The 72,089-nt window shown below is 40.8% G+C and overlaps 1 protein-coding gene across 1 annotated transcript; it reads left to right on the top strand.

The window, feature by feature from the left end:
* The first annotated feature begins 52,113 nt into the window (after positions 1-52,113).
* Positions 52,114-54,715, top strand: NPY2R (neuropeptide Y receptor Y2). Its single transcript, XM_007535058.3, has one exon. The coding sequence runs from the start codon at positions 52,522-52,524 to the stop codon at positions 53,668-53,670; it is 1,149 nt and encodes a 382-aa protein (XP_007535120.1). The 5' UTR covers positions 52,114-52,521; the 3' UTR covers positions 53,671-54,715.
* The last annotated feature ends 17,374 nt before the right edge of the window (positions 54,716-72,089 follow it).

Raw genomic sequence — 72,089 nt, 5'->3', positions numbered from 1 at the left:
TGTGGTATCAGTTGTGATATCTTTTCTTTCTTTTTTTTTTAACCAGAACACTGCTCAGCTCTGGCTTATGGCGGTGTGGGGGATTGAACCTGGGACTTGAGAGCCTCAGGCATGAAAGTCTCTTTGCACAACCATTATGCTATAACCCCACCTAGTCTTCTTCTTCTTCTTCTAGCGTTTGCCCTTCTTCCGTAGCCAGTCAACAGTGTCAGGTTGAGCCTGATGTAAAATTTCGAGACCTCCTTTGAATCTGGAGAGGTGGCAGTCGTTGACTATGTGGGTCATAGTCTGTCTGTAGCCGCAGGGGCAGTTCGGGTCTCTCTGGCTCCCCAGCGATGGAACATAGCGGCGCACCGGCCATGGCCTGTTCGATAGCGATTGAGGAGGGCCCAATCATAACGTGCTAGGTCAAAGCCGGGTTGACGCTTGCAGGGGTCTGTGATGAGATGTTTGTTCTTTACCTCAGCTGATTGCCAACTCTGTTTCCAAGAGACTGGAACAGAGAAGTTCAGTGTAGGTGTAGGGGACCAGATTGGGTGACGAGACGTCAAGCGTTGGACAGGGTGGGCGAAGATATCCGCATATATTGGCAGGTCCGGTCGAGCCTAGACGTGGGAAATGAACTTAGATGATGCCGCATCCCGACGAATATCTGGCGGGGCGATGTTGCTAAGAACTGGCAGCCATGGAACCGGGGTGGAACGGATGGTTCCAGAAATTATCCTCATGGAGGAATATAATTTGGAATCGACCAAGTGGACATGGGGGCTATGGAACCATACTGGGGCACAGTATTCTGCAGTGGAATAGCATAATGCCAGAGATGATGATCGTAGTGTAGAAGTGCTCGCGCCCCATGAGGAGCTGGCCAGTCTTGCAATGATGTTATTCCTCGCGCCCACCTTTGCTGCAGTTTTTATGAGATGTTCGTGAAATGACAGAGTGCGATTGAGAGTAACGCCAAGATAGACTGGCTGGGCTTCATGCCGGATTCTTGCATCGTCAAGCTGCACATTAAGCTCACGCGAGGCCGAGGCATGGTGTAGATGGAAAACAGATGATACCGTTTTTGCAGTGCTAGGGATTAGTCGCCATTTTTTACAGTAATCAGATATCAGAGACATGTCTTTTGTGAGTGTTTCCTCGAGGATGTCAAACTTGGATGCCTGAGTTGCACAGTAGATGTCATCGGCATAGATGAACTTCCTTGAAGAAGTTTCTGGAAGGTCATTGATGTAAATATTAAATAGCGTAGGAGCCAGAACAGAGCCCTGGGGGAGGCCACTTGAGACAAGTCTCCATCTGCTAGACTTGTCATCCAGATGCACCCCACCCAGTGATATCTTTTCTATCATTTACAATTCTATTTATTTGGGTCTTCTCCCCCTTTTTTAGGGAGTATGGCTAGAGGTTTGTCAATCTATTTATTCAAAAGAACCAACATTTGGCTTCACTCATCTTTTGTATGATTCTCTTTATTTTCAATGTTGTTTATTTCTGCTCTAATTTTAGTGATTTTCATCCTTCTGGTTGCCTTAGTGTCACTTTGTTCCTCTTCTTCTAAGTCCTTAAGGCATGCAGTAAGGTCATTTATTTGAGATTTTCCTTGTTCTCGAATATGTGATTGTATGACTATCAGTTTCCCTCTCAATACTGCTTTAGCTGTGTCCCAAATATTTTTGATAACTTGTGTCTTCATTTTCATCTGTTACCAGGAACATTTGCATTTCTTGCTTGAGTGTCTCTCTGACTCAGTATCTCTCAATCTCTTTTTAGCTACTTTACCTCTTTGTTTTCTCTAACTCATCCTCTGTCTGGCTAATTCTGCTTTCTACTTCTGTTATTCTGCTTTCCTTTCCCTCAGCTTCTTTCTTCAGTTCAGTTATACTATTAGCTTATTCTGCTAATTGGCCTTTTAGCTCAGCTATTTCAGCTTTCATTTCTCTAATTATCTCCAGGTAGCTTGTATTTTCTTTGAGGGTCTAATCTGTTGTTTCCCTAATTCTGATAGCCCTTTCCTCCATAGTTGTCTTAATTTCTGTGATTATTAGGTTTATTATTGCTTGCACTGTTCTTATCTATGTTTACTTCTGACTTATTTGGAGTTTCTTCTGGGATCCTGTCCTAATTCATTTTGTTAGTTTTATTTGCTCTTTATTTAACCATTTTTTAATTGATATGGTTTTTATTTTTCTGTTCTGTCATTCTTCATTTGTGTTTTGAGTACAAGCCACCCTATACTAAAGACATTTATGACAAATACAATCACAAACCTCAGAAAAAATAGCAAGCAAACAAAAGAAAAAAGAGAAAGGAAAAAAGGAAAAAGAAATAGACAATTATAAATCTGCTGTACACTATAAATTCTAGTAATAGAAAGAGGGGGAAGGGAGGTAGAGAAGACACACACACACACACACACACACACACACACACACACACACACACACACAGAGTCTACTTTGAGTCAGATTTCTTCCCCCAAATAATTCACAAGTGAGTATCAGTGAATTCAGAAAACAAAAGGAGGAAGAATAAAAAAAGGGGGGGAAGGAAGAGCAGTTAAAGGAAAGAGGGTTTTTTTTTTTTAAATTAGCTAGGAGGAGGGAAAAAGGAGAGTGGAGGTAAGAGGTAGAGAGAAGAAAGAAAAAAATTCCTCTCACAATAGATAGGACACCCAATCACATAGCAATGGAAAAAACAACAGTTATTTCTGGTCAACCTGAAGAAGGAGGGGCAAAAGGAACACACATATATAATAAAATAGAGTAAAAACCCCTAACAGACAGTCTGCAGCTTGGACATGCTCCAGAATGGCTGCAGGCAACCTGAGCAAAGACAGCCAATTGTAAGAAGTAGCAAAACAACAACAACAACAAAAATCCCTCCAGGTAGTCTTTCCCAGGTAGGGATGAGGCTCTGATTGTCCAGATATTTTGTCACTCAAATAGAGGTCCAGCCACTTAAGAAAAAAGAGAGAGAAACATTAAACAAAAAGGAAAAGGCTTGGAATAACACCCCTGATGAGCCAGGAATCTTAGTAAAGAAAAAAGCTCAGCAGAAAGCCTGCTAGAAGGGGCTGTCCAGACCCTGGGAGCTGGTTCTGGGGCTGGGGGGATGAGCTCAGAAATAAAAGATTTTCCTTTGTCCCCCTGGCCTCCATTTGTCAGCTCAAGAGTGAGTTATGGGACTGTATTAGGGTGTGACTCTGACCAGCCCATGTTCACCCTCTTCCAGACTGCCCAGTATCCTACCATATCCAGAGAATCACAGGTCGAAAATTGCTTCTTGGAGTTGATGGCAGCTGCTGCTCCAACATCACCATCTTGGCTGTGCCCCACTTTCCTATTCTTTAACCCTCTGAGAGTATGGACCTAGGTCATTGTGGGATGCAGAAGGTTGAAGGTCTGGCTTCTGTAATTGCTTCCATGCTGAACATTGGCGTTGACAGGTCGATCCATACTCCCAGCCTGACTCTCTCTCTCCTAGTGAATTCTGGGGAAGTGGGGCTCCAGCACACATTGGTGGAGTCCTATGTCCAGGGAAGACTGGTTGGCATCATCTTAGCATCTGGAACCTGGTTGTTGAAAAAAGAGTTAACATATAAAGCTGAACAAATTGTTGACTAATCATGAATGTAAAGGCTGAAACAGTGTAGATGAGGAGTTGGGGGTGGGAGGGTCTCTGTTTTGTAGACAGCTAGTAGGCATATTTTAGCTATATTCCAAAATGCCTGTGGCTATACTAGGTTTTTTTTTTCCTTGAGCCTGAAATCTGCTATGCAGGTGGATCCAAGTTATTGTCTGGGGAGATGATATCATAGCTACAAAACGGACCAGAAACCTGGATCAGTCAAAAGAGTAGCTCCCAAATATGGGAAAGGTATATAAATATTGTTGACTGTAAACCCCATTGATTTGATGTGATCTGGGGCCCATATTCAGCTTAGGAGCCTATGTTTTAAATGACCTGCAATACATCAAAGAGAAAAACAAAAAAGAAGACTGAAATGAGATGTTTCCCATCTCTAATAAAAATTCTGTAGGGTGGTAAAAATGGGTAAATGTTATATTTTTTTCAACTTTCCTAAGTTCCCTAAATATCCTAAAGACTGGTGTGAGGCTTCTTAAGTTTTATGGATCATTTCATTTGGAAATAGGCACAAGTGTTGAGGCAAAATTATCAGAGACTTTCCAACTACTATGGGAATTCTCTGAAGGATGATACACTTTAGGATTCAGCAAATGTTAATCTCTAGACGCTGCCAGATACTTTTGGTCACAGGGACATATAGGAGGTACAGTCCCCTGTCATACAAATGTGTTGGATTTTCCATTATTAAGGGCAAAATATGTGGTTGACTTCCCCATGAACCCTGGCCATGCCTGCCCCGCCCTGCTGCCACACCCTGGCCAGGCCTGCCCAGACATCCAGCCACAATGTGGTCATGCCTGCACCCCCCTGCTGCCACAGGCTGGACATGAGGGACCTGCCCGCCCCGCCCTCCAGCCACACATACACATAGGCAATGTCTTCCCTGCCCTCCTGCCCTGTGCTGCTGCCAAAAACTGGCCATGCCAGCCCCTCCTTCCTGCCTCACCCTGGCCATGCCTGCCCCGCCCTCCTGCCAAACCAGGCCAAGCCAGCCCTACACTCCTGCCACACCCTGGCCATAACAGCACTGTCCTTCTGCCACAATCTGGCTATACCAGCCCCGCCCTCTTGCCACAACCTGGCCATCCCTGCTCCGCCTTCCGGCTACAACATAGTAATGCCTGCCCTGCCCTTGTGCCACATACTGGCCATGACAGCTGTGCCCTCTTCCAAGACCCCTGGCCATGCCAGCCCAGCCTTCCTGCCACACACTGGCCATGCCAGCAGCACCCTCCTCTAAGACCCTGGCCATGCCAGCCCAAACCTCCTGCCACACCCAGGCCATGCCAGCCCCACCTTCCTCCAACACCCGGGCCATGCCAGCCCTGCACACCTTCCACACCCTGGCCAAGTTAGCCACGCCCTCCTGACACACCATGGCCATGCCAGACCACCCTCCTCCAACACCCTGGCCATGCCAGCCTCACCCTCCTGCCAAACCCTGGCCATGCCAGCACCACCCTCCTGCCACAACCTAGCCAAGCCAGCCCCACCCTCCTCCCACACCCTGGCCATGCAAGCCCTGCACTCCTCCAATACCCTGGCCATGCCAGACCTGCCATCCTGCCACACCATGGCCGTGCCAGCCCCGCCCTCCTCCCACACCCTGGCCAGGCCAGCCCCACCCTCCTCCCACACGCTGGCCATGCTTGCAGCATCCTGCTGCTATGACCTCCTGTCGGCCATAATGATAAGATTCACAAACATATAAAAAGCACAGCATGACCTGGGTGCGACTTCTCTTCACATTCCATGGAAGTCTTGGTGAGCTGTGGAGGTCCTAACTAGGATTACCAGCTCCTCAGAAACACACACACTCTTTAAACTCCCTCTCAATCTTTATCTGTCTCCTTCTCCCTTGTACTGTTTTTTTCCTCCTCTTCCTGTTTGGGTTTGGGTTGGGGTTGGGGTTGGGGTTGGGGTTTGGGTTTAGATAGTAAGAGTAGCAGTTAATTGTTTGTTCTTATTTTTAATAGTTGATAGATTTAGTTCTTTGATTAAGAGTAATTAGTTACAATGGACTGGAAGATTCTCCCTTGGTCCCAAACCGCTGCCGTGTTGTAGGCAGCATTGGGGAAGGTGCCCCTGCAGTGCCCACATGAAGCTGGGCAATTCAAACCTGGAGCTGGCTTGACTGGAAAGGAACAGGAGGTGCGAGTTTGGGCACATCCTTACATCATGCGGTCGCTAGCACCACTGAGGAGAGGCAGGGTTACTATGCCCATGCCCTTTTGTGAGTGGGAGGAGACCTGAGGCAGTACCTCAAAAGAATGGGCCGATGGAGGAAGCCAGAGTGTGTTTCTACAGCTGACATCCACAATACACTACTATCCACAGAGACTTAAAACCGGAGAACATTCGCTGATAAGCAATGAGGACAAGGTCATCATCACGGACTTTGGCTAGGACAGCCATTAAAGCCCTGTGTAGCACTCCAGGACTATAGCGCCAGAGTTAATCCTGGAGGAAACCTATGGTTGGGGGGAGGGTCAATTTGTGGGCACTGGGGGTCATACTGCATGAAATGAAGGGCCATTTGAACCATCAGAGCCAGCTGTCCCTTCACAAACAGCAACACCCTGTCCTCACATGTCCGGCACCTACTGGAAGGCATGCAGTGAATGGAGTGGACACAGATACTAATAACCCCTGGGTGACCCAACAAGGGAGCACCCGAGCCCACTAATGAGTCCATCCTGCCCAGCGTGCCATTTGCCTTGTTTCTCTGGCACCGGTGTGTTTCTGCAACACCAGCCCTGGAGGACAAAACCCAGATTAACAAGCCTATAGGAGCTCCAGTCTTCCTGAGGTGGCCATCTAGAGCCTTGCCTCCTCACCAGGGACTTCCATCTAGAACCCTGGCACCCCCACCTGGGACTCCCAACACTGCAGATAGTAGCAGTACTGGGTCCACCTGAAGCCTTGCCCCTCCCACCTGGGACGGCCAACATCGATAGCAGCTTTACTGGGTCCATCTTGAGCCTTGACACCCCACTGGGGACCCCCAACACCCCTGATAGCAGCAGCTGAATCCTCTCCTCTGAAGCTGTCTTCACTACCGTTGTCCTCCCCTCAGCCAACCAGGGCCGAGCGGGAAGCAATGCCCCAACCTCCACCTGGGCAAAGAGGCTGTTAAATGCCTTCCTGCAGCTGTGCTACTGCTGCTGTGTGTCCTTCCACACAGGCAGGAGAACCCTTGTCTAGCCAGCCAACGCATGAGGGTGTCCCTCTCAGCTCTGGGGAGTTCACAGATGCCAAGCCCCTGGAGACAGCAACACACTGAGTCTCACTGGCCTGTTCCCTCCTATGCAGGTGCTGTTGGGAGCTAAGTTATGGCCCTGTGCCTGTGTTGGAGAGTGGGGCCCACTGCCCTGGAAAGTCCATGTCACTGTTTCCATGAGGTCTGAGTGGATTGACTCCCAACTCTCCCTTCCAGTCTGCTGGGGGCCAGCCCCAGGAGGTAATTAGTGTAACCTGAAAGATGAGGGGAGTCAGCATGGGATGAGAGAGAATGAGAGACTATTTCAGAGAACTATTTCAGAGGCTGTGGTTCAAGGAACATGAACGGATAGTATTGTGTTTAGGTCTTGAAGATCTACAGGAACATTAGTGGTTGAACATAATCTTTTAAAATATTTCTGAATTTTGTCCCAGGGATGAGTAGTTTTGTTCTGGAGATAAAGAGTTACACAAATCCACTTGAAATTTGAATAACATCTTGTGGTCATTCTGGTTTTAATATTTTGAATCTGGGTCCCAGTGTATAGAACTGCCTCTTCAAGGGCATTAACTCTTGCCTCGAACTTCCTATCTTTCCTTGCATCCTAAGTGTCACAGAGACATTCTTTGAAAGCTGAGCTATGTGGTTAGCAGTATGCTTTGCTTGTACTACGGAAGTAGTTGCTACAGCTACTGAGCTAATGATTTCTGTGAGTGCTGTGTCTCCTAATATTAATGCGGCTATACATCTTTTTGGTCTTTTTACTGCATCAGTACTTGTTATCAATGCTTGGATCTACAACAGGGTCAAAATCTAATAAATCAAAGGGAGAGAATAAGGAGGACAACTCTTCAAGAATTGTGGACAAGCTCAGTGGAGGTGATGTCTCCTTAGGTTCTTTGGCAGCAACAGCGAGCTCCTGGACATGTCTAATAAGTCTGTCTGAAATCCAGATGGGAGAATCCTTGTTCTGAAGAAAAACACAAGCACACCCTCACCCCTAACAGTTCTTGTTAGCAAGAAATCCGGTCCTTTCCATTTGCCTGCCTGCAAGTTTGTACACTTCACTAAGGGTTTATCAGAGGGGCTTTCTTGCCACCAGTGTCAGAAGTGTAAACTGTGGCATTATCAGTTTTTAAAGCCACAGGTTGTCAGGCTGAATGGTACCAGGATACCGCCCTGCCTGCAGCCCTTCTGCCTGGCCCTCAATAAAGCACTTTGTCAGCAAAAAAAAAAAAAAGAAGAAGAAGAAGTGTCACTGCAGCACCCATGGTAGAAAACCTATCCCCTCCAAGAGAGAGAGCTTACCTTCAGCTCCCTGTTTGGGCACCATTTGTGTGTGTGGGAGGTGGGGGGCAGGGGCAGCCCCAGCAGGTAATTAGTGTAACCTGAAAGAGGAGGGGAGTCAGCATGGGATGAGAGAGAATGAAAGACAAGTGAGTTGATGTTGAATCAAGCTCAAGCAGACATCTCTGTCATACTTAAGCAGAACTTTATATAGTCTCATATCACCTAGTAAGAACAGCACAGGTGGGGAACACCTCCTGCTTTGTGGAACATTCGCATTCCAGAAGCACTTTTCTCCCTAGAGAGCACATCACAGTTTCTATGTTTTTTGCTATTCCCATACCTGTGTACTAGGCAAAAATGAGGTTCATGTTTTTCTGTTAACAAGATTGGAAAGCTGTTCTGAGAAGGAAGTAGCTTGGGCCACATTATCATGTCCCCATGTCCCTTGGGCCACAGCCTCTGAAATAGCTAGTTCTGGTTGAAACTTTTTCACTATGGAACTTGTAAGAGATGTTTTGGAGCGCACTCATAAATGACTTTTGTTTTTGCAGCTTGTTATGATATTTTAGCCACAGAAAGAACTCCCTAGTTGAAGGGAGTGTCAGCTAGTCAAGCAAATGTTTATGTAACTTTGTCTGGATTAATGGATCAGGTTTCACAAATCATATTCCAAGAGGAGGCAGCACAGATTCGACAATTAGCTTTTGAAAAGCTAATTCGACAATTAGCTTTTGAAAATGCTAATCATACCTGTCAAACACTAATTTGTCCCTTTCATAAGACAGGTTCATTGAGTGACTTTGTGAAAGCCTGCTTGGAAGTCACACCTTCCTTCCTACAGGGCATTACTATTGCTGCAGCTTTAGAGGGAGAAAGATCTGCTCAGTTTTTGAGCAAATTACATCACAAGGGAGAAGGTAGAAAATTAGAAGGTTCCTTTTCCTGTGGACAGCAGGGACATTTTAGTAGAAAAAAAAATGTCCTGATGAGACTTCTGGAGGGGGAGCTACGAGCAGCAGTAGATCTGTTCTCTCCTCTCCTCTCCTGGATCAATTAGGAATACCAAAGGAGACCACCTGGGACTGAAACAAGACAAGACTAGAATGACTACAGGAACCCACCAAATCACTGGTGAGTGCAAACACACATGGCTGGTGACAGAGAGGAGCCTAAGGAGAGACTAAGTGGCTGGTACCAGTCCAATGGTCTATCAGTTGAGACACCACCTCCAGTCTGTTCCACCAACAAGGGGACAGCTGAAGGGAGGAGAGGACTCCACGGAGACTCACCAAGTGCAACCATGAGTCTCCATTGCTACTGCCCTCAGAATCTGGAGCAGTGGCAGGGAGGGACACCAGGAGACAGAGATCTAACCGGGAAACTCAGGAGAAGACCTGTACCTCAGTGGCGTAGCCGTGGGGCTGTGAAAGTCTCTTTGCATAACCACCTGACTATCTCTGCCACACCCTGCCTTGTCTCTTGGTCAGGAGTCACTGATTAAGCTAAGAAGCCTACTTATAGTTAGAAGCCCTCAGGCTCCCATAGCCTACAGAGAAGAAAGAAAAATTTTAAAAGAGGCTTTTAAACCACTGACCTCCAACTCAGGGATTAAAATACTATTGAAACAACTGTTAACTTCCACCACTGTGAACCCTTTAATTACCTTACTAGACACAGGTCAATCCAGGAAATAGTGATCAGTAATTTGAAAAGTACTAAGAGAGGGAACTCATAACATAATATATAAATTGGGTAAACCAACAAGAAGAAATATTGGAGAAACTAACCAGGACAACAGTCCAGCTAAAAGCCCCCCAAAGGGTAAAGCACAAAATAACGAGTTCATCATCCAAACACTAGCTAAGGAAATAATCATAGGAGTGAGTAAAGAGTCTGAAAGAATTGTAATCAGAAATACAGGAACAACAAATGAGACTCTGGAAGAAAACACTATCTCAAGGTTATTAGAAAGCTGAAAGCAGAAATAGCTGAGCTAAGAACACGACTAGTTGAAAAAACAAACAGTATCAGAACAGGGTAACAAAATAGATGAACTCCAGAAAACAGTAGAGGGGAAAGAGAATAGAATAAGTGAGGCTGAAGACAGAATTAGCAAGATTGAGGACGATTTAGAGACAAATAAAAAAGAAGAGATCTCAAAAAGAGATTAAGAGATACTGAAAACAACAACAGAGACCTATGGGACGACTTCAAAAGAAACAATACACGCATTATTGGCTTACCAGAGTAAGAAAGAGAGGGAGAGGAAGAAAGCATTCTTCTGGCCAAAATAGCTGAAAACTTCTCGAGTCTAGACAACATCAAAGACATAAAGATTCAAGAAGCCCAGAGGGTCCCAAACAGAATTAACCCAGACTTAAAGACACCAAGACACATCATATTTAGAATGGAAAGGAATAAGCATAAAGAAAGGATCCTGAAGGCTGCAAGAGAAAAACAAAGAGTCACCTACAAAGGAAAACCCATAAGATTAGCAGCAGACTTCTCCACACAAACACTACAGGCCAGAGAGAATGGCAAGATATCTATCGAGTGCTCAATGAGAAAGGCTTTCAACCAAGAATACTATATCCTGCTAGACTGTCATTCAGACTAGAAGGAGGCATCAAAACCTTCTCAGACAAACAACAGTTGAAGGAATCAACTATCACCAAGCCTGCCCTGAGAAAAGTTCTGAAAGGTCTTCTATAAACAGTCAGATCATCATAAATAGGACATATATCAGAACAGTCTAAAACTCTACAAGAATGGCGTTAAAATATCATCAATACTTGATATCAATAAATGTCAGTGGCCTGAATTCACCAATTAAAAGACACAGAGTAGGAAGATGGATCAGAAAATACAACCCAAAAATATGGTGTCTACAGAAAACCCACCTAACTCAACAAGACAAACACAGACTTAAAGTGAAAGGATGGAAAACTATCATACAAGCCAATGGCCCACAAAAAAAGGGCAAGAACAGCTATTCTCATATCTGACACAATAGACTTTAAAATAGATAAGATTAAAAAAGATAGTAATGGACAGTACTTAATGCTCAGAGGATCAATCAATCAAGAGGACTTAACAATTATTAACATCTATACACCCAATGAGAAGCCATCTAAATACATCAAACATCTACTGAAAGAACTACAACAGTATATTAACAGCAACACAGTCATAATAGGGGACTTCAACACCCCACTCACTCAACTTGACAGATCATCCAGACAGAAAATCAATAAAGACATAAGGGAGCTAAATGAAGAGATAGATAAACTAGAACTATTGGACATTTTCACAGTCATTCATCCCAAGAAACTGGAATACACATTTTACTCAAATCCACATGGGTCATTCTCAAGGATAGACCATATGTTAGGCCACAAAGACAGCATCAGCAAATTCAAGAGCATTGAATCATCCCAAGCATCTTCTCAGACCACAGTGGAATTAAACTAACACTTAACAATCAACAAAAGATTAGTAAGAGTCCCAAAATATGGAAGATCAACAGTACACTTGTTAACTTCTGGGTCAAAGATGAAATAAAGGAAGAAATCAAAATGTTTCAAGACTTCAATGAAAATGAAGACACATGCTATCAAAATATTTGGGACACAGCTAAAGCAGTACTAAGAGGGAAGTTCATAGCTATACAAGAACACATTGGGAAGCAAGAAAATGCACAAATAAACAGCCTGATTGCACATCTTAAAGATCTAGAAGAAGAACAACAAAGTAACCCTAAAGCAACCAGAAGGACAGAAATCACTAAAGTTAGGGCAGAAATAAATAACATTGAGAATAAGAAAACCATACAAAAGATCAAAGAAAGTAAATGTTGATTCTTTGAAAAAGTGAAAAAAATCGACACACTTTTAGCCAGACTCACAAAACAAAAAAGGGAGAAGACCCAAATAAATCAGACAGTAAATGAAAAAAGAAATATCACAACAGACACTGTAGAAATTCAACACACTAGAGAACCTGAAAGAAATGGATGATTTCCTAGATACCTACCAACTTCCAAAACTAAGAGGAAGTAGATAACATGAACAGGCCCATGACAGCTAATGAAATTGAAACAGTTATCAAAAATCTCCCCAAAATAAAAGTCCTTGACCAGATGGTTTTACAAATGAATTCTACAAAACCTTCAAAGAAGAACTAATACCTCTACTTTTAAAAGTCTTTCAGAAGATTGAAGACACTGGAATACTCCCTGCCAGCTTCTATGAAGCCAACATCACTCTGATACCAAAAGCAGACAGGGACACAACCAAAAAAGAAAGCTACAGACCAATATTTCTGATGAACATAGATGCTGAAATACTAAACAAAATTCTAGCCAACCGGACACAGCAGTATATCAAAAAGATTGTTCATCATGACAAAGTGGGGTTTATCCCAGGCATGCAAGGTTGGTTTAATATACGTAAATCAATCAATGTGATCCACCACATCAACAAAAGCAAGACCAAAAACCACATGGTCATATCAATAGATGCAGAGAAAGCCTTTGACAAAATACAACATCCCTTTATGATCAAAACACTACAAAAATGGGAATAGATAGAAAATTCCTCAAGATAGTGGAGTCTATATATAGCAAACCTACAGCCAACATCATACTCAATGGTGAAAACCTGGAAGCATTTCCACTCAGATCAGGTACTAGACAGGGATGCCCACTATCACCATTACTATTCAACATAGTATTGGAAGTTCTTGCCATAACAGTCAGGCAGGAGCAAGGAATTAAAGGGATACAGATTGAAAGAGAAGAAGTCAAACTCTGCCTATTTGTAGATGACATGATAGTATACACAGAAAAACCTAAGGAATCCAGCAAGAAGCTTTTGGAAATCATCAAGCAATACAGTAATGTGTCAGGCTATAAAGTTAACTTTCAGAAGTCAATGGCATTCCTCTATGCAAACACTAAGCTAGAAGAAATTGAAATCTAGAAATCAATTCCTTTTATTATAGCAACAAAAACAATAAAATATCTAGGAGTAAACCTAACCAAAGAAGTGAAAGACTTGTGTACTGAAAATTATGTCACTACTCAAAGAAATTGAAAAAGACACAAAGAAGTGAAAAGATATTCCATGTTCATGGGTTGGTAGAATTAACATCTTCAAAGTGAATATATTACCCAGAGCCATCTACAAATTTAATGCTATCCCCATCAAGATCCCAAGCACATTTTTTAGGAGAATAGAGTAAATGCTACAAATGTTTATCTGGAACCAGAAAAGACCTAGAATTGCCAAAACAATCTTGAGAAAAAAGAACAGAACCAGAGGTATCACACTCCCAGATCTCAAACTGTATTATAGGGCCATTGTCATCAAAACTTCTTGGTGCTGGAACATGAATAGACACACTGACCAGTGGAATAGAACTGAGAGCCCAGAAGTGAGCCCCCACACCTATGGACATCTAATCTTTGACAAAGGGGCCCAGACTATTAAAGGGGGAAAGCAGAGTCTCTTCAACAAATGGTGTTGGAAACAATGGGTTGAAACATGCAGAAGAATGAAACTGAATCACTGTATTTCACCAAATACAAAAGTAAATTCCAAGTGGATCAAGGACTTGGATGTTAGACCAGAAACTATCAGATACTTAGAGGAAAATATTGGCAGAACTCTTTTCTGCATAAATTTTGAAGACATTTTCAATGAAACGAATCCAATTACAAAGAAGACTAAGGCAAGTATAAACGTATGGGACTACATCAAATTTAAAAGCTTCTTCACAGCAAAAGAAACCACTACCCAAACCAAGAGACCCCTCACAGAATAGGAGAAGATCTTTACATGCCATACATCAGACAAGAGTTTAATAACCAACATATATAAAGAGCTTGCCAAATTCAACAAGAAGACAATAAATAACCCCATCCAAAAATGGGGGGAGGACATGGATAGACTTTTCACCACAGAAGAGATCCAAAAGGCTGAGAAACAATGAAAAAAATGCTCCCAGTCTCTGATTGTCAGAGAAATGCAAATAAAGACAACAATGAGATACCACTTCACTCCTGTGAGAATGTCATACATCAGAAAAGGTAATAGCAGCAAATGCTGGAGAGGTTGTGGGGTCAAAGGAACCCTCCTACACTGCTGGTGGGAAGGTCAATTGGTCCAACCTCTGTGGAGAACAGTCTGGAGAACTCTCCAAAGGCTAGAAATGGACCTACCCTATGATCCTGCAATTCCTCTCCTGGGGATATATCCTAAGGAACCCAACACATCCATCCAAAAAGATCTGTGTACACATATGCTCTTGGCAGCACAATTTGTAATAGCCAAAACCTGGAAGCAACCCAAGTGTACAACAACAGATGAGTGGCTGAGCAAGTTGTGGTATATATACACAATGGAATACTACTCAGCTGTAAAAAATGGTGACTTCACCGTTTTCAGCCGATCTTGGATGGACCTTGAAAAAATCATGTTGAGTGAAATAAATCAGAAACAGAAGGATGAATATGGGATGAACTCACTCTCAGGCAGAAGTTGAAAAACAAGATCAGAAAAGACAACACGGGTAGAACCTGAAATGTAATTGGTATATCGCACCAAAGTAAAAGGCTCTGGGGTGGATGGGTGGGGAGAATACAGGTCCAGGAAGGATCCAGATTTAAATTTCTTTGTTGGGGAATTAATGTTAAGGTGATTTGGTTCATAGAGCTGGGATCATAGCCAGTGTCCCAGAATGTAGTAATTACTCCCAGTCTCATAATCCCCACACTGCTGGTCTCTTCCATGAAATAAAGTGCCAAGTGATTTTTTTTTTCTTTTGGTGGGATCTTATTTTTTGCCAAGAATACAAAAAAAAAAAAAAAAAAACAGTCAGGAAAGCACAGGTACTGGTGCTGCCTTTGCATACAGAGAGGAGAGTGATTCTTCGCATTTTCCACTTTACTTCTTATTTGTTCCATACAGAAACTGAGTCAGATGGTGGCTTCTGCTTATGGTATTGTTCAAGGTATATTCCAATAACGTAAATGTAACTGCTAGAACCTGGAAAATTTGAATTTAGGTTTTATGTGTTCATTATGGTGACACTTTAGGATTTGTTTATTTTTATTTTGTCACCAGGATTATGACTTGGTGCTATATTACTAGGACTTGGTGCTATATGACTCCACATTTTCTGGTGGTCATTTATCTTTCTTTTCCTTCCTTTCTTCTTTCTTCCCTTCCTTTCTTCCTTCCTTTCTCTCTTTCCTTCTTTCTTTCTCCTTTCTTTCCCTCTTCCTTCTTTCCCTTTCTTTCTTTCTTTCTCTCTTTCTCTCTCTCCTTCACTCTCCTTCAGTGTCCCTAACCAAGCCTTTACACTCAACAAATTGGTAAGTCATTTTCATCATATAATATAAATAAAATTTAAAAAGGATACAAACATTAAAATATGGTGTATCCATATTCAAGCCCATCCTCTTTCCTACTTGCAGATATCTCTGCCTCAAGCTTCTTTCTCCTGACTCTCCTGTAAATTTGTATGCCCAGTTTAATTCTAAAATATCTTCCCTTTGTTTTTGATCTTAATCTATTTTATTTTAGGCCTACCTTCATCTATTATTCCTTTTACCCTTTAATCCTTTCTGAGTGTCCTTCTCAGTCACATCTTTCATCTATCTTTATAGGAATCTTCTTGACCAAGGAAAACACCACTAGCTTCCAAAGCACAGTCCAGGTAAGCTATCTTGCTGCCCTGTTAGGTGACTATTAAATCTTTGATAGTAATTATGTTGCTACGAAAAGTAAGGTGATTCAATTAAAATATTTGTTTCTGATTTCTTAGGAAGCAGTGAAAAAGATAAAAACTATGTCATTTTCTAAATGCATCACAGTCTACTAATTTTTTTCACCTACAGGATTTTGGGTCAGATCTCAGCTTTCATGAATAAATAAAAAATATAATAATCAGGGGCATGATACAATCAATTCAAATCATAGAAATTTATTCCAGATTATCTATAATCTGAGTCCACATAAACATGAAGACTTCTAGATAAAGTCATTGTGCCAGAGAGAAAAACTGTGCTGTGGATGCATTCATTTAATGTCTGATAACAAAATGAGTATAATCGGGAGTCGGGCGGTAGCACAGCAGGTTAAGCACACATGGTGCAAAGTGCAAGGACCTGCATGAGGATCGTGGTTCGAGCCCCCGGCTCCCCAACTGCAGAGGAGTTGCTTCACAGGCAATGAAGCAGGTTTGCAGGTGTCTGTCTTTCTCTCCCCCTCTCTTTCTTCCCCTTCTCTTTCCATTTCTCTCTGTCCTATCTAACAACAATGACATCAATAACAACAACAATAATAAAAACTACTACAGCAATGAAAAAACAGCAAGATCAACAAAAGAGAAAATAAATAAATAAATTTAAAAAATAATAAAACAAAATGAATATAACCTGGTGGTTTTTTGTTTTGGCATTCTAAAGAAGCCCATCAAATCTGAGTGAACTTGGCCAACATTTTAACATCCTTCATAATTCTTTTATATCTCAGGTTATAAGAACTAAAGCAAATAAACCTCATTTCTCTCAGAGTTTCTTCAGCTTGTGAAAAGAATAACATTTAGTCCCTCACCATGCTTTTTAATATTTTGGGAAAGTCACACACCTTTTTTTTTTGGACAGGAGAGGCAGTCAGTGTTAGAAAGGAGGAAAAAGTTGAAGAGAAAGAAAGAGAAACAGCTGCAGCACTGCCTCACCACTCATGGAGTTTCCCCTACAGGTGGGAACCAGAGGGTTGAGCCCAGGGTCAAGTGGTCATGTGTGCACACTCCACCGGATCTATCATTGTCTGGTCTCAATAACTTTCTTTCACTTTTTTCTTTAATATTTTTATATTTATTTTAATGGGTGGGCAGGTGGTAGCACAACTGGTTGAGTGCACATATTAAAATATGCATTCATGTTTGAACCCCTGATCCCCACCTGCAAGGGATATGCTTCATGAGCAGTGAAGTAGGTTCGCAGGTTCCCCTCTCTCCGCCTCTCTCTCTCATGTGCATGCTATCTCCACCTCCCCTGACAATTTCTCCCTGATATATCCACTAAAAATAGGGAGAGAAAAAAAGAAAAGAAAAAACAGGAAAAAAAATGGCTGCCAGGAATGGTGGATTTATAGGGTTGTGGTTTCTTTTGCTGTGCAGAAGCTTTTTAAATTGATGTAGTCCCATAGGTTTATGCTTGCCTTAATCTTCTTTGTAATTAGATTCATTTCATTGAAGATGTCTTTAAAATTTATGCGGAAAAGAGTTCTGCCAATATTCTCCTCTAAGTATATGATAGTTTCTGGTCTAACATCCAAGTCCTTCATCCTCTTGGAATTTAATTTTGTATTTGGTGAAGTATAGTGGTTCAGTTTCATTCTTCTGCATGTTTCAACCCATTTTTTTTCCAACAATATTTTTTGAAGAGACTCCCCTGTCCCCTTTTAATAGTCTGGGCCCCTTTGTCAAAGATTAGATGTCCATAAGTGTGGGGGTTTACTTATGGGCTCTCAATTCTATTCCGCAGGTGAGTGTGTCTATTCATGTTCTGGTACCAAGCAGTTTTGATGACAATGTCACTATAATACAATTTGAGATCTGGGACTGTGATGCCTCCAGTTCTGTTCTTTTTTCTCAAAAAACAAAACAAAACAGAATTGTTTTGGCAATTCTAGGTCTTTTCTGGTTCCAGATAAACATTTGTAGCATTTTTTCTAATCTCCTAAAAAATATGGTTGTGATCTTGAGGGGATAGGATTATATTTGTATATGGTACTGGGTATTATATTCATTTTGATGATGTTAATTCTTCCAACCCAGGAACATGGAATATCTTTCCATTTCATTGTGACTTTTTAATTTCCTTGAGTAGTGATGTATAATTTTTAGTATACAAGTCTTTTACTTCTTTGGTTAGGTTTACTCCTAGATATTTTATTGTTTTATTGCTATAATAAAAGGAATTGGTTTCTGGATTTCAATTTCTTCTAGCTTAGTGTTTGCATAGAGGAATGCCACTGACTTTTGAAAGTAAATTTTATAGCCTGACACATTTCTATATTGCCTGATGATTTCCAAAAGCTTCTTGCTGGATTCCTTAGGTTTTTCTGTGTATACTATCATGTCATCTGCAAATAGGGAGAGTTTGACTTTTTCTCTTCCAATCTGTATCCCTTTAATTCCTTGCTCCTCCTGATTACTATGGCAAGAACTTCCAATACTATGTTGAATAATAATGGTGATAGTGGGCATCCCTGTCTAGTACCTGATCTGAGTGGAAATGCTTCCAGTTTTTCACCATTGAGTATGATGTTGGCTGTAGGTTTGCTATATATAGACTTCACTATTTTCAGGAACTTTCCATCTATTCCCATTTTTGTAGTGTTTTGATCATAAAGGGATGTTGTATTTTGTCAAAGGCTTTCTCTGCATCTATTGATATGACCATATAGTTTCTGGTCTTGTTTATATTGATGTGGTGTATCATGTTGATTGATTTAAATAGATTAAACCAACCTTGCATCCTAGGGATAAACTCCACTTAGTCATGATGAGCAATCTTTTTACAATACTCTGTATCCAGTTGGCTAGAATTTTGTTCAGTATTTCAGCATCTATGTTCATCAGAGATATTGGTCTGTAGCTTTCTTTTTTGGTTGTGTCCCTGTCTGCTTTTGGTATCAGAGTGATATTGGCTTCATAGTAGCTGGAAGGAGTATTCCAGTGTCTTCAATCTTCTGAAAGACTTTTAAAAGTAGAGGTATTAGTTCTTCTTTGAAGGTTTTGTAGAATTCATTTGTAAAATCACCTGGTCCAGGACTTTTATTTTTGGGAAGGTTTTTGATAACTGTTTCAATTTCAGCTAGCTGTGATGGGCATGTTCAAGTTATCTACTTCCTCTTTACTTAATTTTGGAAGTTTGTAGGTATCTAGGAAATTGTCCATTTCTTTCAGGTTCTTTACTTTGGTGGCGTATAGTTGTTCATAGAAGTCTTCAATGATATGCTGAATTTCTGCGGTGTCTTTTGTGATATCTCCTCTTTCATTTATGATCCAATTTATTTGGGTCTTCTCCTTTTTTCATTTTGTGATTCTGGCTAAAGGTTTGTTGATTTTGTTTACTCTTTCAAAGAACCAACATTTACTTTGTTGATCTTTTGTATGGTTTTCTTACTTTCTATGTTATTTATTTCTGTCCTAACTTTAGTGTTTTCTGTCCTTCTGCTAGCTTTAGGGTTCTTTTGTTCTTCTTCTAAGCCTCTAAGATGGGCAATCAGGCTGTTTATTTGTGCTTTTCCTTGTTTCCTTATGTGTGCTTGTATGGCTATGAACTTCCCTCTCAGTACTGCCTTAGCTATGTCCCACATATTTTGATAGCTTGTGTCTTCATTTTCATGGAACTTTCAAAACATTTTGACTTCTTTATTTCCTCTTGACTGAGTAGTTATTAAGTAGTGTACTGTTGAGCTTCCACATTTTGGGACTCTTACTAATCTTTTGTTGATTGTTAAGTGTTAGCTTAATTCCACTGTGGTCTGAGAAGATGCTTGGGATGATTTTAATGCTCTTGAATTTGCTGATGCTGTCTTTGTGGCCTAACATATGGTCTGACCCATGTGGACTTGAGTAAAATGTGTATTCCAGTTTCTTGGGATGAATGACTGTGAAAATGTCCAATAGTTCTAGTTTATCTATTTCTTCATTTAGCTCCCTTATGTCTTTATTGATTTTTCTGTCTGGATGATCTGTCAAATTGAGAGAGTGGGGTGTTGAAGTCCCCTACTATGATTGTGTTGTTGTTACTGTATTGTTGTAGCTCTTTCAGTAGATGTTTTATGTATTTAGATGGCTTCTTATTGGGTGCATGAATGTTAATAATTGTTAAGTCCTCTTGATTGATTGATCCTCTGAGCATTAATTAGTGTCCATCTCTATCTTTTTAAATTTTATTTATTTTAAATTATATTGTATCCAATGTTAGAATAGCTGTTCCTGCCCTTTTTTGTGGGCCATTGGCTTGTATGATAGTTTTCCATCCTTTCACTTTAAGTCTGTGTTTTTCTTGTTGAGTTAGGTGGGTTTCCTGTAGACAGCATATTGTTGGGTTTTGTTTTCTGATCTATCTTCCTATTCTGTGTCTTTTAATAGGTGAATTCAGGCCATTGACATCTATTTATATCAAAGACTGAAGATATTTTAATGCCATTCTTATAGATTTTTAGAGTGTTCTGATAGGTGGCCTATTTATGGTGATCTGACTGTTTATAGGAGACCTTTCAGAACTTCTTTCAGGACAGGCTTGGTGATCGCTGATTCTTTCCACTGTTGCTTGTCTGAGAAGGTTTTGATGCCTCCATCTAGTCTGAATGACAATCTATCAGGATACAGTGGTTGAAAGCCTTTCTCATTGAGCACTCGATAGATATCTTGCCATTTGCTTCTGGCCTGTAGTGTTTGTGTGGAGAAGTCTACTGCTAATCTTATGGGTTTTCCTCTTTGTTTTTCTCTTGCAGCCTTCAGGATCCTTCCTTTATCGTTTCCATTCTAAATAGATGTATCTTTGTGTCTTTAAGCCTGGGTTAATTCTGTTTGGGACCCTCTGGGCTTCTTGAACCTTTATGTCTTTGATGTTGTTAGACTAGAGAAGTTTTCAGCTATTATATGCTGAAGAATGCTTTCTTCCCCTCCCTCTCTTTCTTCCTCTGGTAAGCCAATAATATGCATATTATTTCTTTTGAAGTCATCCCATAGGACTCTGTTGTTGTTTTCAGTATCTCTTAATCTCTTTTTGAGATCTCTTCTTTTTTAGTTGTCTCTAAATCATCCTCGATCTTGCTAATTCTGTCTTCAGCCTCACTTATTCTATTCTCTTTCCCCTCTACTGTTTTCTGGAGTTCATCTATTTTGTTACCCTGTTCTGGTACTGTTTTAGTTTGTTCAGCTAGTTGTGTTCTTAGCTCAGCTATTTCCGCTTTCAACTCTCCATTAACCTTGAGATAATTAGTGTTTTCTTCCAGAGTCTCATTGGTTGTTTCTGCATTTCTGATGACAATTCTTTCAAACTTTTTACTCACTCCTGTGTTTATTTTCTTAACTAGTGTTTGGATGTTGACTTCATTATTTTGTGCTTCAACCTTTGGGGGGCTTTCAGCTGGACTCTTGTCCTGGTTCATTTATCCAACAGTACTTCTTGTTGATTTAACCTTTTTTTATAGTATGTTATGAGGTCCCTCTCTCAGTACTTTTCAAATTACTAATCACTCTTGCCTGGATTGACCTGTATCTAAATAAGGTAATTAAAGAGTTCACAGTTGTAGAAATTGACAGTTGTTTTAATATTATTTTAATCCCTGAGTTGGCGCACAGTGGCTTAAAGGCCTCTTTTGTTCTTTTTCGTCCCTGTAGGCTATGGGAGCCAGAGGGCTTTTAAACTATAAGTAGGCTTCTTGACTTAATCATTGACTCCTGACCAAAAGATAAAGCAGGGTGGGAAGAGATAATCCAGTGGTTATGCAAAGAGACTCTCACAACCCCATGGCTATGCCACAGAGGTATAGATCTTCTCCTTAGTTTCCCGGTTAGTTCTCTGTCCCCTGGTGTCTGCACAGGGCCTCCCTCCCCCCACACCCACGGCTATCCCAGATTTTGATGGTAGTAGCAATGGAGACACACAGTTGCATTTGCTGAGTCTTAGGCGAGTCCTCTCCTTTCTTTAGCTGTCTTTTTGTTAGTGAAACAGACTGGAGGTAGTGTCTCAACTGATAAATTGCCAGACTGTTATCAGCCACTTCATCTCTCCCTAGGCTCCTGTCTGTCCATTAGCCACACCTGTTTGCACTCACCAGTCTCACCAGTGATTTGGTGGGTTCCTTAAGTCTTTCTAGTCCTGGCTTGTTGTGTTCCCTGGTGTTCTCTTTTGAATTCCTAGTTGACCCAGGAGAGGAGAGGAGAGAAACACAGCTGCTGCTGCCCCATAGCCCCACCTCCAGAAGTCCTGCTCAGGAATGGTGTATTTGTAGTGCTGGTGCCAAGCCCCAGCAATAACCCTGGTGGCAGGAGATATTAATTAATTGTTTAATTTATTAATCAATTAATCAATCAATTAATTTATTATGACGGAATTGAGAAGGATACAGAGAGAGGAATAGACCAGAACACTATTCAACCCTGGCTTATGGTGATGCTTGGGACTGAACCCGGGACATCAGAGCCTCAGACATGAAGTCTTTTTGTATAACCATGCTTATACTGTCTCCCCAGATAAAACATCTTTCTGACAAATAGAAGGTCTTAGTATAGACTCAGTTACCCATAAGAAGTGTAACATTTAACCCAATTGTCTAGCTCCTACTTTACCAAGTTAACTAGCTACTGAGAAGTACATACTCAATCATTCCATATCATACACAAGCAATTCAGGAGACCAAGAAAATAAACCCACTTTTACCTCACATGTCAATTTATACACCTCTGGAAAGTGACAGTGCAGAGTATGCATTCCTTAATCAGACTCAAAAGTATACCTTCTCTACAATAACTTGAACTAAGAGTCAATGTAACATGAATGTACAATGATGTCTTTTTTCATTTTAACCAATGCTCAAACTTAACCAAAGGTTTAGCTGTCTTTCTTACATAAAAATTATCCCAGAGCCCCCAAAATATTATCCATTAACTAGACTTAACAATAACCCTGGTTGTAAAATTAACTAAAGAACTTGGATATCATATTTTAAGTGCCACATGATAAAACCATGCCTACTGCTGATATGTAATTACAACAATTTGTTGGAATTGTGATTCAATTTCGATCAGCACAGTGCTAGATTAATCATAATCATAAGCATTGTTACCTTGTTTGTTACCAATAAAATAGTACCATAAGTCTAGGAAGCTAAGATAACCTAGTATCAAAACAAACACAAGTCTGACAATCTCATCTCAGAAAAATATAACTGTCTTAAAATTAAACTATTTCAAATAGTTTGATGTATCTTAGAATTTATTTTGATTGTGTGAACTTGGATTCATAAAGGAAAATATTTCATTTTTTATAATGCAAATGCAATTTACATTCTAAAATGTGTACCTTTTGAAAGTTTAGCACATGGAAACACAAAAATCCTAGCTTCTTTGTTTTCTGTAAACATGGGGGGGGTGGGAATATGAGTCCTGTTATCTCTAATTACAACAGAGCTCCTTTAATTACAGGAACTTCAAAATCTAATTAATTAGTACCTGATGGAGAGAGGAAATATTTTACACTCATACAAAGATAAATTATAGGCATGCAGATACAAAGCTACAATTTCAGTTCTATAACCCCAGCTATAAGTCAAAGTAAACACAGAAGTCCAGATCACAAAAAAGATTTTCTCCTTTCTAGTGGGAAGAAAAAAAAGAATTTTTGTTTGCTTTCACTTTCTTTTATTTTTATTTACTTATTTAAAAAAGGAGACATTAACAAAACCATAATATAGGAGAGTACAGGAGGGATAAAACTCCATACAATTCCCACCAACAGATCTCCATATCCCATCCTCTCCCCTTGATAGCTTTCCCATTCTCTATCCCTCTGGGAGTATGAACCCAAGGTCATTGTGGGTTGCAGAAGGTAGAAAAACATTTATATATATATTTATATATATAAATTTGGTGGTTCTGGGGCCTTGTGCCCATACAATTTCACTGCTCTTGGGCTGACTGTTTTATTATTTTTATATCATAGATAAATAGAGAGACATAGGAAACAGTGAGATACAGAGAGAGAGATTGAGATATAGAAGAAGCCTCCCACCATGCTGTGGTACTTTCCTGTAGTGTTAAGTTTTGAACTCAGGCCACATGCATGATACCCAGCCAGCTATCTTTAAGCTCCAGCACAAATAGATAAATAACATAAGGTAATACGAGAGTGAACTCACTGTTCTTTATCCAGGAACAGAGCATAGACCTCAATTATCTCTTTTGCTCAAGATAGTCAGGTGATTAAAGTAGCTTTATGGCCATTGTTACCAATCTTGAGGAATTATATTTGCAGTGTGTGAACTAGAACCAGAATCTAAAAATGACCAGAAATAAATACAGAAACAAACAAACAAACAAAAAATAATAAAAGCTAGACAACCAGAGAGTCAGCAAAGAAAGTTTTATTGGTAGTTAAAGTAGGATAGGATAAGAGGGATACAATTCTACATGGTTTGCACCACCAGAATTCCATATCCCATTCCCTGTATTGGAAGATTTCCTATTCTTTATCTCTCTGGGAGCATGGACCCAGGATCATTATGGGGTGCAGAAGGTGGAAGGTCTGGTTTCTGGAATTGCTTCTCTACTAGACATGGGTTTGGGCAGATCAATCCGAACTCCAAGCCTGTTTCTGTCTTTCTCTAGTGGGGACAGGCTCTGGAGAAGTGGGATCCCAGGGTACATTGGTGAGTGAGGTCATCTGCCTAGGGAAGTCAGGTTGGCATCATGGTAACATCTGCAACTTGGTAGCTGAAAAAGCATTAAGATATAAAGCAGAACAAATTGTTTAATAATTGGAACCTAAAGACAAGAGTAGAGCAGATGAGATTTGGGGTCTCCATTATGGAAAAAGCTGGTAGGTCTATTTTAGGCCTATTCCAAGGGGCCCATGACTTTACTAATATTGCCTGAGCCTGACATCTAACATGCGGGTGGGCCAAAGGTATTATTTAGGGGGTTCTTTACATTCTATTTTTTTAAATTTATTTCTTTATTGGGGAATTAATATTTTACATTCAACAGTAAATACAATAGTTTGTTCATGCATAACATTCCCCAGTTTCCCATTTAACAATACAACCCCCACTATGTCATTTATCATCCTTCATAGACCTGTATTCTCCCCTCCCACCCACCCCAGAGTCTTTCACTTTGGTGCGATATGCCAATTACATTTCAGGTTCTACCCGTGTTTTCTTTTCTGATCTTGTTTTTCAACTTCTGCCTGAGAGTGAGATCATCCCATATTCATTCTTCTGTTTCTGATTTATTTCACTCAACATGATTTTTTCAAGGTCCATCCAAGATCGGCTGAAAACGGTGAAGTCACCATTTTGTACAGCTGAGTAGTATTCCATTGTGTATATATACCACAACTTGCTCAGCCACTCATCTGTTGTTGGACACCTGGGTTGCTTCCAGGTTTTGGCTATTACAAATTGTGCTGCCAAGAGCATATGTGTACACAGATCTTTTTGGATGGATGTGTTGGGTTCCTTAGGATATATCCCCAGGAGAGGAATTGCAGGATCATAGGGTAGGTCCATTTCTAGCCTTTGGAGAGTTCTCCAGACTGTTCTCCACAGAGGTTGGACCAACTGACATTCCCACCAGCAGTGTAGGAGGGTTCCTTTGACCCCACAGCCTCTCCAGCATTTGCTGCTATTACCTTTGCTGATGTATGACATTCTCACAGGAGTGAAGTGGTATCTCATTGTTGTCTTTATTTGCTTTTCTCTGACAATCAGAGACTTGGAGCATTTTTTCATGTGTTTCTCAGCCTTTTGGATCTCTTCTGTGGTGAAAAGTCTGTCCATGTCCTCCCCCCATTTTTGGATGGGGTTATTTATTGTCTTCTTGTTGAGTTTGGCAAGCTCTTTATATATGTTGGTTATTACACTCTTGTCTGATGTATGGCATGTAAAGATCTTCTCCTATTCTGTGAGGGGTCTCTTGGTTTGGGTAGTGGTTTCTTTTGCTGTGAAGAAGCTTTTAAATTTGATGTAGTCCCATACGTTTATACTTGCCTTAGTCTTCTTTGTAATTGGATTCGTTTCATTGAGAATATGGGATGCATTGGATCGACCTTCTCGTGGTGCATCCCGTGAGTACCCATTCATTGGGGAAACTGACGATCCTTCCTAGCTGACTGAATCCACATGGATCCCAGTCACTTTCAAAGCCAGCAACAAGCAAGCAGCTCCTGACAGCTTTCAACCTGACACTGTTGACTGGCTACGGAAGAAGGGCAAACGCTACAAGAAGAAGATTGAGAATGTCTTTAAAATTTATGTGGAAAAGAGTTCTGCCAATGTTTTCCTCTAAGTATCTGATAGTTTCTGGTCTAACATCCAAGTCCTTGATCCACTTGGAGCTTACTTTTGTATTTGGTGAAATACAGTGATTCAGTTTCATTCTTCTGCATGTTTCAACCCATTGTTTCCAACACCATTTGTTGAAGAGACTCTGCTTTCCCCATTTAATAGTCTGGGGCCCTTTGTCAAAGATTAGATGTCCGCAGGTGTGGGGGCTCACTTCTGGGCTCTATTCCACTGGTCAGTGTGTCTATTCATGTTCCAGCACCAAGAAGTTTTGATGACAATGGCCCTATAATACAGTTTGAGATCTGGGAGTGTGATGCCTCTGGTTCTGTTCTTTTTTCTCAAGATTGTTTTGGCAATTCTAGGTCTTTTCTGGTTCCAGATAAACATCTGTAGCATTGATTCTATTCTCCTAAAAAATGTGCTTGGGATCTTGATGGCGATAGCATTAAATTTGTAGATGGCTCTGGGTAATATATTCACTTTGAAGATGTTAATTCTACCAACCCATGAACATGGAATATCTTTCCACTTCTTTGTGTCTTTTTCAATTTCTTTGAGTAGTGACTCATAATTTTCAGTATACAAGTCTTTCACTTCTTTGGTTAGGTTTACTCCTAGATATTTTATTGTTTTCGTTACTATAGTAAAAGGAATTGATTTCTGGATTTCAATTTCTTCTAGCTTAGTGTTTGCATAGAGGAATGCCACTGACTTTTGAATGTTAATTTTATAGCCTGACACATTACTGTATTGCTTGATGATTTCCAAAAGCTTCTTGCTGGATTCCTTAGGTTTTTCTGTGTATACTATCATGTCATCTGAAAATAGGTAGAGTTTGACTTCTTTTCTTCCAGTCTGTATCCCTTTAATTCCTTGCTCCTGCCTGACTGTTATGGCAAGAACTTCCAATACTATGTTGAATAGTAATGGTGATAGTGGGTATCCCTGTCTAGTACCTGATCTGAGTGGAAATGCTTCCAGGTTTTCACCATTGAGTATGATGTTGGCTGTAGGTTTGCTATATATAGACTCCACTATCTTCAGGAATTTTCCATCTGTTCCCATTTTTGTAGTGTTTTGATCAAAGGGATGCTGTATTTTGTCAAAGGCTTTCTCTGCATCTATTGATATGACCATGCGGTTTTTGGTCTTGCTTTTGTAGATGTGGTGGATCACATTGATTGATTTACATATATTAAACCAACCTTGCATGCCTGGGATAAACCCCACTTTGTCATGATGAACAATCTTTTTGATATACTGCTGTGTCCGGTTGGCTAGAATTTTGTTCAATATTTTTGCATCTATGTTCATCAGAGATATTCGTCTGTAGTTTTCTTTTTTGGTTGTGTCCCTGTCTGCTTTTGGTATCAGAGTGATGTTGGCTTCATAGAAGCTGGCAGGGAGTATTCCAGTGTCTTCAATCTTCTGAAAGACTTTTAAAAGTAGAGGTATTAGTTCTTCTTTGAAGGTTTTGTAGAATTCATTTGTAAAACCATCTGGTCCAGGACTTGTATTGTGGGGGAGATTTTTGATAACTGATTCAATTTCACTAGCTGTTATGGGCCTGTTCATGAATTTTCTCTTTACTTAGTTTTGGAAGTTGATAGATATCTAGGAAATTGTCCATTTCTTCCAGGTTCTCTAGCTTGGTGGCATATAGTTGTTCAAGAAGCCTCGCATGATATGTTGAATTTCTTCAGTGTCTGTTGTGATATCTCCTCTTTCATTTACTATCCGATTTATTTGGGTCTTCTCCCTTTTTTTGTTTTGTGAGTCTGGCTAAAGGTTTGTTGATTTTGTTCACTCTTTCGAAGAACCAACATTTACTTTCGTTGATCTTTTGTATGGTTTTCTTATTCTCAATGTTATTTATTTCTGCCCTAACTTTAGTGATTTCTGTCCTTCTGGTTGCTTTAGGGTTACTTTGTTGTTCTTCTTCTAGGTCTTTAAGATGTGCAATCAGGCTGTTTATTTGTGCTTTTTCTGTTTGCTAATGTGTTCTTGTATAGCTATGAACTTCCCTCTTAGTACTGCTTTAGCTGTGTCCCAAATATTTTGATAGTGTGTGTCTTCATTTTCATTGAAGTCTTGAAACATTTTGATTTCTTCCTTTATTTCATCTTTGACCCAGAAGTTGTTAAGAAGTGTACTGTTGAGCTTCCACATTTTGGGACTCTTACTAATCTTTTGTTGATTGTTAAGTGTTAGTTTAATTCCACTGTGGTCTGAGAAGATGCTTGGGATGATTTCAATGCTCTTGAATTTGCTGATGCTGTCTTTGTGGCCTAACATATGGTCTATCCTTGAGAATAACCCATGTGGATTTGAGTAAAATGTGTACTCCAGTTTCTTGGGATGAATGACTGTGAAAATGTCCAATAGTTCTAGTTTATCTATCTCTTCATTTAGCTCCCTTATGTCTTTATTGATTTTCTGTCTGGATGATCTGTCAAATTGAGAGAGTGGGGTGCTGAAGTTCCGTACTATCATTGTGTTGCTGTTAATATATTGCTGTAGCTTTTTCAGTAGAAGTTTGATGTATTTCAATGGCTTCCCACTGGGTGCATAGATGTTAATAATTGTTATGTCCTCTTGATTGATTGATTGATCCTCTGAGCATTAAGTAGTGTCCATTCCTATCTTTTTTAATCTTATCTATTTTAAAGTCTATCGTGTCAGATATGAGAATAGCTGTTCCTGCCCCTTTTGTGGGCCATTGGCTTGTATGATAGTTTTCCATCCTTTCACTTTAAGTCTGTGTTTGTCTTGTTGAGTTAGGTGGGTTTCCTGTAGACAGCATATTGTTGGGTTGTGTTTTCTGATCCATCTTCCTACTCTGTGTCTTTTGATAAGTGAATTCAGGCCATTGACATTTATTGATATCAAATATTGAAGATATTTTAATGCCATTCTTGTAGAGTTTTAGAGTGTTTTTATATATGTCCTATTTCTGGTGGTCTGATTGTTTATAGGAGACCTTTCAGAACTTCTTTCAGGGCAGGCTTGGTGATAGTTGATTCCTTCAACTGTTGCTTGTCTGAGAAGGTTTTGATGCCTCCATCTAGCCTGAATGACAGTCTATCAGGATACAGTATTCTTGGTTGAAAGCCTTTCTCATTGAGCACTCGATAGATATCTTGCCATTTGCTTCTGGCCTGTAGTGTTTGTATGGAGAAGTCTGTTGCTAATCTTATGGGTTTTCCTTTGTAGGTGACTCTTTGTTTTTCTCTTGCAGCCTTCAGGATCCTTTCTTTATCCTTATTCCTTTCCATTCTAAGTATGATATGCCTTGGTGTCTTTAGGTCTGGGTTAATTCTGTTTGGGACCCTCTGGGCTTCTTGAATCTTTATGTCTTTGATGTTGTCTAGACTAGAGAAATTTTCAGCTATTATGGCCTGGAAAATGCTTTCTTCCTCTCCTTTTGTTTCTTCCTCTGGTATGCCAATAATGTGTATATTGTTTCTTTTGAAGTCATCACATAGGACTCTGTTGTTTTCAGCATCTATTAATCTCTTTTTGAGATCTCTTACTTCTTTTTTAGTTGTCTCTAAATCACCCTCGATCTTGCTAATTCTGTCTTCAGCCTCATTTATTCTATTCTCTCTGCCCTCTTCTGTTTTCTGGAGTTCATCTATTTTGTTGCCCTGTTCTGATACTGTTTTAGCTTGTTCAGCTAGTTGCATTCTTAGCTCAGCGATTTCAGCTTTCAGATCTCTAATAACCATGAGATAATTAGTATTTTCTTCTAGAGTCTCATTTGTTGTTCCTGTATTTCTGATTACAATTTTTTCAAATTCTTTACTCACTCCTGTTATTATTTCCTTAGCTAATGTTTGGATGTTGAACTCAGTTATTTTGTGCTTCACCCTCTGGAGGACTTTTAGCTGGACTCTTGTCCTGGTTCGATTCTCCAATATTTCTTCTTGTTGTTTTAACCATTTTATATATTATGTTATGAGTTCCCTCTCTTAGTACTTTTCAAATTACTGATCACTATTGCCTGGATTGACTTGTGTCTAAGAGAGTTAATTAAAGGGTTCACAGTGTTGGAAGTTAACAGTTGTTTCGATAGTATTTAGATCCCTGAGTTGGAGGTCAGTGGTTTAAAAGCCTCTTTTTTTTTCTTCCCCGTAGCTATGAGAACCTGAGGGCTTTTAAACTATCAATAGGCTTCAGCTTAATCACTGACTCCTGACCAAGAGATAAAGCAGGGTGTGGCAGAGATAATCCAGTGGTTATGCAAAGAGACTTTCATAGCCCCTCAGCTATGCTACTGAGATATAGGTTTTTTCCTGAGTTTCCTGGTTAGATCTCTGTCCCCTGGTGTCCCTCCCTGTTGCTGCTCCAGATTCTGAGGGCAGTAGCAATGGAGACTCAGAGTTGCACTTGGTGAGTCTCTGGGGAGTCCTCTCCTCCCTTCTGCTGTCCCCTTGTTAGTGGAGCAGACTGGAGGTGGTGTCTCAACTGATAAACTGCTGGACTGTTAGCAGTCACTTAATCTCTCCTTAGACTCCTCTTTTCTCTCTGTCACCAGCCACACGTGTTTGTACTCACCGATGATTTAGTGGGTTCCTGTGGTCATTCAAGTCCTGTCTTGTTTCGGTCCTGGGTGGTCTCCTTTGGTATTCCTAGTTGATCTGGGAGAGAAAAGGAGAGGAGAGGTGAGGAGAGGAGAGGAGAGAAAGCGATCTGCTGCTGCTCATAGCTCCGCCTGGTTCTTTACATTCTTTTTAGTAGACTTGTTTACTTATTTAATGAGGTTAGAGAGAGTGAACATAATTTGAGGACTGATTACTCTGGCATATAAAATGCTGAGGAGTGAATTCAGGCCCTTACTCATGTAAGTTCTGTGTTCTACCACTGACTTAGTTCCATAACCACAAGTATGATAGTTTCTAAAGTCATCAGTTTGCATGACAGTATGCAAAGCCTCATTCTCTAACAGCGCGTCTTCAGACAATGTTCCTCCACTGTCAATTTTTATCAAAATTCCCATGCACTGGTATTTAAAGCATTTTTTTTAATGTGAAGGTCATCAGTGTACTTTCAAATTCATTTTGCCTTGGCCATGAAATTGGAAGTAATTTTGGATCACAAGTATTAGTTCAAAGCAGGATTGTTATAGTACTCAAGACAGCTGGCAGAGATGAATCCACTTGCTTTACTTAGTCATCTGACCTACTGATGGAATTTGTAATTTTACATAAGAGGTTGCAGAGAACTAGCGAATTTGTACCTTTTCAAACTTTCTAAGACTCCAGTAACTTGGCACTTCTGTTTCAGATTTTGCAGCAGCACTCTGCACTCAGGAGTTCAGGGAAATCTATATAAGTGAGGAGATTGTGGAGGGGAAAAAAAATCCTAGCAGCTTGATTATGACTATGGTAATCATTCTTGTGAATGATTTGAATTGAAGATTTTAATATTCTTGATCTTGGCATTTCTTATACCTTTTTTTTTTGCTTCCAGGGTTGTCACTGGGCTCTGTTCCAGCACTAAGATTCCACTGCTTGAGAGGTGGGCGATAGCACAGTGGGTTAAGCACAGGTGGTGCCAAGCACAAGGACCGGCATGAGGATCCTGGTTCGCGTCCCAGCTCCCCACATGCAGGGGAGTCGCTTCACAGTGAAGCAGGTCTGCAGGTGTCTTTCTCTCCCCGTCTTCTCTTCTCTCCATTTCTCTCTGTCCTACCTAACAATGACAACATCAATAACTACAACAATAAAACAACAAGGGCAATTCTTCTTCTTCTAGCATTTACCCTTCTTCCGTAGCCAGTCAACAGCATCAGGTTGAGCCTGATGTAAAGTTTTGAGACCTCCTTTGAATCTGGAGAGGTGGCAGTTGTTGACTATGTGGGTCATAGTCTGTCTGTAACCACAGGGGGAGTTCGGGTCGAACAAGGGCAATAAAAGGAAATAAGTCAATAAATATATATATATATATAAATCTACTGCTCCTGCTAGTGATTTTTTCCATTTTATTGGGTAGGACAGAAAGAAAATGAGAGAGGAAGAAAATGAGAGAGGAGGGGGAGGTAGAGAGGGAGAGAAAAAGGTAGGCACCTACCGACCCACTTCGCTACTAGTGAAGCTTCCCCCCTGCAGGTGGGGAGCCTGGGGCTCAAACCCAGATTCTTGTGTGGGAAGATAGTTGTAGAAATAATAGTCAACCCATATCTGCAGCCCTAGGAAAACTGCTGTAGCTTACAATACAGGGATCAGGGAATCAGAACTCTGGTGGTAGGAATAGCATGGAATAATACCCCTGTTGACATGTAATTTTGTAAATCAATATTAAATTACTAATAAAATAAAAATACATCGTGACTTTTCTGACAGCCCAACAGCTAGCTAATAAGTGGCATAAAAGGTATGTGAGTGCAGGCAGGCTAACACAGCCCTTTCACATCTGATTACCAGGCTATAGCTTGATGTGGGACTTTCAGGTAAAGATTAATTTTGGCAGTAAGGATTCAACTCACCTGATGAAGAGGATCCAAGGAAAACTGAAGGGATTTATGTCTTGGGTCTCTAGGGCTCAGTGCCAGCACTACAAATATATCACTCCTGGTTGCCATTTCCTCCCCATCATTTTCTTCAGTAGGACAGAGAGAAATTGAGAGGGAAGGGGAGATAGAGAGGAAACAGAAAGAGACATGCCTGCAGACCTGCTTCACTCATCCTGAATCATCCCTGCTGCAGATGGGGAAAAGGGGGCTTCAACCCAGGTCTTTGCACTGGTCCTTTCACATAGTACTGTGTGTGCTTAACTGGGTGTGTCACGCCTGGCCCCTGGTATGAGTATTTATATCTACAAACAAGTTTATCTATAAAAACAGTATGCAGTAATATAAAACCTGACAGAACAATGGGAAGTAAGAATTGCCCAGAAATTTCTGGAGACAGTGAAATGTCTGACTAAATCAGGTCAAATTCCCTCTGCCATTATTTTTTTTAATATTTATTTATTAATTTATTTTCACTTTTGTTGCTGTTGTTGTTTAACACTGTTGTGGTTATTGATGTTGTTGTTGTTGGATAGGACTGAGAGAAATGGAGAGAGGAGGGAAAGACAGAGAGGGGGAGAGAAAGACAGACACCTGCAGACCTGCTTCACCAGGTGGGGATCCTTATGCAGGTCCTTGTGCTTTGAGCCATGTGGCCTTAACCCGCTGCGCCACTGCCCGACTCCCTCCCTCTGCCATTCTTACTGATTTGTTTATTCATATGCTCATGTATTTACTGACACACTAGCAGTAGATTCCCTTAGATTTTGCTTGTCAAATGTAGGCAGGTATTTAACCGGTCAATCAAGTTTGAGAATCAAGGATTCTATCTTGCCAGTCCACCAGCTTCTCTGACAACTGAGCCAGAGGCAGAGTCCTGGAATCACCATGATTCTGAAGGAGGACAACCAGCGCCAAGATTTGGCAAACAGCTTTTGTCTATATGTTTATGCCCCACAGTGTTTCTTCCCCCAATATGCTCAGCTAAAAATCACTTAGCTGAAAGCAATGCTTACACTTTATGCTTTATCTTTTGACAAGTAAACTTAATTAAGTAATTGGTGTGACCCAAACAAATCAATTTCTTAGTCAGATGTCAATATGCTAGCAAACAGTGAAATGAATGAATCAGACAAAAGTCCCATAATAGCTACTTGGTTTTTCAAATAGTGCTACAATGAAGGGGAAATCAAAAAGATGCTAGAGGATAGAATTGCCGGAAAACTATACGATTCTGGAGGCCAGGCAGTGGTGTACTGAGTTAAACACACATAATATAAAGTGCAAGGACCCACACAAGGATCCCGGTTCGAGCCCTGGCTTCCCACCTGCAGGGGAGTCAGTTTGCAGGTGTCTGTATTTCTCTCCTTCTCTTTGTCTTCCTGTCCTCTCTCAATTTCTTTCTGTTCTATGCAATAACAACAGCAGCAATAGAAAAAAAAAAAGATGGCCTCCAGGAGCAGTGGATTCTTAGTGCAGGCACTAAGATAATAGCGAAGATAATAGCGGTTTTGAAACCAAAGAAAGACCCAACACTGGCCGCCAGCTATAGACCAATTTCTCTCCTTTCCATGTGTTACAAACTCCTTGAGAGGCTGCTTCTGTCATGTATTTCTCATCTTACAGAGAAATTCCTATCACCCGCCCAAGCTGGTTTCCGCCCAGGAAGATCTACCTGTGAACAAGCCCTGGCCCTCTCAACTTACATTGAAAATGGATTCCAGAAGAATTTAAAGATGGGTGCTGTCTTTGTTGATCTCAAAGCAGCCTATGACACGGTCTGGCACTGTGGTCTCCTAGTCAAGATCTCAAAATGCCTGCCTCCATGGGTGGCCAACACTATATCGTTTCTTCTCCAAAACAGAAGATTCCGGGTGCATCTGGGTGACAAGTCTAGCAGATGGAGACTTGTCTCAAGTGCCCTCCCCCAGGGCTCTGTTCTGGCTCCTACGCTATTTAATATTTACATCAGTGACCTCCCAGAAACTTCTTCAAGGAAGTTCATCTACGCCGATGACATCTGCTGTGCAACTCAGGCATCAAAGTTCGACATCCTTGAGGAAACACTCACGAAAGACATGTCTCTGATATCTGATTACTGTAAAAAATGGTGACTAATCCCTAGCACTGCAAAAACGGTATCATCTGTTTTCCATCTACACCATGCCTCGGCCTCGCGTGAGCTTAATGTGCAGCTTGATGATACGAGAATCCGGCATGAAGCCCAGCCAGTCTATCTTGGCGTTACTCTCGATCGCACTCTGTCATTTCACAGTCATCTCATAAAAACTGCAGCAAAGGTGGGTGCGAGGAATAACATCATTGCAAGACTGGCCAGCTCCTCATGGGGCGTGAGTGCTTCCACACTACGATCATCATCTCTGGCATTATGCTATTCCACTGCAGAATACTGTGCCCCAGTATGGTTCTGTAGCCCCCATGTCCACTTGGTCGATTCCAAATTATATTCCTCCATGAGGATAATTTCTGGAACCATCCGTTCCACCCCGGTTCCATGGCTGCCAGTTCTTAGTAACATCGCCCCGCCAGATATTCGTCGGGATGCGGCATCATCTAAGTTCATTTCCCACGTCTACGCTCGACTGGACCTGCCAATATACGCGGATATCTTCGCCCACCCTGTCCAACGCTTGACGTCTTGTCACCCAATCTGGTCCCCTACACCTACACTGAACTTCTCTTATCCAGTCTCTTGGAAACAGAGTTGGCAGTCAGCTGAGGTAAAGAACAAACACCTCATCACAGACCCCTGTAAGCGTCAACCCGGCTTTGACCTAGCACGTTATGATTGGGCCCTCCTCAATCGCTATGGAACAGGCCATGGCCGGTGCGCCGCTATGTTCCATCGCTGGGGAGCCAGAGACGGCCCAAACTGCCCCTGCGGCTACAGACAGACTATGACCCACATAGTCAACGACTGCCACCTCTCCAGATTCAAAGGAGGTCTCGAAACTTTACATCAGGCTCAACCTGACGCTGTTGACTGGCTACGGAAGAAGGGCAAATGCTAGAAGAAGAAGAAGTGCAGGTACTGAGCCTCAGCAATAACTATGGAAGCCAAAAAAAAAAACACAGAAAAAAAACTAAGATTCTAAAACACTTGTTATTAGTTTTGAGAGAATCACAGCAGTAAGAAAGAAAACATAGAATAAACCTCAGGAAACAACTATCACAAATGATTAGATTGAATACTTTAGTGGTTAATTTTAAGAATTTGACAAAATCCTAAGCATCTATATCATCAAAATTCTAAACATATCATCTATGTATAACACAGTTTTCAGAAGCTTGAGCTGTTCTTTTGCTGAAGTGCAAAAGAAAAAGCAAATCAGAACACATCCATTTTACATAATAGTTGGTGAATAACACTATTGCCTAGTTATTTTGTTCTCTCAACCTCACCTGTTCTGCTTTAAAAAAAAAAAATCCCAGTTTGGACTAGTACTATTTCAGAATGAATTATCTCAGGCTTTTTTTCAAAGCAGATAATGATGGAAGACGAGGGAGACAAAATCCCCAAGGTGAAAATCCATATACTTTGCTTTTCACCTTTAAGGAAGAGGAGGGAGAAGAGATTGGATCAATGTAAGCACCATTAGCTTCAGTGGAAGAGGCATAACATGGCTGAAATTGAGGGACTGGAATTGAGAGAGATGATGGACCGGATTCAGGATGTTTGAAAGCTGTCCTTTGTGAGTATGTGGTTTTAATTGTGCCCAGAGTTGAGTTTTGGGTAGTAGCTCGAGTAGCTTAAGGAGGAGGCTGGGATTGTGTAGGTGGGGTGGGGTGGGCGTGGTGATAACCAACAATAATTCCAACTTGGAAATGGGGAAGAGTATAGGTGTTTCCAGGAGACTTAGAACTGAATGTTTGTGAAGTACAGAATCAGGCGTAGGCCCTTGAGTCACTTTCAGACTCACAGAAGCAGAATATCTCCTTTGTCTAGTTACAGAGCTCCATATGTGACTCTTTCCTTTATTTTATCTGATTTTTATTCATGGTTTATAATATTTATAGTGGCTTATAATAATGGTTCATAAGATTATAAGATTGCAGGGGTCTAGGTCTAGTTCCTCATTGCATCCACCACTGGCATTCCATACCTTCCTTCTCACCTCCCAACAGTTCTAGCAAAATCTCAGAAATAGTTTGACTCCTTCCTTCCTTCCTTCCTTCCTTCCTTCCTTCCTTCCTTCCTTCCTTTCTTCCTTCTTTCCTTCCTTCCTTCCTTCCTCCTTATCTTCCTTTCCCTCTCTCCCTCCTTTCCTTCCTTTCTTTTCTTTCTCTCTCTTTTTTGCAAGTGCATAGAATTCACATGTGATTCTAATAAGGTTGTGCTGAGGTTAATCAGAACTAATCTAGGCTGAAGAGTTTAGGGGAATAATTGTGCTGACATGGGACAATATAATTCCTATTCATTTAAGAGACGTGAGAAAGTATCTGGACAAGGGATAGAATACTGCCTTTTACTTTTCCGGAGCCATCTCTGCTAAAATGAATGTTATGTACTCTATGCTATTTTCATCACCCATCCATCACCTCATGGAGATACAAAATCAAAGCAAAAAAAAAAAAAAAAAAAGCTTTTCCTTTGTGATGAGAACCCTGCACAAGTTCTCACACCTTGAAATCAATTAGGACACTGCCACTCTCATTTCCGTACCCCACTGACTTCTCACAGGGTAATTGCTTTGTACCACAGCAACCACTACAAACCCAGCTTCACAGACATGATGTCATTGGCAGGCCTGGGGGTAACTGAATGTTGGGAACTGGGAACTAAATTCAAGTTGTATTTTGCCCAGTGTCTGATAGTTGCCAAGTACTGGTATCTAAGTTATATTGAGTATGACTGTGTTTTCCTCTAATGTTTGAAATATCTCTCAAGGGGCCATGTAGATTTGTTGCAATGGCTTGGAGGATCTTGGAACATACTGAGAGCCAGCCATGGGGTTAAGGTTATTTGAAAGCTTTCCTTTTGTTCTCTGTGTTTCATAGGTCAGGAAGCCACAAAATGGTGTGGACATATGCAAAGAGTCCTTTCAGGGTTTGTCAAAAACAAACAAACAAACAAAAAATCAAGTTAATGCTGCAATAGATTGAAATTTCTAAATTGAAAATACTGTATTTTGAATATATGCAATCGTATCTCTTAAGAAAACATGCTTTTTTGGTCAGCAAGGCTATCTCTGGGGCTCAGTGCCTGCACATCAAATATACTGCTCTCGTTCACAAAGGAAATTGAACACATCTTAAGAAGAACAAATCATGCATATCCTGCCTGGGTTGTAGGACACTGCTTAGGATGTTTTATGTTTTTGGGGGAGAGCCAAAAGCCATGTAGTAAATCTGATTACTATAAAACTGTCATGTAAATAAAGAAGGCAGTATCATCTAAGCTCCAGCAGTAGTGCCCAAGTGAGGCAAGAATCTACGTATGTCAGTGAAGGCAACACCTGAGAAGAGAAGTTCTTTTTTTTTAAATTTATTTATTTATTTATTTCCTTTTGTCGCCCTTGTTTTGTTGTTGTAGTTATTATTGTTGCTGTTATTGATGGCATCATTGTTGGATAGGACAGAGAGAAATGGAGAGAGGAAGGGAAGCCAGAGAGGGGGAGAGAAATATAGGCACCTGCAGACCTGCTTCACCGCCTGTGAAGTGACCCCCCCCCCGCAGGTGAAGAGCCAGGGGCTTGAACTGGGATCCTTAGGCCAGTCCTTGTCCTTTGCACCACCTGCACTTAACCCAATGTGCTACCGCCTGACTCCCTGAAGACAATTTCATAGCTGCAGGTTCTCCAGTTGATGGTTCATCAAACTATCTTTCATGAATTTTTGACTCATGGTGAGCAATTTGAAGTAACTTTTTTTTTTCTTTCCTTTCACCAGAGCACTGCTCAGCTCTGGCTTATGGCGGTGCAAAGGACTGAACCTGGCACCTTGCAACCTCAGGCATGAGAGTCTTTATTTCAAAGGTGGTTTTATACTGTTATGTTCTGAGTAGTTTTTCAGGTAGCAATAAAAGAAAAAAGAAGCAATAGAATAACTGAAGGTCAGGGAGACAGCATAATGGTTTCACAAATGACTTTCATGCCTGAGAGTTCAGATCCAAAGTTAAATCCCCAGCACCACCATAAGTAGGCTCAGCAGTGTTCTGGTCAAAATAAATAAATAAATAAATAAATAATGACTTTCCAGGTGAAGATAATTTACTTAATTTGACTAAATATTTACTACTAATTAGTGTTCAATCTCTATGAAATTAACGCAAATGATTTCTGTCTGGTGGAAAGAAAAAAAACTCATAACTTATAGCTTTATTGTCTACCAAGATATCAACTTGCTTTATATCTAACATATTGATAAAGAATCTATCCTAGATTCTTTCCTGTTATATATATATATATATATGTTATTGGATAGAGACAGAGAGAAATTGAGAGGGAGGGGAAATAGGGAGACAGAGATTTCTGCGGCCCTGCTTCACCACTCATAAAGCTTTTCCCCTGCAGGTGGGGATCAGGGCCTTGAACCTGGGTCCTCTGCATTGTAATGTGTACACTTAGCTGCTGCTGTGCAGATGTCTCCCCAAGGCTCTGCCACTCTACACAGAGTATTGTGGTACTTTCAGCGCTTTCCCCAACCAATCTTGTCCTGACATGTCACTCCGGGGGTGTTGACCTAAAAAGTCCACCTACTCTCCCTACCCTTGCACTCGCTCTCTTGCCTGGTGGTGAGGTAGCAGGGAAAGGCCATTGTTTGGCTGGCTTCACGTGGCCTGAACCACCCGTCTGACCCAACAATAAAGATTTGTGTTCCCTCTGCGCTTGGATTCTCTCTCCATTGCACCTCGCCGCCGCTGTGTCAAGCGACACTTAGCCAGGTGCACCACCACCTAGCCCCACCTAGATCCCTTCCTACACTGAGTGTAAATGGATCATCTTTTGGCATGGTACTTTGAACCAGATTTGCTGCTGTGTTGGTTTCCTTATTGCCTGAATAAGTCAGTCTTTGATGTGTGCTCTCTATAGAGTGTATCTGAGGCTAATGGTATTAATGTCAACTTAATTTGCATTAATGTCAACATATTAATTAAACATAAATAGTTTTGCCTTCAAGTATATATTTGTAAATGACTTTTCTTCCTCAGTGTGTTTGTACATTGAATCAGTAGCACACATCCCAGATAATGCAACAGGAAAGGATGTTTCCAACAGTAAATTCTCTCCCATTGCCGGGTGGAAATGAGAAAGGCTTCTGTCTCCACTTAATTGAGTTGAGTGACCATCCCCAGAAAACACTTCTGTGGTTCCTTCTCACTCTCTACACTCATTAAAAATAAATGAATAAATAAAACAACTCACCATTCTTTTTCTATTGCCCAAAAGTCAGTTATTTCAGAGTGTAGCAGAGACTTAATTTTTTTAAACCAGAGCATTACTCCACTCTGGCTTATGGTGGTGTGCGACCCTGAACCTGGGGCTTTGGAGCCTCGGGCATGAGAGTCTCTTTGCATAAACATTAAGCTATCTACCCCCCACACCCTTGTTTTTTGTTTTTATTGCCTTTAGGGTTATCGCTGGAGCTCTGTGTTGAAGAATTAATACAGCCCTGCCCATGGTCACTTTTTCCTTCCTCCCTGCCTCCTTGCCTCCCTGCCTACCTGTCTACCTGCCTTTAGCTTCCTGCCCGTATGCCTAACCTCCTTCCTTATTTAATAGGACAGAGAGAAATTGAGAGGGATAGGGCAGATAGAGAGGGAGAGAGAAAGAGAGACACCTGCAGATCTGCTTCATTGCTTATGAAGCACCACCCCAGGTGGGGATCAGGGGTTCAAACATCATTCCTTGTGCATGGTAATCTGTGCACTTAACTGGGTGTGCCACCACAGGCCCTCATATACCATTCATCTTTAAACACACACGAACTGCTACAGTGCCTGTAACAAAGTATGGACTCATGCTGGGGAGACAGCATAGTGGTTATGCAAGACTTTCATGCCTAAGATGCTGAGGTCCCTGGTTCAATCCCCAGAACCACTGTAAATCAGAGCCAAGCAATGTTCTAGTCTCTGTAGCTCACTCTCTCTCCATAAATATAATGGAGTTGTAATAAAGTGATTCACTGGATTTTACATGGTTCTTTTTTCCTTTCCTTTCCTTTTTTTTTATTTTAACCAGAGTAGTGAGTTCTGAACTAAATTCTACTTGCATTATTCACTTTGTGTTTGAAAACTTTTACACTGAACAGACCATATCACCATCTCCAAACTGGTATGTAAAAATAAAATGTCTTTGATTTCTCTTGAGAGAAATCAATAGTAATTTAGCATATGAGAGCTTTGATTTTATTTGCACTTTCTCGAGCAAAATGAAATTTGTATTGAGGGTCTGACATATATATATATCAAATTATGTCTCTATATGCTACAAGGATAAACACATATTAAGTAAAATTGAAATTTCTAAAAGGGTGCATGCTTCCTCTTTAGCCACGGGCCTTCTGTGCATGTTTCTGATAATCAGATGAGAATTTGCATTGATTAAATTCCAGAATCCACATAAAAAATGTCCCTTCCTTTGTTCCTGCTGTAAAATTTGAACTGTGAATCATTTGCATTTAAATATCCTTTTTGAGTTGGGTCCTTACCAGTTTCAATATCTATTTGGATGAACACTGAAAGCTGGAAGTCTTAGCAAAAATGTTGCACATGTTGTTGACAATCTAGCTTAATTACTGTGAATCTGCAATTAAAAACTGAAAACAAAACAAAAAAATATAAAACTTCAAATCCTTAGAAATAGGAAATCACACCGCATGTAATGTATGCTCTGCTTGGCATTTGTACAGGTTTTACTTTGAATGACTGGTTGCTTTTCATGAATGAGACACCTGTCTTCAGAATGGACTACTGCAAACTTAAAATATATACCATCTTCTTTGTGAAATTCACTATTTGGTGACTACTTCTTGCCAGTGTCACATTTACTGATCCTCTCATTACCATTTTTTTTTTTATCAGAACAAAGAAAATTAGACTGGTTCGTTTAAAAATATATATGAGTTTTTAAGAAGGAAGACTACTTAAAGTACAACAACTCCATGTCTACTTTAACCTCAATCATGTGTATTCAGATGTTATCTTCTATTTCTCCTTTGCTCATCTGAAGGGCAAGACAGGACCCAGGCACAAATACCTACAACCAGTTGTGAATCAATAATGACTGAATGATTGGATAAAGATAGAGAGAAAGTAGAGGGAAGGGTGAAATAGATACGGAGAGAGAAAGATAGACACCTGCAGCACTGCTTCCTGGCTCATAAATATTTCCCTTACCAGGTGGGGAGCAGGGACTTGAATCTGGGTCTGTGTACATTGTAACAGGTTCAAAATCAATATTACAGTCAAATGACCTTTGTGATATCTAGGTTCCATAATGTTTTTACTATAAGACAGCATTATGGAAAATTTAAAAGAATTTCTGTAGAAGAACTCAATGAGCCTGAGGACAGATAATAAGTAAATATATTGAACAATTAAATAAAACAAGATGGAGGAAGTTTGAAGTACACTAAATACTATCATAAACCACTCAATTACTTTGATAATCAAAACTCAAAATGAAATTATTTACCCCTTGAGAGGACTTCTTTGCTCTCAGATTTAGACTGAAGGAAATTCACATCTTGCCTTAGTTTATTTAAAAACTATATAGCAGAAGTTGTCTTCTATTTTGATGTTATGATGTTACCCAGCCTTGTCCTTGTTTAATGGAGTGCTTCTCCACAAGCTCTTTTTTTAAAAAAAAAATTTTTATATTTATTTATTCCCTTTTGTTGCCCTTGTTGTTTTTTATTGTTGTAGTTATTATTGTTGTCGTCATTGTTGAATAGGACAGAGAGAAATGGAGAGAGGAGGGGAAGACAGAGAGGGGGAGAGAAAGGTAGACACCTGCAGACCTGCTTCACCGCTTGTGAAGTGACTCCCCTGCAGGTGGGGAGCCAGGAGCTTGAACCTGGATCCTTATACCGATCATTGTGCTTTGTACCACCTGTGCTTAACCCGCTGTGCTACCGCCTGACTCCCCTCCACAAGCTCTTTATCCTCACCCTCTATACTACAGGATTATGTCTTCTTCTTCAGAGTTCCACAGAGGATAGCTATTTAACCCGAAGTGGAAAAGAAAAGGAATTCTCTGGCTATTAATGTCTGGCTGCATTTGTCTTATGTGCATAAGTACTAAGGGTTAGTTTGTGAGGTCCCTACATCAGGCTGAAGGTCTCTTTATCTTTTTTTCTATCTCTCCTGATACATTTTGACTGATACATATCTAGCCCACCTTGAAGTTTGACTTTTCAGAAGTTAATTTCATTGAAAGTCTGGGGGGGGGGGGGAATCAAAGAATATTGATTTTGTTTTCCTTGAAATAGACTCAATCTATAATACTGGGCTTAGTTTTTTCCCTCAGGGCAACACAGTGGTGTGTGAGAAACAGGCTCCTCCTCTTGAAGAGATTTGTGGTATTATATTTGCCCAGTTCCTCAGCCTCCACTGCTTCCATATGGCTTCCTGTAGGAGCTTTTCCTTTTTGCCTACGGGCAAACTCCTGGCACTGGCCTAGCCATGTAGCCTGTAGGATTAAATCTCCTTCTAGCCATGTGACGTGTATTCTGTATTTACTCTGGCTAGATGTGGAATGGCCTGAAGAACTAATGGATTTTCCCCAAGAGAAATCTGGCAGCAAAAATTGTGTCCCAAACTCACTTTGCATTAATCTCCGCTTCAATACAGCTTGTCAGAATCCCATCAGTATTTTGATAGGGTGTTCACCAGTGGCTGCCTTCTACTACAGCACACAGTATATGTGCATGAAGAGATATCAATTGGACTTTCATGCACAACAATGAATGCATGTTCATCTGGCGAAATTAGACCTGCAGCTTAGTCAACTAACTCTATCAGTTTGGAGCACAGATGAGAGCACTGCTTCAGTGCTCACAGCGCCACCCGGGATTTTGGTCCTGCCTAGGAGCAAAAGATCTGGAAGTCAGTTTAGAGGAGAATGCGAGACTTCTGTTGCATTCATTTTTCTCTTCCCATTCTCGCATTTGCCTCCGCGCCGGCTTGACACCTCTGTTCCTCCAAGCGGGCCTGAAGTGGGGATAATAAGGATGCCCATCCTGCTTGCGAGTTGCTGGGTTTTCTGAGACCCGCAGCCCCACCATCCCCTCAGCTGGGTCTGCAGTCTTGAACCCGGGTCCCAGCCCCGGCGCTCTGTCCCTGCCTGCCCACCTCTCTGGGATTCGAAATGCAGAAGCCAGAGGGTGGAGTTTCAGGAAGGCAGCAGAGCAACAACCAGAGCTACGAACTCGTGGCGCTCCCGTGGGGAACGGGGATGAGGGGAGAGGGTGTGCGGGACAGTGGTGGATTTCAGTAAGAGAACCCGCTAGGGGACGCCACAGGGGCAAGAGTCCCTGGGCTCTGGGTGCCGGGTCCTCCCAGGCAAGAGATCGGGGTCTCTGTCCTCTACTGCTTGTCACGGAAACTTCTGGCCCCGGCCCCCTTCACAGCTTCCCATCCGCTGCACCTGCTTCTCTGACTCCGAGGGAGTGTCCCCCCCCCCCCATCTCCTGTCCCCTGCTCACGTGGTGCCCGCGCCCCTGAACCTGGCAGAGTCTGGGGCTCAGCCGCACGGGTGCGCAGCGCAGTGCGGGCGCGGTGCCGAGTGGCGGCTGCCTCCCAGCGGCGGGGACTGCGGGGCGCCGGCGCTCTGCTCCGTCTGCTCTTGGCGGGTTTACGGCTCGCAGGCTGGACTCCTCTTCCGGGACATGACCCACACACACACACGTCCCCGGGGCCAGGCGGCTAGATAGTCATCGGATTCAACAGCTGCAAACATCAGGCTTCCACGTCTCCGCAGAAACCCCTGCGCGGTCAGTGAAGCGTAAGTCCTGACTCAGATCCACCTTCTGGGAATAGAAATACCTCTGGAGTCCTAGCAAGAGGGCAAGGGAGGGGCTCCCCCCCCACACACACACACACTTCGTTCAGGTCAAAGTTGGAAGTTGGGGGGGGGGGGTCCATTCCATTTCTCTCTTTTTTTTTTTCTTTTTCTTAGTTGCGCTGGAATCTTATTTCAGCCCAGGGTTCTTGCCTACTTCCTTGACCCTTCTTAGAGAGAGGTCGTTATCTTTCCAAAGCATTGTTATTTACCGCTTCAGCTTCTTTTAAAACCAGCACCTGTCTAAAGTAAACGGTCATGCTGAATTCTCCAAAGCTGTTCAGAATAGACACATTCATTGTAGGCATTCGCTAACTGGTTTCTCACCAGAAGGGCTCACGCACTGGTACAACATATGGGGGAGGGGGCGGGGGGAGTAAAAAGAAGTAAAAAAGGAAAAAGTTTTAAGAATTTTTGTTTGTTTGTTTCTATAGGACACCTCATTTAGAGTGTTGTTTGCAAAGAAAGGCCAGCACTCAAATACACAGACAAGAGACATTGCCCCAATTCTTTGGTGAGTATGTTCACGTTTCTGTCTGCTTGTTTAGCTGCCAGATCTGCTATGTAGCATTTTGGGATGTCTGCTGCCTCCCTTCCCCCAGAGCTAAAAAGTGTGAGTCTTGAGGCATGATTTCTGAGATTCTCCCCTGAGAAACGTTGTTGGAAGGTTTTGAGACTGCTAAGATGCTAAGTTTCACTAAGGTGAAAAATTGTGCCAATAAGAATACTGTTCCTAAAAGCCCTACAAATTTAAGTCTGTCGTCAAGCATAACCTGCCTTCCTACTTCGAGAATATGAAATGCCTTGAATCTTGTGAAACCATTTCCCTCTTCCATCTCTAAAGATTCACTTGCTTCATAAAAGTATATCATTCACAATTCTCCTGAAATGTCTCCAACACAGTAAATGCTTCATTTTGCCTTATTAAAAAAATATGTATTTTTCTCTTTTCCTTGTAGCTTTTAATTCTTGTATTTTAAAGTTTTCAGTCTGCCAACTGCCTTTGTGTCTCCTATATTTCTATAAGTACAGTCATAAATTGAATCCTGGGTCAAGGGCCAGACATATGTCTGAGAACAGCTATTGGTTCATATACTAATAGCTTCTACAGAAAAGCAGTTCCTGCAGGAAAGCTTCAGAAAAAGAACTTTGGAATAAAATAATAAACTAAATAATGGAGACTGAAAGAAAAAAAAACACCTAACTAAACAAAGCAAACAATCTCCTAATATGGTCCATCTCAGGCTTAGCTTCAATTCCATTTGCTGAAAACCTCCAACTCAGACCTCTTGGAGTCTTGTTAATTCTGTTAATGACTTTCAGGATTGACTAATTGTGGTCTGTAAAACCAGTTTCCTCCTTAATCTAAGGGAAGTGGTGTGTCCTGACAAACAGATACAGCAAGACTTGAATGACCATGCTCCATTTTCTCTAATGACTGAAGAATGGTGGCAAAATCAAAAGACAAAATATTTTGTTTAACATTTACATCGGGGGACGTAGAATATGTCAATAAAGCTAATACATAAGTATGTGTGACTCTCTATCTGTAATAAGGCCCCATTAAGAGGTGTGTGTATGTGTGTGTGTGTGTGTCCCTTGAGACAAATTCTCCTTAAGGTATATACTGTCTAACAATTTTTAATATTCTAATCAAGGATTGATTTTTAAGAGGCCTTGGGAAAACTTAACTTGTAGAGTCAGCTGATTAAGAACAAGAAAAAATGCAGGAGAATATGACATCAGAGCAAGGAATCCTCTGTAGATAATTATCTTCAGTAATGGGAAGGATCATAATTGTCATTGTATTTCTCTGATCTCAGTTCTTTGGCAAATTGTGTTTCCCTTTAGCTTCACATTTGTTCTGCAAAATCATACCAGTGTCTTTAAGTGCTGGGAGGTATGGCAAAGGCTAATGTGCTGCTGGAATTGGCAGTGACTCAGTCTGACCAAAACACAGTGGGCCTTGTCTGCAGAGTTCACGTGAAGCCAGAGCATTGGGCAGGGAGGAGTTTAAGAAAAGCTGCAGCCTGGCAGTATTGCACCTGGTTAAGTCACACAGTGCAGTGTACAAGGACCTAGGGGAAACTTCATGAGTGGTAAAACAGTGATGCAGGCTTGCCCCTCTCCTTCCTACCCTCCTCTTGCCTCCAGGGTTTATTACTGCTGGGGCTTGGTGTAGGCCCTACCAACCCACTGCTTCTGGTAGCCATTTTTTCTATTTGATAGGACGCCTGCAGACTTGCTTTGCAGCTTGTGAAGTATCCCCACTGCAGGTGGGGAGCCAGGGGCCTGAACCTGGATCCTTATTTGGGTCCTTGTGCTTTGTACTATGTGAACCACTGCCTCACTCGCACAGGTGTCCTTCTCTCTGCCTATTTCCTTCTTCTCTCTCAATTTCTTTCTGTCTTATCAAAAAAGAAAGGAAGGAAGGAAGGAAGGAAAGAAGGAAGAGTGGGCAAGAGAAGGGCTTGAGGGTAGAAGAGAGAGTGCAGTGAGTGGTAGCACACAGGATTTGTACATGTCCCTGGTTCCATCCTCAGTACTACCAAGAGTCAGAGCTGAATGGTGGCCTGGTCAGGAAAAAAAAACAAGAAAGAAAGAAAGAAAGAAAGAAAGAAAGAAAGAAAGAAAGAAAGAAAGAAAGAGAAAGAAAAGAAAAAGGAATGTGAGAAAGAAATAAAAGCTTTGAATGGCACACAATGGGGTTGGGGTTTTCTTCTTCATGTCAGTCTTGCCCAGCCAAGGGGGAGGACAAATCAACGCAAGCTTCTTTGCATAGTATCAGCAGATCATGCATGTAAGAGAGGGAATTAAAAACAGAAAATCGCTTACACAAGTGATGGAAGATAAACAGAGGGCATTGAGGTGATGCAAAAATTAACCTCCAGAAAGGGGTTATTCCCACCTGGAGCTGGAGGGACAGGGAAAGCAAGGCTGTAACAGAAGTCCAGGGAGTAGGGCCACCCACTAGGAACAGTCATTGGGGTGGATTCTGTGGGAAGCAGAGCCCGGAGGGGCTGCCATGGATACCATCTAGAGGAGAGAAGAGGGAAGAAAAACAATGGATTCTTCCTTCCTCCTGCCCTCTCACAACTTGCCCTGTTCTTTTCCACTGGCCATGCCCAGCCAGAGTCCCCATGACTCTGCCAATCTGAAATGCATGCTACAGAATTTAGCCTCAGTGTGGTGTAGAGCAGAACAGAGCAGGGCAGGGTATGGAGTGGGATTGGAGGTGCACAAGCTCAGCTAGGCACTGTCTGGACAGAATAAATGAGGCTCACCTATGGATGTCTGTAGATGGGGTTATGATTAGCAAAAATGCATTCCTTTGGGGGAAAATCTGAATACGTGGTGGCAGCCTTTTGTTGCTATGAGGGATATTCAGAAGGCACTACCACTATGAGGGCTCTGGCTGCTTTATAGACTCGGAAAAAACTTTGAAGTTTGGATCAGAAACAACTACTGTTTTAAGGAATCTGGAGGTCATGGGGGAGAGGAACTAAATTTCCAGAAATAAGATTTTCATAGGATTTATCCAGGAGGATGATTTTAGCATCCAAGTAATATCCTGTTGTCTCACTTATATACACCCCAAACCCCAACTCAAATCCTAATTCCTGTCACGGGCTCTTAAGTGCATATTTGAATCAGATTGTGAAGCTGTTCCTAGCATTTAGTAGATTCTCAGTTATATTTGTTATGTGAATGAATGAATAAATGGATGGATGGATGAATGAATGAATGCAGAAGAGGAAAGAAGGTATACAAAATGGAGTATTACTCAGCTATTAAGAATGATAAAGTTTGGGGAGTAGTGCAGTGAGTTAAGCGTAGGTAGCGCAAAGTGCAGGGAACCGGCTAAGGATCCCAGTTTGAGCCCCTGGCTCCCCGCCTGCAGAGGAGTCGCTTCACAGGCGGTGAAGCAGGTCTGCAGGTGTCTGTCTTTCTCTCCTCCTCTCTGTCTTCCCCTCCTCTCTTCATTTCTCTCTGTCTTATCCAACAACAACGACATCAATAACAGCAACAATAAAACAAGAAGGGCAACAAAAGGGAATAAATAAATAAATATTTTTAAGAAAAAGAGTGATAAAGTCGGGAGTCCAGTGGTAGTGCAGCAGGTTAAGCACAGGTGGTGCAAAGCTCAAGAAACCAGTGTAAGAATCCTGGTTCGAACCCCCGGCTTCCCACCTATAGGGTAGTCGCCTCACAAGTGGTGAAGTAGGTCTGCATGTGTCTATCTTTCTCTCTCCATTTCTCTCTGTCCTATCCAACAACGATGACATCAATAGCAACAATAGTAATAACTACAAAAATAAAACAACAAGAACAACAAAAGGGAATATAGTAAATAAATATTAAAAAAAAAAGAATGATAAAGTCACCTGATCTTGGATGGAGCTTGAAGGAGTTATGTTAAGTGAGATAAAGCAGATGACTATGGGATGACCTCACTCATGGACAGAAGTTGAGAAATAAAAACAGAAAGGGGAAACACAAAGTAGAAGCTGGACTAGGTTTGGTGTCTTGTATTAAAGCAAAGGGTTCTGGGAAGGGGGAGGGCTTCAGATCCTGGTGCATGATGGTGGAGGAGGACCTAGGCCAAGAGTGAGAGTGTAGGAAAATGAGAAATGAGAAATTTTACCCATGTATTAGCAACTGTACTTACTGTAAATCATTAATCTCCCAATTAAATTTTTTTTTAAAAAAAGCCAAAGTGGCAGGCTAGCTTCACGGGTGGGAGAGAGACGACCAGGGACTCATGGCTGAGTTCAGATGCAGTTCAATCTTTATTGATGAGCAGCAGGGATGCAGTGCAATCAGTCTAATCTAATCTCTATTCACTAGAAAATCCTGTCCTTTATATCTCCTGAGGCGGAAGTGTCAGGTCAGAGGAAGTACGTAGGATAGGGTGTGGGGAGAAGGAAAAAGAGCGCGAACCAGTGGGAATAAACAGTGGAAAACAGGGTGTGACTAGGAGAGGGGGTGGAGTGAAAAGAGAGTGCGAACCAGTGGGATTAAACCAGTGCCCTGCAGGCAGGGCGGGTCTCAGGTAAAACAGTGATTATGTAAATAGACCACAGTGTTAAGCAATGCAAGCAAATCTAACATGATGATCAAAACATAAGGTCTTAGAAGCAGAATTAGAAGCATACCAACACCAAAGTAATGATAAAAAGTTGAGAAGACAGAGGCCGGACAGGAGAAAGGTAGCACAGGATAAAGCAAATGTATCACAAAGCACAAGGACCTGTATAAGGATCCTGGTTTGGGCCCCCGGCTCCCCACCTGCAGGGGGATCGCTTCACAGGTGGTGAAGCAGGTCTGCAGGTGTCTTACTCTCCCCCTCTCTGTTTTCCCTTCCTCTCTCAATTTCTCTCTGTCCTATCCAACAACAACAACTGCAATAACAATAAGGGCAACAAAATGGAAAAATTGGCCTCTAGGAGCAGTGTATTTGTAGTGCAGGCGCTTAACCCAGCGATAACCCTGGAGGCAAAAAAAAAAAAAAAGAAGAGGAAGTTGAGAAGAACAAAACTAATGCAGAGATGACGTGGATGGGTGGGAGGAAAAATACTTAAGATCAATGTGTCTGTTCTCTTAATTGTAGGAGCTTCAGAAGATAGAAAAGTCTCAAGATGATCATTGGCAGTTTCATTTTAGGTGATGCAGGCAGAGGGGTAGCATCAGCTGCAGCGGGGCATGCAGGAGGAAAAGCCAGAGGATTGGGAGGCTAGTTGGGAAAGAAAAGTAGCAAAGAAGTGTGTAAATTCTTCCTTAGTTTCTATATAAGATTCTGCTGTATCTTGCATGGGAAGTCTATTTCACATTATCCCCAGATGCAACTTTTATAATATTTTGAGAATTTTTATTTTTATTTATTTGTGTAGTTTCTGGATGGAGACAGAATTGAGAGGGAAGGGGGAGAGAAGGGGGAAGAAAGAAAGAGAGATACTTGCAGCCTTGCTTCACTATTCATGAAGCTTCCTCCCTGCTGGTGAGGACTGGGGCATTGAACCTGGGTCATTCACTGCACACAGTAACATGGAATGTCTGCTAGTATACCACCACCTAAACTCTAGCTCCAACTTTAGAAAATTCAGGCTATCTAGTTATTACACTGATCTCTATACTAGAAAAATAGCCTTGAATTAGAATCTGCTTGAGTTACCTTGAATGTTTTATTACTCCCAACATCTAGGCACCAGATAGAAGGTTATTTGTTTACTTATTTTTAATTTTTATATAAATAATTTAATATTGGTTTACAAGATTATAAGAGAATAGGGGTATAATTCTGTGCAGTTCCCACCACCAGAGTTCTGTGTCCTATCCCCTCCATTGGAAACTTCCCTCCTGTTTATCCCTCTGGGAGTATGGATCAAAATTCTTTATAAGGTGCAGAAGGTGGGATTTCTGGCTTCTGTAATCACTTTTCCACTGGACATGGGAGTTGACATGGCAGGTCAATCTATACCCCTAGCCTATTTCTTTTTCTTTTTTTTTTTTAAATTTGTATTTATAAAAAGGAAACACTGACAAAACCATAGGATAAGAGCAAGAGCAGTACAATTCCACACAATTCTCACCACCAGAACTCCATATCCCATCCCTTCCCCTGATAGCTTTCCTTTTCTTTAACCCTTTGGGAGTATGGACTCATGGTCATTATGGTATGCAGAAGGTGGAAGGTCTGGCTTCTGTAATTGCTTCCTCACTGAGAATGGGCATTGGCAGGTTGATCCATACTCCCAGCCTGTCCCTCTCCTTCCCTAGTGGGGCAGGGCTCTGGGGAAGCAGGGCTCCAGGAGACATTGGTGGGGTCATCTGCTAGCCTATCTTTCCCTAGTGGGGTAGGACTCTGGACAGGTGAGGCTTCGGTACACATTGGGATGCATTGGATTGACCTTCTCGTGGTGCATCCCGTGAGTACCCATTCATTGGGGAAACTGACGATCCTTCCTAGCCGACTGAATCCACATGGATCCCAGTCACTTTCAAAGCCAGCAACAAGCAGCTCCTGACAGCTTTCAACCTGACCTGTTGACTGGCTACGGAAGAAGGGCAAACGCTAGAAGAAGTGAGGTCCTCAGGCAGAAGGTTTTAGTATTTGTCTCTTTTCTGTGCAAAAAAGAAAGTTACTGTATTTATAGATTTAAAACAGTCAAGATATTGATGAAAAAATTCTTTTTCAGCCTTAAAGTTAATTTGGTGAATACATAGCAGTTGTCAATAAATTGACATGATTGTAATATTTATCTCACTTAAAATGGATTGACTTGATTCACTGACATTCACATTGGAATTCCATCTATACTTGAAGTCTAACATCTGATCATTATGGTTGGTGAACTAGCTCACTTGGAGAGTGTGTTGCTTTGGCATGTGTTCAGTGTAGGTTCAAACCTGATCCCTACTGCGTTAAAGGAAGTTTTGGTGCTGTGGTCTCTTTCACTATGTCTCTATCTCTATCTAAAAAAAAAACAAAAACAAAAACAAAACACTGTAGTTCACATTTCAAAGACCTATTTCTTTTATCCATATTTCTGAACACTTTTTGTTAAAAAAGTATCCTCTATGTAACTTTTGGGATCAGAAGGAAGGTATTGTGAGCCCTGACCAAAACTAAGCTAGTCCATTTATGATTTTCTTCTCCCCATCTTTGGATTCTCCTTATTCCACATGTGTTCCTTTTTTGCAGATTCATATGTTAGTTGCTGAAAAATGGGCCCGATCAGTGCAGAGGCTGATGAGAACCAGACAATGGGAGACACAAAGGCCAATCCCTCTGGTTCAGAGCAAACACCTCCTCCAGGAGACCTGGGCCCTGACCCTGAGCCTGAACTGATTGACAGCACCAAGCTGATAGAGGTCCAGATTGTTCTCATCTTGGCTTATTGCACCATCATCTTACTGGGCGTGGTTGGTAACTCCTTGGTAATCCATGTGGTGATCAAGTTCAAGAGCATGCGCACAGTGACCAACTTCTTCATTGCCAACCTGGCAGTGGCAGATCTCCTGGTGAACACCCTGTGCTTGCCTTTCACTCTTACCTACACCTTAATGGGGGAGTGGAAAATGGGCCCCGTCCTCTGTCACCTGGTGCCCTATGCCCAGGGTTTGGCAGTGCAGGTGTCCACAATCACCTTGACTGTCATTGCCCTGGACCGACACCGCTGTATCGTCTACCACCTGGAGAGCAAGATCTCCAAGAGGATCAGCTTCTTGGTCATTGGCTTGGCCTGGGGCATCAGTGCCCTGCTCGCTAGCCCCCTGGCCATCTTCCGGGAGCACTCACTGATTGAGATCATCACTGACTTTGAGATTGTGGCCTGCACTGAGAAGTGGCCTGGGGAGGAGAAGAGCATGTATGGCACCATCTACAGCCTCTCCTCCCTGCTGATCCTGTACGTCCTGCCTCTGGGCATCATATCCTTCTCCTACACTCGGATCTGGAGTAAGCTCAAGAACCACGTCAGCCCCGGAGCTGCCAGCGACCACTACCACCAGCGGAGGCACAAGACGACCAAAATGCTGGTGTGTGTGGTGGTGGTGTTTGCTGTCAGCTGGCTGCCACTCCATGCCTTCCAGCTGGCGGTAGACATCAACAGCCAAGTCCTGGACCTGAGGGAGTACAAACTCATCTTCACCGTGTTCCACATCATTGCCATGTGTTCCACCTTTGCCAACCCTTTTCTCTATGGCTGGATGAACAGCAACTACAGAAAGGCTTTCCTCTCAGCCTTCCGCTGTGAGCAGAGGTTGGATGCCATCCACTCTGAGGTGTCCGTGACACTGAAGGCCAAGAAGAACCTGGAAGTCAAAAAGAGCAATGGTCCCAATGACCCTTTCACAGAGGCTACCAGTGTTTAAGGAAGCTGTGGTGTGGAAATGCAGGAATGAATTCTGAGGAGAGCTCAGCTCCGTATCACATTATAGAGCTGGCAGGTGTGTCCTGTGGTCCCATTTTAAGGAAGAAGAGGAGCATCTGAATGGAAGTATTTGAAGAGCAACTTGTGAAACACTGGCTGGCTCAGCCTAAGTAACAGTACTCATCTTCAAAGATAGTATTGACTGACCAAGGCAGAACTAACAGCTGCTTTGATGGCGGGCTGAGTTATGAATCCCACAGAGAGAAATGCTTTTGACCATTCTCCAGAATGCACTGATGATTAGTGGTGAGCAAATAAGTTGACATTCGAATCATATTAGGATGTGAGGTTGGGCAGGTAGAGCACATGCTTTGCAAGTCTGAGGCTCAGGGTTCAATCATTGGTACCATATATGACTATGCAGTGCTCTGGTCTCTGTTTCTCTCTCTCTCACTTAAGTCTTCAATACTACATTACATCAGAGCATAGACTGAGGATGGTGTGCCCTGCCCCATCTGATGAAAAGTTCACCAAACACCAGTACTTTAGGGAGCCACAAGCTCCTTACTATATTTGGTTGTTTTATTATTGCTCTTATAGACAAAACCCACTGGGAAAGGCTTCAGACAAACACAATTATTTGAATGAGTGCAAGGAAACACATTGAAATCTTCTAAATAATTGGTAATTTGGCAGTTGATAAGGAGATTCTCAATACCTGATTAGTGAATTGTTCTTAAAACCAAATGCACATTCAGTGAAGGGTTTTGTTTTCTTTTTTCTCAACTAAGAATCAGAGACTGATATATATATATTTTTTTCTTTTTAACCAGAGCACTGCTCAGCTGTGACTTATGATAGTGTGGGGGATTGAACCTGGGAATCTGGAGCCTCAAGCTTGAGAATCTCTTTGCATAACCATTGTGCTATCTACCCCCTCCCAGCTGAAATCCTCTGAATTCTAGAAACATAAGTCATCATTTAACTTCTTTTTTCAATGTGTCCCTGCTCTCTCTCTCCCCCTCCCTTTCACGTGCTCTCCCTTCCTCCCCCCCATATATATATATACACACTGTTTTGATAATAAGTATATTACTTGACACTTTTAGTCATTGCCAATTGTCCGAACTTTTGAACATGTACTATTTCTATGCTGGACCTGAGTTTATCATCATAGAAAATTTAAATTACATTAGAAAATAATATTGTGTTATTTTGTATTTATTTGTGAGCAGTTTTTGCAAAGATATATATATCTAATGTGTTCACAGAACACTTATAGTGTGTGTGTGGTTTTTTTTAGTACTCCGTCTTGTGTGGTCCCATTCATGATTAATAAAACAATATAGTTTCATCAGAATGGAAGCCATCTGGTAAGAAATATGAAAAGCATTGGCTTTGTTCCACTCTGAAAATGTTCTGTTTAGGCCAATTTCATCAAAAATTATTTTCCTTCAAAATAACTAGACATATCTCAGAATAATGTATAAAAACCTACATCGAAATTTACTTATAATTAAGAATAAATTCAATAATATCTTTTCCTTTCTTCCTTCCTTACTCCCTTCCTTCCTTTATTTCTTTGTTTCTTTCTTTCTCTCTCTCTTTTCTTTCTTTCTTTTTTAATTGCCACCAGTGCTATTGCAGGGGCTCCATGCCTGCACTATGAATCCTCTGCTCCTAGTGGCCATTTCCCTCCCCCCCTTCTTTTTTTCTCTTTCTGTTTTGATATTGATAGAACAGAGAGAAATTGAGTTGGATGGGAGAGATAGAGATAGATGGAGAGAGAGAGAGAGTCACCTGCAGCTGCTTCATTGATTATGAAGCTTCCCCCTGCAAGTGGGGAGGAAGAGGGCTTGAATCCAGGTCCATGCACATAGTAAAGTGTGCTCTCAGCTGGATGTGACACGATCCAGCCCCCTCTGTAGTATTTTTCACCTGATTTTGTGAACACGATCTTTATTTCAATAGTAATCAACCAAAGATGCTTAAATAAAAAATATTATTTATTATTCATAAAAAATAATTTAGAATTAAACAGTACTTTGGATGCTGTCAAAACAAATTTCACAGCAGTTTTTGTACGGATGCCTACATTTGTGAATGCATTCCTTAAATTTTAAATAAAGTCATTATAATTACATTATAATTATTTACTAATTATAATTAGTATTACATTGAGTTACGCATTGACTTTATGAACTGGGAGGTTTTCATTCTATGGATTTATTTAAAACTCATAGTACCACTCTTATTGAATTACCTCCATACTAGAAATTAAATATTGGTCTTGAAGAGGACTCTTTTCTTAATATTGAACATAAATGAGAACAATAGGGATTAGGTTAAATGGCAGAAGTAAATAATTATATGTTATAATGCTATATATCACTGGAAAATTAAATTTTCTGTTGAACTCAATGTAAATCTAAGAGATTTAATAGCAGTTACTTTAAGATGTTAATAGGTTGTTGTGTCTAATCTTTATTTTTCCTCCATGGAAAATTCTTACCCTGTTAAAAAAATATATACATGCTATCTTATCCTCTGCTGTAGTAGTAAATTCTTAGAATCCTGTTAGAATCTAACTGTTAACTAATTAACATGGTATCTTCTTCTGTAGGGATTTTAAACGGTTGAAATAAAAATAATTTGAGAAACTGTGTGATATTTTATGTCAGAGCTGCTGTCCAAGTATGATAGTAAGCCTGTGATGCAACTGAAAAGAAGAAGAAAAACCAGTTGTTCTTCCACAATCCGTCTTGCTCTCTTTCCAATCTGTTCATGCCCTAAACCAGCACATCTACTCCTTTGTCTGCGAGTATAGTCTATATCCTGACAATGCCTTTATGCTTTATTTTTAGACCAGAAATTTCTCCTGAAAATCACATCTGTATTCCTTTCAGCCAACACGATGTATCAATAATGCGTGTCTTACCAGTAACCAAGTTCAGCACGTCTATAACTGAACTCGTCATTCTCATCCCACCCATAGTTTGCTTTCCTGTATTTCCTGTATTCTCTGTCCCAGTGACAACTCTGCTACATTTAGAGTCGCCCTTAACTGTGCTGTCTTTTTCCCGTGTCCAGTTAACTCTCACGTTTTGTTCTGTTTCCTGGTTGTTTATTGGACTGATTCCTTTTTCTCTATCCCAATGGTCCCTGTCAACCAATCTTTTTTTTTTCTTTTTTATTTAAGAAAGGATTAATTAACAAAGCCATAGGGTAGGAGGGGTACAATTCCACACAATTCCCACCACCCAATCTCCATTTCCCACCCCCTCCCCTGATAGCTTTCCCATTCTCTATCCCTCTGGGAGCATGGACCCAAGGTCATTGTGGGTTGCAGAAGGTGGAAGGTCTGGCTTCTGTAATTGCTTCCCCGCTGAACATGGGCGTTGACTGGTGGATCCATACTCCCAGTCTGCCTCTCTTTTTCCCTAGTAGGGTGGGTCTCTGGGGAAGCGGAGCTACAGGACATGTCCTGTCAACCAATCTTAACATCATTAACTATTTTGTAAAAAGAAAGAGTTCAGATTAAAAGTGTCTTCCCAGATTTCTGTTATTTCTCATTTGCTTCAATATAGCAGCTTCCAAACTGATTTCACAGTGTATTACTATCTAATCCAACTTTCGCCCACTGGCCAGAGCAGTTTTTCAAAAAATTCAAATTTTTCTCAAATCAATCTTCTCAAAAACACTTTTTAGTATCTTCTTGTCCTTCATATGAGGGATTAAACATCTCTCTATGAGAGAATAAAACACTTCTTATCTTTGGCTAATAGTGGGGCTGTGGATTGAACCTTCAATCCACAGACTTCAGAATGCAGTATAATGATTATGCAACAGACTTTGATCCCTCAGGCTCTGAAGTCTCAGGTTCAATCCCTAACACCACCATAAGCCAGAGTGGAGCAGTGCTCTGGTCTTTCTCTCTGTATCTCTCTTTCTATTTCATTAAAATAGAAAAAAAAAAAAAAAGAAGAAAAGAAAATATTTTATTTTAAAAGAAAGTCTTTTTCACAGCCAATATGCTGTCTCCTCAGCCTTTTTCAAGACTTTAACAATAAGCTACAGACCACAAAAGAAAATAAATTATTTCTAGCTTCTTTTAATATCTTTTTTTTAAAAAAAAATTATTTGATCGCGACAGCCAATATCGAGAGGGGAGGGGGAAGTAGAGAGCAAGGGAGAGAGACACCTGCAGACCTGCTTCACCACTCCTGAAGCTTTCCCGTTGCAGGTGGCTGTGGGCTCAAACCCCGGTCCTTGTGCATTGTAACATGTGCTCTCCACCAAGTGTGCCACCACCAGGCCCCTGTCTCTGGCTTCTTAAGATGAGCAAGGAAGTGATGCTTCAGACAGAAAAAAAAAAATTTCATGTTAATAAGAGATTAAGTAGAGGTTGGGAGGTAGCTTCACACATTAAAGAACTCACTAATGTCTTACTGTGTGTGAGGCCGTGGATGGTGGAGCAGTGCTATGATGCCTCCTTCTCTTTGTCTCTTTCTCCTTTGTTCTCTCTCTAAATGAAAATTAATTTGTCCCAGGAGTTTGCTACAACTGCATGAAACCCTGGACTCATTCTCTGACACCATATGAAAAATGAAAAGAGAAGAGATTACAAATATACACAGTGGCAAAAGACAAAGACCTTTTCCTAAGGACACGAAATAAGCAATAAAAACTGGAGAATTCTAGTGTCTTCCTGATTTTAACTTATGACATTAAGCAATGGTAGAAAACATTTTTTTGGTGGCATACAATTATACAAAGTATTGCTAAGGATTGACTACATGAATACATCATGTCTGTTAAGTTACTGAGCTTTCTGTATCAGATGCTCAAAAACAGCACACTTTCTTCTGAGTATGGAATAGGTCATGTAAAATTAAACTTCAGGTTATGTCAATTCATATATTACCTGATTTTTTTTTGCCTCCAGGATTATTGCTGGGGCTTGGTGTGGGCACTATGAATCCACTGCTCCTGGAGGCCATTTTTCCATTTTATTGGATAGGACAGAGAGAAGTTGAGAGTGGAGGGGGAAGTGGAGAGGGAGAGAGAAAGATAAACACCTGCAGATCTGCTTTTCAGCTTGTGATGCTCCCCTCTTGCAGGTGGAGAGCTGGGGGCTTGAACCCAGATCCTTTCATGGATCTCTATGCTTAGTACAAGGTGTTCTTAACTGGGGGAGCCACCACATGGCCCCTGAATTTTTATTATTATTATTATTAGTAGTAGTAGTAGTAGTAGCAGTAGCAGCAGCAGTAGTAGTAGTAATAATAGTAGTAGTAGTAATAGTAATAGTAGTAGTAGTAATAGTAGTAGTAGTAATAGTAGTAGTAGTAGTAGTAGTAGTAGTAGTATTTACCAGAGCACTGCTCCACTCTAGCTTATGGTGGTGCTGAGGATTGAACCTGGGATTTCAGAGCCCTCAGGGGTAAATCCGTTTGCATAACCATTATACTATCTCCTCTGCTCAGCTCTTTTTATTAATTTGTGAATGTGTAACAGAATGAAGATAAACAAAAATGACTAACCCTGAGTCTACTCCTTTATAAGCCAAGCACTGCTGAACAATACTCTAACAAAAAAACTGAAACATGACCTAACTGACCCCCACACAGGCATGTATTGGCATATTAAAATTATAAAAAATAACCAGATGCTGTTTTTATGTGAGAAATGATAGAAAAGTAGTAAGTGAACATATTTTTTTTGTCTTGCTTTGCTTCTTGTAGGAAAGTAATATACATTGTGGGGGGGGGGAAGCATGTGTGCTTTTGAATGTACAACAGAACTAATTATAAATAAAATTATCTCCCTAATATGCATTATCTATCATTCAGTATTGTACACAGTCTGTTCTAGGACATCAGCCAAATGAAGGTGCTGACAATCCTATAACCATTTGGCTTCCTGTTGCCATCCCTGTCCCTATAAAATAATTGTCTTTGGATTGTAGATGGAGTGGGATGGAGTGGGAAGTAGAAAGGTCTCTGGGATGTGAACAGTGAGACTGTTTGCAATTTAAAAAGCTCCTGGGTGATTGTCCTATTTTCCTCCAGCCCTGGGTAATTGAAGATGACACATACCAATCTGGCACTTACCATGTTGAACATCAACACACTTACAAATGATTAATGCTAATTATTAAGATAAAATCACCGTGATTGGCCATTAAGGACTGACTATGTAGACCTGTTGTGAAGTCATTTCTGTTTCCTGATGGAAGTAAGTCAGAATCATGACTTGAGAATATGACTGAGGAGAGGGAGAAAGGGGGACTCAAAAGGTGTATTTAGAATTGTAGCAGCTCAGTGCACCAAAAGCTAGATAAGTCAAATCACCCAGAACTGGATGATACCAAGGTAAAGTAGTAAAGTAGAGTGGAAGAGAGATAATGTGATTTCAGATTCACTCAAGTGCTAAAAAAAAAAAAAAAAAAGTCTGACACTGAAGGCTTTCTTCGTTTTTTGTTCCAAGAGAAAATACTTTTACTGGGAATGAAATCCTTCTAGAATCAACCTTATTTAAACAACTACCTCAATAGTTTTGGTTAAAGACGGAAAGAACCTCACAAGTAGACAGTGCAGGACCTTGAAAGTTTCACAAGACTTATACAAACCTGATTTCTCTCCAAGATATGAATTTTATATTTACTGTCTGGTGTTTAGTTAAAAGTCTAAAATTAGGTATAGCCATTCCTTACCTACGAGGACCCTGGTAGGAATTATTTATAATTGTCATTATATTCCAAGATACAGGAAGACAGATAATTGTAGTCACAAGCATAACACAGTTTTTAAAGTTCATAACAGCCATTTTTGTGGCTATAGTTAGAGAATATACCTCAAAGCATGGACGATCAATATTGTTCTATTTTAATTGAATACTCACACTCAAGAAGTTATTTTGAGTTTTGCTCTTAATGCTGGTCATTTATATGAATATGTTCATCATTTCCTAAAGAACACACACTGGTCACTAGGACTTTCTGCAATTGAGTCAGGTCAAACTTATAGAAAACTCATGGTGTTAAAAGTCAATTATATAGTTTCTTACAGTAGGTGGTGTCCCAAGCCTATGACCCTCTCACTAATTTCTGTTACATGGTCCTCCTCATTCTGCTTTCCACTATTAGAAAGTGGTCAGACCATCAATGTGTACTGGAGCTCTGCTTCCTCAGAGCCCCACCCTACTAGGGAAAGAGAGAGGCAGACTGGGAGTATGGATCACCAGTCAACACCCATGTTCAGCAGGGAAGCAATTACAGAAGCCAGACCTTCCACCCTCTGCAACCCACAATGACCCTGAATCCATACTCCCAGAGAGATAGAGAACGGGAAGGCTATCAGGGGAGGGCATGGGATATGGAGATTGGGTTATGGGAATTGTGTGGAATTGTACCCCTCTTATTCTATGGTTTTGTTAATATTTCCTTTCTTAAATAAAAATAAATAAATTAATTAATTTTTTAAAAAAGAAAGTGGCCAGAAAGATGATGGTGTGAGTGAGAGTCCAAGAAATAGGCTTTGTGTTCCATGATGCATATAATGCCAGCACTTAGTTGAAATGGTGAGACCAACAGCAGTACAAAGAGAACAGCACTTTCAAGGTGTCATAGAACTAAGTGTTAGCATTTGGGTAAACGCTGCATGAAACCGGGAACTAAGAGTGGTGTAAAAGGAGACAGGATATAGTATTGATGGTGCCATTGGCTACAAAATGCTGATTGAAGGGTCTTAGGACCAGGGTGGAAAATCCTAGACAAGCATCTCCTTCTTATGGACTGTGTATATTTATGACGCCAGCGTTAATTCATCCTTTCCCCCTTTCCTTCCTTCCTTCCTTTCCTTCCTTCCTTCCTTCCTTCCTTCCTTCCTTCCTTCCTTCCTTCCTTCCTTTCTTTCCTTCTTTTCTTTCCTCCCTCCCTCCCTTCCTTCCTCCCTTCCTCCCTCCCTCCTTTCCGTCCTTCCCTTTTTTTTACTCCAGGGTTATCACTGGGGCTTAATGCGCTACAAATCCACTGCCCTAGCCGCCACTCCTCCCCCCCCCCCCCCGTTTTATTGGATAGGAGAGAGCGAAATTGAGAGGGGAGAAAGAGCTTGAGAGGCAGAGTAAAAGACAAATACCTGCAGGTCTGCTTTGCAGCTTATGAAGCATTCCTCCTTCATGTGGGGAGGCTTTAATTCTTTTTAGTTAAATTACCAACTTCATAAATTTCCAGAAGGAGACATCTTAATTTAACCCTTTGAAACAGCTGGGTGTTCACTTAATTTAACCAATAGTCATAGAACAAGACTACTGAGCCTTCAAACAGATTCCTGTGTTAATAGCTCCCTGCTTTTCACCAGACTTGGCATGAGGTGTAGGTGAGGGAATGGTCTGCCAAGAGTTTTCAAATGCCTGCTTGGAGAGAGAGAGACATGCAGGGAATGTATGCATGGAGGGGAAGAGAAGACATTAACAAAATGGCCAGGAGGCTCCCCTCCAACGTTCTCCCAATTGCCTACCTCAAGTAAGTCTAATGCACACTAACTCACTGGAAGCTTCTCTAAGTGTTGGTAGCATTGTGGTAATCCAAACCGACTGCAGCCCTCTGAGTCATTCCACCATTTTATATTTAAAAGCAACTTTGAGCTAATTTACAGATTTAGCTCATTTTAAACCACATACACACACGTTATCTCATACATCAGTGAACACTTTTTATTACTTGATAAAATTCCTTAGTGCCCATCTTTTAAAATTTTTTTAAAAATTTATTTAATAATGATTAATAAGACCTTAAGATAATGGGGGTACAATTCCACATAATTCCCACCACCAGAGTTCCACATCCCATCCCCTATATTGGAAGCTTTCTTATTCTTTATGCTTCTGGGAGTATGGACCCAGGGTAGTCAGAGGTGGAAGGTCTGGCTTCTGTAGTTGCTTCTCCACTGGACATGGGCATTGACAGGTCAATCCATACTCCCAGCCTGTTTCTATCTTTCCCTAGTGGGGCAGAGCTCTGGAGAAGTGGGATTCCAGGGTACTGGTGTGGCTGTCTGCCCAGGGAAGTCAGGTTGGCGTCATGATAGCATCTGCAACCTGGTAGCTAAAAAAAGTATTAAGCTATAAAGCAGAACAAATTGTTTAATAATCAGTCATTTAAAAGTAAGAATGTAGCAGATGAGATTTGGTGGTAGGTCTATTTTAGGTCTATTCCAAGGGGCCCATGACTTTATAATTTTTTTCCTGAGCCTGGCAGCTAATATGCAGGTGGGCTAAAGGTATTGTCTGAGGATATGGTTTTAGAGCTGGAAATAGGACTAGAAAGCTGGATCAGGGAAGAGAGTATCTCCCAAATATGGGAAAAGTATATAAATGTTGTTAACTGTAAGCCCCACCAATTTGATCTGGGGGCCCATATTCAGCACAGGAGCCTATGTAACCTCTGCATCCCTCTATGTCTGAGCTGACATTCTGTGGTCACAGCTAAGAACATTCTAGGCTACATTTAGTTAGTGTCCATCTTACGTCAAACTCCATTTCACCCCAATAACTACTGTGATAATTTTGTCACTATAAATTAATGTTGTCGGGTTTGGGTGGTGGCACACCTGGTTGAGCATGCATGTTGCAATGTGCAAGGACCTAAGTTCAAACCTTTGGCCCCCACCTGCAGGGGGAAAGCTTCACAAATGGTGAAGCAATGCTGCAGATCTCTCTCTCTCTCTCTCTCTTCCTTTCTATATTCCCCCCTAACTCTCAATTTCTGGCTGTCTTTATTAAATAAATAAAGATAATAAAACAATAAATTAATACTGTCTGTTTTTCAACTTCTAATACATTAAACAATAGACTATGTGTTATTTAGTGTCTGCATCTTTTATGTGGTATACGATTCAGATTTTCAACCGTGTAGTTGTGCCATTGGTCCGTTTTTATTGCAGTATTGGGCGCTATTTAACTACATGAGTTCACCACGATTTATCTCTCAATTTTCCTTAAGACAGATGCTAGAATAATTCCAAGTATTTGAGACTATGACTAAATCCCCAGTTCATATTTTTTCTTTTTTACATATATTGTCATCTACTTAGTGACAATACAAACCGGTCAAATTACCAGGCCTTAGAGTACACAGGTAACAAACTTATTTTGAAGCATGAAACAAGGGGCCAGTGCAGTGGCACACCCAGTTGAGTACATGCACACTTCACCAGGTTTGAGACCCTGGCCCCTAACTACAGAGAGGAAGCGTCAGGAGCAGTGATGCAGGTCTGAAGATATCTGTCTTTCTCTCTCCCTCTTTATCTCCCCCTCCACTTTCAATTTCTCTCTGTTATACCAATAAAATAAAGAAGAAAAGAAAGGGGTGTGGGAGCCAGGCAGTGGCTTGCACACACATGACAGTGTGCAAGGACCTGGGTTCAAGCCCCTGGCTCCCACCTCAGGGGGAAAGCTTCATGAGTGGTGAAACAGGGTTTCAGGTGTCTCTCTGTCTGTCTCTCTCCTTATTTATTGCCTCCTCAGCTCTCAATTTCTATGTCTCTATCCAGTAATAAATAAATTTAAAAAAAGAAAAGGGTGTCAGGAGGAATGGCCAGTGGGAGCAGTAGACTCGTAATGCTGACACTGAGACCCCCAGCAATAACCCTGGTGGCAATACAAAATAAATAAATAAAACATAAAAAAACAACCTTAACATTTCATAAATGGTCACTCCCCCACTAGAACTATTGAGAGATCCAGTAGCTTATGCTTTTGTAACAGTTAGTATGAGTGTTTTTCCTTTTCCCCTTAGTACAGAAAACCTGTTATGTTTTCTGTTCAGTTTTCTCTGATGACTAATGATGTTGATCATCACTTGGTCTGCTTATGCATCATTCACGCATCTTCTTTGAATTTTATATTCACATGTTTTTATCTTTACATAAAATAGGATTTTTTAATTTTAAAATTTAAGTTTTGCTTTTCTTAGATGTATATTTTCTTTGACAGAACACAGAGACATCGTGAAGGCAAAGGGAAGTAGAGAGGAGAGTATCTGTTTGTGATGCTTCCTTACTGGAGGTAGGAATGGAGCAGGGCTTGAACCTGAGTCCTTGTGCGTGGTGATGTGTGGATGTATGTGCTAAACCAGGTGTGCCACCACTTGGCCCCAGATTGGTCTATTGTTTTTTAATATTGATTCCTGTGGATCTTCATACATTCTGTCTGTATATTGAATAGAATTTAGGTATTTTATCTCAGATACATAAATCGTGAGTGACTTTCCTACGCTGTGTCAAAAGATTTTAATTTATCAAGTTTAATTTCTACTTTTTCCACTTAATTAAGGTAATTACATTTGTGTGTGTGTGTATGTCATTTCTGAGAATAATTTACCCTACTATTATAACTCAGTCTGTGTGTCTTACATGATAACTATTTCAGAGTGTTTTATCACAGTCATTGCCAGCACCCACTTAAGTTGTTTCTATCTTAAGAGCTTCACTTAACTCTAGCCATGCTTTGCCCCCCACTAACTGTACTGAAAAGGAATGAATTGCATGAACAACATGGTAGCATGAGAAGCCAATATAATTTTATATTACTATATTTTATCCAAAATTTATAAACATTCAGAAGGCAGGTTTTTGTTTGTTTGTTTGTGTTTTACCTCCAGGGTTATTTCTGGAAATCAGTGCCTGCCTGCATCACAAATCCACTGGTCTTGTCATTTTTTCCCTTTTGTTGGCCTGGTTGTTGTGGTTATTATTGTTGTTGTTACTGATGTCATTGTTGTTGGATAGGAAAGAAAGAAATCAAGAGAGGAGAGGAAGACAGAAGGGGTGAGAGAAAGATAGACACCTGAAGATCTGCTTCACCGCATGTGAAGCGACCCCACTGCAGGTGGGGAGCCGGGGACTGGAACCGGGATCCTTAAGCTGGTCTTTGCACTTTGTACCATGTGTGCTGAACTCACTGCGCTACCGCCCGGCCCCCAGAAGGCAGTTTATTGGAAGGACTCACATGGGAAGCTCTTGTAATTCTGCTAAAAGAGTTTACTGACTGGATGTGCTATTATTGGTATAGTTGGCCAAGCTGTGCATTTATGATTCATATACTTTTATTTTTTATTTTTATGTATGATTGGGTAGAGACAGAGAAATTGAGAGAGGAGGAGGGGTAGAGAGAGAAAGACAGATAGATACCTGCAGCCCTGCTTCACCACTCGTGAAGTTTTCCCCATACAGGTGGGGACCAGAGGCTTGAACTGGGGTCCTTACATACTGTTGTGTGCACCACTGCCTGGCTCCTGACGCATACTTATTTTTGTATGCAGCTTTTGTTGTTGATGATGTTATTGTTAGACTTTCACTTCTCCAGGATGATTTTTTCAGATGGTGGGAGGGAGAGTGACCACAGCACAGATACTTCCTCCAAAGTAGTGACTGGACTTGAACTTGACTCTAGCGCATGGCAATGCACACACTATCCAGGTGAGCTGTCTCGCCAGTCCTGTCTGTATATTAGTGCTTAAAACTGCCGGCATTTAGTGCTGTGAGATTAGGAGAAATACACATGCTTCCATTACCAGTGGAAAGGACCACAACTACTATTGTTTTAGAATTTAACTCAAAGGCAAAGTCTGAATCAGCATCCCATTCTTGAGAATCTATTTGATGGGATACAGAAAGCAGCATAGAAGTACATGTGAAGTAAAGCAATTTCCAAGTGGACTTAAACTGGAAACAATTCTAAAACCCAAGAGTAGACGAAACAGCTTGGTAGATCATAGCATTTAGTATATATTTACCTGAGCACAGTATACTTTGTAGCTATTAAATAAAATGTGCTTTATAAATGAGGAACTGAAGGAATAGCCATGCTATGGTTTTAATTGAGCAACACCTAAAACAAGTGCACTGGAGCAAGCCCTTTTAATTATGCACTGCAAGAGGTAACCATATTATTAACATTGTCTAGCAAATGGGTAGGAACTGAAAGAGGTCACTGAGAGAAAAGAATGTAATTGGGACACAAACACGTTATCATTTTTTAAAATAAAGGCAAAACTTGCAGGCAATTCTTTTTTTTCTCCTGAGGAGTCTAGATTTAAGGAGTCTAAAATGATCTGAGTCACTGGAACAGCAATGATGATGATTATGGTATGGTTTATAGATTTTTAGTATAAAATTATGCTTATTATTTAACTGCTATGGAAAGATTTCTGTTTCAAAGAAATATTATGGCTTGTTTCTACCTACTTATAATTTTAGATCATTACATAATATTATTTAGGCAATATGCATCAAACTATTAAAAGAAGCTATGCACTTCAGAGTCGGACAGTAGCACGGTGGGTTAAGAGTAGGTGGTGCAAATCTCAAGGACTGGCTCAAGGATCCCAGTTGGAGCCCCCAGCTCCCCACCTGTAGGGGGGTCACTTCAGAAGTGGTGAAGTAGGTCTCCAGGTGCCTGTCCTTCTCTCCACCTCCTCTCTCTATTTCTTTCTGTCCTATAAAAATAATAAATAAAAAAAGAAGCTATGTACTTTTGTTGTGTGGTGCTTTAGTTATTTTACCTCAAATATATTTTTCTGAGTTTTTGGAAATAACTGAAATTTAAAATTAAAAGATAATTATTATTAGAATGGAGTTAGTAATAATTGAAATATATCATAATAAAGGAAAATACAAATTATAGTTAAGAAATGACCCTGGGTCCAACTGCAGGGAGGAAGCTTCACTGGTGTGAAGCAGTGCTGCATGTGTCTCTTTCTCCTATACCTCCCCAATCCCCTTTCAGTTTCTCTATTCTATCAAATAAATAAGTAAATAAAAGAAATTATCCTTGGCTAAAACCTCAATTAGAAGACACAACTGAGGGCTGGGGAGATAGCATAATGGTTATGTAAAGAGACTCTGATGCCTCAGGTCCAATCTCTAGCGCCACCACAAACCAGAGCTGAGCAGTGCTTCAGTCTCTCTTTATCTTTAAAGTAATTTATAAAAAAGATACTCTCAAAGATAAGTACAGACATTTATTAAAATAAGAAGAAGACATCACAGATACCCCACTCAGGAAAATAAACTCAAGGTGTCATCAACTAAACTTATGCAAGATTAAAAATAAGCATATAAAGCTGAAAAAAAAAAACTTTTCAAGAATATTCCATTAAATATATATAAATAAACTTGAAAAATAAAACAGATGGGTCCCTAGCAAAATACTTATGCTAAAATTATTGCAATGATATAGAGAGACTCTAAACACAGATCGAAGAGCCAGCAGGGAAGCAGCACAGGCAGTTCAGAGAGATCCAGTCTCTGTCTAGTATCCACCCAGAAGATGTCCTCTCCAGTAGCTGTGACCCTGTAGTTAGTGTACAAACCTCCACTCCTCACCCACCACTGCCTTGTATCACTGTCTGTCGGTACTGTGAGTCCCACTTCTGACTAGACCCCAGCTGGTGCTACAAGTGAATTTGAACAAGGCATCATGGCACAGTAAATACAAGTGCCTGCAGATTTTTTCCTTTTGTCAAAGCTAGAACAGCACTGCTAACAAATACTTGACATTTAAAAAAAAAAAAAAAAGAATATTTCTCTGATTTTATCAGTGATTTTTGAAAGCATCTATTGTGATATTGTCATGGTTTTTCTTGTTTGATGTTTATGTTTTAAAATATTCTTATTAAGAGTTTGGAGTCCAGGGAGATGGCTCAGTGTTAGAGTGCATGATTTGTGTGATTTCTCTATTTGATCACTGGCACCACATATGCCAGTGATGTTTCTGATTCCCTCTCTCTCTCCATAAATAAATAAATCTCTAAAAGAAAACAAATTTTGAAAACTTGCCAGGTAAGATGTAATTTGGTCACAGTGTATTAATTTGTTAGTATAATAAAGAATTTGAAAGGATTTTAGGATTATAATAGATACACTGAACATTTTAAAAACATGTTTATCTAAGTCAAATTCTAGTACCATGCCTAACCAGGGAATTCTAGTATATATATATATATATATATATATATATATATATATATATATATACCTTATTGGGGGATTAATGGATAAAAATACCTTTACTAGTAGGTAATATAGTTATATAGATAATAATATAGATAACATTATATAGAGAATAAAAGATAATTATATAGATAATTGCAAATGATAATATCAAGAAGAAATAATTGGTGTAGGTTTAATACACAGAATTAGTAGCTTTGCTGAATCTAATAATTTATAACTAAAAGATAAAAGAGTACAAATATACAATTCTTAGAAGGATCAAAATATTTAACAACCTATTTGTATGCTTACATATGTAGGAACTCTTTAAAAATCATGAAAAACATTTAAAAATTCTACAGAGAAATAAGATAGTTCTAAATAAACATATACATATAGATATACTGCTTACACAGAAAAATATTAAAAACTACAAAGATGTTAATTCTACTCAGATTCCAGTTAGATTTGGATGGCTTAATAACAAGTTTAAACTTCACTTAAAATTATAACAAAATAGTTGGAATTTTCATGCAAAAGTGTAACAAAAACCTTTTTCTGTCAATTACTAAGCATTATGTAAATTTATACCACTTGAAACTTTTTATATTAACAACTAGGTTGAGCTACCAATAAAAATCGTGGAGGCTCCAGTAGGAAAAAAGCTCACTTATTTAACACCCAGCAAATGGGGTGTTTTAAGTGATTACAAAAGAACAAAATGTGCAGCAAACAACATGGGAATAATTTGGCTTTCCAGTGGGTTAGAGATTTTTGAAAGAAAATCTGAATACAAAGATAATACATTCTCAATTCATTTAGTCAAAAATATAAAGTCTTAGTAAGGAAAAAGAGACCCACACAGGCAGGAGCAAATGTAATACAGCTGCCCTGGTCCTAACTGGGGCATGAGGGCACTGGTGGTATTGTCTTAATATGACAGCATTCAAAAGATTATTTTACTTACTTATTATTTAGTGGATAGAGACAGAGAAATTGAGAGGGAAAGTGGAGTTAGAAAGGAAAAGGCATTAATAGCACTGCTTCATTGCTCATGAAGCTTTCCTCCTGGAGGTGGGAGCCTGGGGCTTGAACCCAGTTCATTGCACATTGTAACACATGTGCTCAACTAGGTGCACTAGTGCCCAGCCCAGATATTATCTTGATGAACTTGAAAGGTCAATTAATTGGTTCAGATGCAGAGGAAGAAGAATAGCATGTCTGCAGGAGGATGGAGGAGGATATTTAAATTGGATGGAAATACAAGTAGACCAGATGGAGTAATGTGCTGAGATTAGCTCTTCCTTGTACTGTACTCAAGAATCAGGTAAGATGAGAGATCTATAAAATGCAAAAGAGGTACAGGTCCATGAAAGATGATGAATGACATAGTGGGGGTTGTATTGTTAAATGGGAATCTGGGGAATGTTATGCATGTACAAACTATTGTATTTACTGTTGAATGTAAAACATTAATTCCCCAATAAAGAAATAAATTATTTAAAAAATGCAAAAGAGGGGTAAATGGGACATCAGTGTAATAGATATTTAATTCTGTCCAAAACAAATAAATAAATAAATGAGAAAAACAAACAGAAAAGCCTAGCATAGGAGAATGATCTTATTTTTTTAATAGAAGGAACTATATTTTTTACCAGTTTTTAAATCAAGCAGGATTTTGAAGTTTACGCAACTATTTGAAACCATAAAGTTTCTACTTGATTTCTTTAAAATGTACTGCTTTTGTTTCTATGCTATTATAAATAAACAAGAACAACAACTGTTGGTATGCTTCTAGTTCTGCTTCTGGGATGTAGTTCTGCTTCTGTTACATTGCTTGATATTGTGGTCTATTTACATGGTCTTTTCTGTTACCACCCCCACCGACTCTGGGAGATTTGGTTTAGCCCTTGTTAGTTTTGCCCTTCTCCCTTCTCCCCACCCCCTACGAACACGTACTTCCTGAGTTCCTGACTCTGCTGCTGAGGAAAAAGATGGAGGAGCACATGGTGTGGTGATTAGGTGTTGGACTGTTTGCCCGCTCAGTGAATAAAGATTAAACTGAGTTCTCAGCTCAGCTACGAGTTTCTGGTCATCTGTTACCTGCCCGTGAAGCCAGCCCAGAGAAAACAACAAACAACAAAATCCAGGGTCATATAGTCAGTTGCTGGTCTCTCAGGCAAAACTGTAGCTAAGGGTCTGTGATTCCATAAGCAAACTAACGGCTAACTGGCCTTGCCTTGCCTTGCCTTTGCCTTGCCTTTGCCTTGCCTTTGCCTTGCCTTTGCCTTGCCTTTGCCTTGCCTTTGCCTTGCCTTTGCCTTGCCTTTGCCTTGCCTTTGCCTTGCCTTTGCCTTGCCTTTGCCTTGCCTTTGCCTTGCCTTTGCCTTGCCTTTGCCTTGCCTTTGCCTTGCCTTTGCCTTGCCTTTGCCTTGCCTTTGCCTTGCCTTTGCCTTGCCTTGCCTTTGCCTTGCCTTGCCTTGCCTTGCCTTTGCCTTGCCTTGCCTTGCCTTGCCTTTGCCTTGCCTTTGCCTTGCCTTGCCTTTGCCTTGCCTTGCCTTGCCTTGCCTTGCCTTTGCCTTGCCTTTGCCTTGCCTTTGCCTTGCCTTGCCTTGCCTTGCCTTTGCCTTGCCTTTGCCTTGCCTTGCCTTTGCCTTGCCTTTGCCTTGCCTTTGCCTTGCCTTTGCCTTGCCTTTGCCTTTGCCTTTGCCTTGCCTTTGCCTTGCCTTGCCTTTGCCTTGCCTTTGCCTTGCCTTTGCCTTGCCTTTGCCTTTGCCTTTGCCTTTGCCTTTGCCTTTGCCTTTGCCTTGCCTTGCCTTGCCTTGCCTTGTCTTTTTTTCTTTTCTCTTCTCTTCTCTCCTTTACTTCTTTCTTCCTCCCTTCCTTCCTTCCTCCTTTCTTTCTTTCTTTCTTTCTTTTTTTCATTCTTTCTTTCTTTCTCTTTTTTCACCAGAGTTCTGCTCAGTTCTGGCTTATGGTAGTGTAGGGGATTGAATTTGGAACTTTGGAACCTCAGGCATGAGAGTCTCATTGCATAACCATTATGCTATCTACCCCCACCCTGACTAACAGATAACTGTTAGTTGAATAAATATTGCACAGCAGTGACAGGACTCAATATGTAGAGCATAGGAATTGCATGTGTCAAGCCTTGGGTTTGATCCCTGGCATTGTACATGCCAGAGTGGTGTTCTGGTCTTTGTATTGGTCTCTCATTTACTGGAAAATAAATCTTTAAAAATACACTGCATCTGGGTAACAAAAGGGAAAATAAAAATAAATATTAAATAAAAAATACACTGCATCATATATCAACTATCCTATTTGAAATGCATGAGGTTTCTGTTTTGATTAATACAATTATGACTAAAATCTATGACTTAAAAGCTAACTACTAAAGACCCTGGTGGTGGTGTACTCAAAC

The sequence above is a fragment of the Erinaceus europaeus genome, chromosome 19 (genome assembly GCF_950295315.1).
Source record: "Erinaceus europaeus chromosome 19, mEriEur2.1, whole genome shotgun sequence".
Classification (NCBI taxonomy): domain Eukaryota; kingdom Metazoa; phylum Chordata; class Mammalia; order Eulipotyphla; family Erinaceidae; genus Erinaceus; species Erinaceus europaeus.
This window is presented reverse-complemented; position numbering and strand designations above follow the sequence as displayed.

Coding starts and splice junctions, on each gene's coding strand:
- NPY2R (XM_007535058.3), top strand. CDS start 52,522: ATGGGCCCGATCAGTGCAGAGGCTGATGAGAACCAGACAATGGGAGAC.